Here is a 72089-nt window from a genome sequence, read left to right as displayed (position 1 = left end):
CAGTATGATTTAATGTTACTGTAGCAAGGTTTGAAAGGAGTTGTAACATAACACAAACACACACAAGACTACCATGATGCAAGCATAAGGCAGGCATCTGTCTACCAGACAATTATTACGTTAAAGCATTTAGACATTTGGTTAATTTCCTTTTTTTCCCAATTAAATTCTACAACGTCTACTATCATTACGATACACATCTACAGAGACAAGTGCACTGAGAAACCAAAACCAAATTTCCCTACAATAATGTCCTAGTGATTAACTTAGTGTCTTTCTTCATCTCACAACAACTCATTGATTAGCAAAGAGCCACAACATTAATAAATTAGTAGATTGTGACAATGTATGTAATGTGTTGAAAGTAGCTTCTGGGCTGTGAACCCTGAGGAAACCAGAGGAAATAGAGGTGCTGAGTAATCGAAGCCTTATTAACTGCTGTTGCCCTCCAGCCATTGAGGATGCGAAAGCATTTTTCCTTTGTAGCATTCGAATCTAGTGACTGGCTATGTAATATTGCCAGAAAGAGTGTGTTTTTGTGTGTCCGTGTGTATGATTGGAGCCTTGCAAATCCCTTTCAATTAGCAAAATAGACCTGCTGCCCCCAATAATGAGTCCATGTGTCCAGAGAGGGTTGCATTGTGGAGCCAAGTTCGTGTGTCTCTGAGACTGTCCTAATATGGACCAGTAGCTCAGAGGAGAAACCTAGAACATGCAACATCCAAGTCAGTCCTTTGGAGTTGCAATGCACTGGGAAGTTTGATCAGTGGTCACAGTCAGGGGTCGTGTTCATTAGGGCACGCAACAGAAAACATTTAAAAACGTTTGGCAACAGAGAATGAAAATGAGTGATTCTGATTGGACCCTTCCAGTAGTCCCTTCCAGTTTCAGTCCGTTCTCTTTCCCTTTTCAGGCCATGGCGATAATGATGACTCCATGGTCGTGTCCCATGAGGTGGGCCATACGAGCAGCCAGCATCAGCAGCAGGCCCGCGGTCACCTCCAGGCTGAAGGAGAGACAGGCCATACCCAACGACCAGCCATAGGACACATGGATGCTGGCCAGAATCTCAGGTTCCAACAGCTCCCGAGCCTGTTGGCAGTAGCTGACGTAGACGCTCAACCCGGAGAGGGTGAAGAGACCTGGAGGGATACAGACAGAGAGTCATTCAATCCAAGGCACGTTATAGAGCAGCACACTAGACAGCTGACAACGCACTTTTTAAAGTTAATTAAAGTTTTTGCCATTATCCGCAGTATTTACCATGAATGCGATCTTCGCCAACAGCTGTCTAGTGCGTTTCTCTAGAACATGCATGCATTTGATTGAATCCAAGTTACTCAAATACAGTGAGTGATTAAGTATTTCCTTCAGTGTTCTAATTATACATTGACTCTTGGGGGTGCCCGACGTCGATATCTATTTATAATTTATAATTAGTATGTTGGACGCATAAAAAAGCATTGGAGAAGATCTGAGGTCCCTCCCCTCGGACCATCTCTTCCAATAGGTTTCAAGAGGTGAGGAGAGAGGATGTGGGGAAAGACGTTTGAGATCCACTCAAGGTATTAGAAAGCACAGCTGTCATGCAACTAAATGTACACGGTTATCTAGTGGGTCTTGACCTCAGAGATGTAATTATCAGTATGCTGACCTTCTGGTCAGTGCATTCAACTAAGGTTGGTAAGAAAACCACATACCACAGTCATAGTAAGTGTGACGGACGTCACTGTGCTTGCTTAGCTGAACCACTTCCTCCCTAACCAGCTCACACCAAGACTAGAACCCTGGGCCACTGCCTCACAAACACACCTGACCGCTCTCCTTCATGTGATAGCCAGCTACGCTAGCGAATAGCTATACATTCTGCAGCATGGCTGGAGGCCTTTCAAGCTGGGGAGTGAGGTTACAAATCCCCATCTGTTACTACCAATAAAACCTTTTATAACTATGAGGGCAAAAACAAATTATTCACGACATGAGACCATCTCTCGACCGCTGAGCTAATATCTCAGACATCTCAACACTAAATTCCACAGTATACCCGTTGTCTAGTTGTTTTCCCATAAACAAAAGACAAACAGGCAATATGACAAGCGCAGGCTTTGTTCGTTGTTCCTCTCGTTTAACCATGGAGACCACCGAGGTCAAGATTACCATCATAGAGATAGCTTCTTCAAGCTTGTTGCCCATGGAAACCCACTACCTCTATCCAAGGAACTCAACCTATTTACCTAATCAGCTTTCAACTATACCCTGTAAGTGATAATACATAATTTATGCATTTAATTACAGTATAATGATCTGATGGAAATGATGTAATCCCAGCTATATGGGCTCTTCTGTGTCCCAAATGGCACCCTATTCCCTATATAACGCAGTACTTTTGACCAGAACCAATAGAGCTCTGGTCAAAAGTAGTGTACTATGTAGGGAATAGGGTGCCATTTGGGATATAGTTTTGGGACACAGTCTGTTTACATCCTCATCATGTTCTTTATCTTTAGATCTTTGAGCTGTAAATGACAACTAGTCCATTGTAAATGCAATACATGAAACAACTCATCCATTGTAAATGCAATACATGAAACAACTAGTCCATTGTAAATGCAATACATGAAACAACTAGTCCATTGTAAATGCAATACATGAAACAACTAGTCCATTGTAAATGCAATACATGAAACAACTAGTCCATTGTAAATGCAATACATGAAACAACTAGTCCATTGTAAATGCAATACATGAAACAACTAGTCCATTGTAAATGCAATACATGAAACAACTAGTCCATTGTAAATGCAATACATGAAACAACTAGTCCATTGTAAATGCAATACATGAAACAACTAGTCCATTGTAAATGCAATACATGAAACAACTAGTCCATTGTTGTGATGCCTTTAGAACACAGACAAAACATTTTTATTGCATAGTATGTGAAATTAATTCACAAACAGCAATACTGATCGATCATTATTATTTTTTATTTTTTTTTATTTAAATGTATTTATTTTTCTTTATTATTTTAATATCAAATTTTTTTGGGATATATTTTATTTTATTTTAAATTTTGTTTAAAAAAATTATGTAACTCTGTGTTGTTGTTTTTATCGCACTGCTTTGCTTTATCTTGGCCAGGTCGCAGTTGTAAATGAGAACTTGTTCTCAACTGGCTTACCTGGTTAAATAAAGGTGAAATAAACAAATAAAAAATAAAGATCTTTGAACTGTGTGGCATTTACACACGGACAAAGAACAGACATTCAAGGGGTACAAAAAGCTATGATGATTGTCCATTTATAAACATCTGTGCCCCTTATTAGAATAGCCTGGCTTTTTAAATACCCATCTAAATTCCAGACTCGATCTGATTTCACACTCAGCTCATAGCCCTAATTACCAAACCTATGAGCTGAATAATCAAGCAGAGGGAGGTGTTTTCTGAAAATGTCCAACTTTACAACAGATCCTACCCTGAACACGCCACAAGGTGTTAAAGGGGAAATCCGTGTTTGGTACATCCATTATTTTGACTTTTTTCTTTTTCAAAACAATTTTTATTGGGGGGTTCACAGTTATAGTGCAAACAGTAGTTTAATTATAATGCACATACAAAATAAATCCAAATATAACATGGGAACATGTTTAAAAAAGAGATAGGATTTTTGTTTTAATGTATAGACATTGATTCTTGAAGAACTTATACAAGCCTCATATAGCTCTCTTATAGCTCTATGTTCACTCTATCTATTTGTATATAATGTATGTAATAATAATATGCCATTTAGCAGACGCTTTTATCCAAAGCGACTTTCAGTCATGCGTGCATAATTTTTTTGTGTATGGGTGGTCCCGGGGATCAAACCCACTACCTTGGCGTTACAAGCGCCGTGCTCTACCAGCTGAGCTACAGAGGACCACAAAACTGTCTGTCTCTAAATGTTATCAATAGCAGCACCATATCACCAAATAAAATTATGAGTGTGTGTAGTTAAATGTGCCTGGCGAATTAAGGTGATTCTGATTCTGAGCTTAGTTCAACTGTCTTACCCCATCAGAACCCAAAATATAAGCTTGTTTTACTCCATTGTTTGTAAACAAAGTAAATGTAAACAAACACTATATAGCCTCAAAACATGGTTCAAACTATAATTGTTATGTCATGGATGGTCAGTCTTTGCATCCATAGCGCTCTCTATGAATTTGAGAGTGGTTACATTTCTCCAGCCCCATCCCTGAGCCGTTTACCAAAACAAGTGACGGGGTAAACACTTTGTTGATTTTCGAATCCTGAATTTCCCCTTTAAATACAAGGGGTGGAGACTATACCTAATTTGTAAATATGATGATCATTAATCAATTCAAGCGGCGCCTTTGAGAGTGAATTAGGGCCAATTACACTTACGTTCGGGTGACAAGGTAGCGGTAGACTTGCGTTTGTTACAAACGTGGCCCTTGGAAGAGAGTTACACATTTTAATGTACAACTACCTCTGTACAAAACTAAAAGATGTTACAACATGAAACTTATTGAAGCGTACTTAGTTTTTGAAGCCTCCTTAGATTTAGACATGACACTTCTTAAGATTCTAAACTCTTCAGATTCTGAAAAACATTGGTTCAAAAGACAAACAGGCAATATGACAAGCGCAGGCTTACATCTGCCACGCTGATACTCAACACGGGGGCCCCTCAGGGGTGGGTGCTCAGTCCCCTCCTGTACTCCCTGTTCACCCATGACTGCATGGCCAGGCACGACTCCAACACCATCATTAAGTTTGCCGACGACACAACAGTGTAGGCCTGATCACCGACAATGATGAGACCAGAGGTCAGAGACCTGGCTGTGTGGTGCCAGGATAACAACCTCTCCCTCAACGTGATCGAGACAAAGGAGATGATTGTGGACTACAGGAAAAAGAAGAGAACCGAGCACGCCCCCATTCTCATCGACGGGGCTGTAGTGGAACAGGTTGAGAGCTTCAAGTTCCTTGGTGTCCACATCACCAACAAACTATCATGGTCCAAACACACCAAGACAATCGTGAAGAGGGCGTGACAAAGCCTATTCCCCCTCAGGAGACTGAAAAGATTTGGCATGGGTACTCAGATCCTCAAAAAGTTATACAGCTGCACCATCGAGCGCATCCTGACTGGTTGCATCACCGCCTGGTATGGCAACTGCTCGGCCTCCGACCACAAGGCACTACAGAGGGTAGTGCGTATGGCCCAGTACATCACTGGGGCCAAGATTCCTGCCATCCAGGACCTCTATACCAGGCGGTGTCAGAGGAATGCCCTAAAAATTGTCAAAGACTCCAGTACCAGAGCGCCAAGTCTAGGTCCAAAAGGCTTCTTAACATCTTCTACCCACAAGCCATAAGACTCCTGAACAGCTAATCAAATGGCTACCCGGACTATTTGCATTGTTGGTACACTCTGTTTATTTTCTATGCATAGTCACTTTAACTCTACCTACATGTACTGTTGAAGTCGGAAGTTTATATACACTTAGGTTGGAGTCATTAAAACTTGTTTTTCAACCACTACACACATTTCTTGTTAACAAACTATAGATTTGGCAAGTCAGATAGGACATCTACTTTGTGTATGACACAAGTAATTATTCCAACAATTGTTTACAGACAGATTATTTAACTTATAATTCACTGTTTCACAATTCCAGTGGGTCAGAAGTTTACATACAGTAAGTTGACTGTGCCTTTAAACAGCTTGGAAAATTCAAGAAAATGATGTCATGGCTTTAGAAGCTTCTGATAGGCTAATTGACATCATTTGAGTCAATTGGAGGTGTACCTGTGGATGTATTTCAAGGCCTACCTTCAAACTCAGTGCCTCTTTGCTTGACATCATGGGAAAATCAAAAGAAATCAGCCAAGACCTCAGAAAAAAAATGTAGACCTCCACAAGTCTGGTTCATCCTTGGGAGCAATTTCCAAACGCCTGAAGGTACCACGTTCATCTATACAAACAATAGTACACAAGTATAAACACCATGGGACCACGCAGCCATCATACCGCTCAGGAAGGAGACGCGTTCTGTCTCCTAGAGATGAACGTACTTTGGTGCGAAAAGTGCAAATCAATCCCAGAACAACAGCTAAGGACCTTGTGAAGATGCTGGAGGAAACAGGTACAAAAGTATCTATATCCACAGTAAAACAAGTCCTATATCGACATAACCTGAAAGGCAACTCAGCAAGCCACTGCTCCAAAACCGCCATAAAAAAGGCAGACTATGGTTTGCAACTGCACATGGGGTCAAAGATCGTACTTTTTGGAGAAATGTCCTCTGGTCTGATGAAACAAAAATAGAACTGTTTGGCCATAATGACCATCGTTATGTTTGGAGGAAAAATTGGGTGGCTTGCAAGCCGAAGAACACCATCCCAACCGTGAAGCACAGAGGTGGCAGCATCATGCTGTGGGGGTGCTTTGCTGCAGGAGGGACTTGTGCACTTCACAAAATAGATGACATCATGAGGAAGGAAAATTATGTGGATATATTGAAGCAACATCTCAAGACATTAGTCAGGAAGTTAAAGCTTGGTCACAAATGGGTCTTCCAAATGGACAATGACCCCAACATACTTCCAAAGTTGTGGCAAAATGGCTTAAGGACAACAAAGTCACCAAGGAACTTGAAGCTCTCAACCTGTTCCACTACAGCCCCATCGATGAGAATGGGGGCGTGCTCAGTCCTCTTTTTTTTCCTGTAGTCCACAATAATCTCCTTTGTCTTGATCACGTTGAGGGAGAGGTTGTTATCTTGGTACCACAGGGCCAGGTCTCTGACCTCCTCCCTATAGGCTGTCTCATCGCTGTCGGTGATCAGGCCTACCACTGTTGTGTCGTCGGCAAACTTAATGATGGTGTTGGAGTCGTGCCTGGCCATGCAGTCATGGGTGAACAGGGAGTACAGGAGGGGACTGAGCACGCACCCCTGAGGGGCCCCTGTGTTGAGGATCAGCGTGGCAGATGTGTTGTTACCTACCCTTACCACCTGGGGGCGGCCCGTCAGGAAGTCCAGGATCCAGTTGCAGAGGCAGGTGTTTAGAGTGGGTCTAGGGTTTCTGGGATAATGGTGATGATGTGAGCCATGACCAGCCTTTCAAAGCACTTCATGGCTACAGACGTGAGTGCTACGGGTCGGTAGACATTTAGGCAGGTTATCTTAGTGTCCTTGGGCACAGGGACTATGGTGGTCTGCTTGAAACGGAAAGCGTGATCACATAGTCATCCGGAACAGCTGGTGCTCTCATGCATGCTTCAGTGTTGCTTGCCTCGAAGCGAGCATAGAAGTGATTTAGCTCGTCTGGTAGGCTTGTGTCACTGGGCAGCTCGCAGCTGTGCTTCCCTTTGTAGTCTGTAATCGTTTTCAAGCCCTGCCACATCCGACGAGCGTCAGAGCCGGTGTAGTACGATTCAATCTTAGTCCTGTATAGACTCTTTGCCTGTTTGATGGTTTGTCGGAGGGCATAGCGGGATTTCATATAAGCGTCCGGGTTAGAGTCCCGCTCCTTGAAAGCGGCAGCTCTAGCCTTTAGCTCAGTGCGGATGTTGCCTGTAATCCATGGCTTCTGGTTGGGGTATGTACGTACGGTCACTGTGGGGACGACGTCATCGATGCACTTATTGATGAAGCCAGTGACTGATGTGACGTTCTCCTCAATGCTATCTGAAGAATCCCAGAACATATTCCAGTCTGTGCTAGCAAAATTGTCCTGTAGCTTAGCATCTGCATCCTGTTCATCCTCTGTTTTAATATACACAGTAGCTTCTATTGTGGATATCAGAATGGAGACAGTTTGTTTTGGGGTCCAGATCTGACTATAGAACAGATCTAGCTCTAGAACTGACTCTAGAACAGATCTGGCTCTAGATCAGTTCTAATGTCCAGTGTCCTCTGTTCTAACATCCACACTAGCTTCCCACTGAGCCAGATTGATTTAGGGTCCGTTGGGAGACTGGCATAATGAGAATTTGAGTAAAGTCAGATGTGAGCACAGGAGTGGGCTCAGGAGGAGTTGGTAGGGCTATTACCACGGTAAACAGGACAGAGATAACTACAGTACGTGGTGCTCATACTGAACAGCCTCTCCCTCTGGAGAACGGGAGGTTGTTGTGTTGGACACCAGGGCCACAAGCAGGAAAACAGATGCTGATTGATGTACACTGAAAAACAAATCCACATGTATACAGTGAGGGAAAAAAGTATTTGATCCCCTGCTGATTTTATACGTTTGCCCACTGACAAAGAAATGATCAGGCTATAATTTTAATGGCAGGTTTATTTGAACAGTGAGAGATAGAATAACAACAAAAAAATCCAGAAAAACGCATGTAAAAAATGTTATAAATTGATTTGCATTTTAATGAGGGAAATAAGTATTTGAACCCTCTACAAAACATGCCTTAGTACTTGGTGGCAAAACCCTTGTTAGCAATAACAGAGGTCAGACGTTTCTTGTAGTTGGCCACCAGGTTTCCACACATCTCAGGAGGGATTTTGTCCCACTCCTCTTTGCAGATCTTCTCCAAGTCATTAAGGTTTCGAGCCTGACGTTTGGCAACTCGAACCTTCAGCTCCCTCCACAGATTTTCTATGTGATTAAGGTGTAGAGACTGGCTAGGCCACTCCAGGACCTTAATGTGCTTCTTCTTGAGCCACTCCTTTGTTGCCTTGTCCGTGTGTTTTGGGTCATTGTCATGCTGGAATGCCCATCCACGACCCATTTTCATTGCCCTGGCTGAGGGAAGGAGGTTCTCACCCAAGATTTGACGGTACATGGTCCCGTCCATCATCCCTTTGATGCAGTGAAGTTGTCCTGTCCCCTTAGCAGAAAAACACCCCCAAAGCATAAGGTTTCCACCTCCATGTTTGACGGTGGGGATGGTGTTCTTGGGGTCATAGGCAGCATTCCTCCTCCTCCAAACACGGCGAGTTGAGTTGATGCCAAAGAGCTCGATTTTGGTCTCATCTGACCACAACACTTTCCCCCAGTTATCCTCTGAATCATTCAGATGTTCATTGGCAAACTTTAGACGGGCCTGTATATGTGCTTTCTTGAGCAGGGGGACCTTGCAGGCACTGCAGGATTTCAGTCCATCACGGCGTAGTGTGTTACCAATTGTTTTCTTGGTGACTATGGTCCCAGCTGCCTTGAGATCATTGACAAGATCCTCCCATGTAGTTCTGGGCTGATTCCTCACCGTTCTCATGATCATTGCAACTCCACGAGGTGAGATCTTGCATGGAGCCCCAGGCCGAGGGAGATTGACAGTTATTTTGTGTTTCTTCCATTTGCGAATAATCGCACCAACTTTCTCACCAAGCTGCTTCTACAGGTAACAAACTGAGATTAGGAGCACTCCCTTTAAGAGTGTGCTCCTAATCTCGTTACCTGTATAAAAAACACCTGTCCACAGAAGCAATCAATCAATCAGATTACAAACTCTCCACCATGGCCAAGACCAAAGAGCTCTCCAATGATGTCAGGGACAAGATTGTAGACCTACACAAGGCTGGAATGGGCTACAAGACCATCGCCAAGCAGCTTGGTGCCTTCTATACAGGTAACAAGCTGAGATTAGGAGCACTCCCTTTAAGAGTGTGCTCCTAATCTCAGCTCGTTACCTGTATAAAATACACCTGGGAGCCAGAAATCTTTCTGATTGAGAGGGGGTCAAATACTTATTTCCCTCATTAAAATGCAAATCAATTTATAACATTTTTGACATGCGTTTTCTGGATTTATTTGTTGTTATTCTTTCTCTCACTGTTCAAATAAACCTACCATTAAAATTATAGACTGATCATTTCTTTGTCAGCGGGCAAACGTATAAAATCAGCAGGGGATCAAATACTTTTTTCCCTCACTGTATCCACAATCGGCAATCAGTTTTCCCTGCAGGTAGACTCCTGCATGGCCAATAACAATGTAACATGCCTGCAAATGAAGACTAATGTGTAAAATAAAGTGCCTTTGTAGATTCTATTTCAGCTGTGGAATGTTGTTGCTGGTTTCAAAGAGGATTATAAGGAGAGCGGTGTACTATGACTGAACAGCCTCTGTGTTTTATACACTGTCACGTTCATTGTATAAAGGATCGAACCAAGGTGCAGCGTGGTATGCGTACATAGTCGTTTATTTTAATAAACACCGACAAAATAACAAAAATCCAACAGAACGTGAAGTTCAAGAGGCTAAACATCAAACAAGCCAAACAGAAACAAGATCCCACAACTAAGGTAGGCAACATGGCTGCCTAAGTATGATCCCCAATCAGAGACAACGACCGACAGCTGCCTCTGATTGGGAACCACACCCAGCCAACATAGAAATATATAAACTAGATTTCACACCCTGACCAACTCAACTAGAGATCTCAATGTCAGGGCGTGACAGCACCACCCCAAAGGTGCGGACCCCGGCCGCAAAACCCTGACTCATTAGGGGAGGGTCCGGGTGGGCATCTAGCCTCGGTGGCGGCTCCGGCTCCGACTTCGGACGTGACGTAGGCAGTAAACTCCTCTCCCATCCTGCCTCTCCTTTGCATGCCCGGTCCGGTCTGGACCCCGGCGATGCTCCCCCTCTCAGTCCTCCCACAATGCACCAAGCCCTGTCTGGACCCTGGTGTGGGAGCCCTCGACAATGGAGAGGGGCTGACGTCTGGTCCCGGCCCAGCAGTCCTCCCGCGATGCACCAAGTCTTGTCTGGACCCTAGTGTGGGAGCCCTCGACCCTGGAGAGGGGCTGACGTCTGGTCCCGGCCCAGCAGTCCTCCCGTGATGCACCAAGTCCTGTCTGGACCCTGGTGTGGGAGACCCCGACCCTGGAGAGGGGTTGACGTCTGGCTCCGGCTCGGACCCCGGTGGAGCGGATGGCTCTGGCATGGGGGAAGAGTAGACGACCGGACCCGGACTGGGCACCGGTGAAGCGGACTTCCCCGGCTCTGGTAGGGAGCAGATAACCGGAGCTGGACTAGGCACCGGTGGAGCGGACTGCTCTGGCACTGGAGTGAAGCAGCTGACCGGAGCTGGACTTGGCACCAGTGGAGCGGACTTCTCTGGCACTGGAGTGGTGCAGATAACCGTAGCTGGACTAGGCACCGGTGGAGCGGACTGCTCTGGCATTGGAGTGAAGCAGCTGACCGGAGCTGGACTAGGCACCGGTGGAGCGGACTGCTCTGGCACTGGAGCGGAGCAGCTGACCGGAGCTGGACTAGGCTCCGGTGGAGCAGACTGGTCTAGCACAGAAGTGGAGCAGCTGACCGGAGCTGGAGACTCTGGACTGCAGACCGTCGCTGGAGGCTCTGGACTGCAGACCGTCGTCCGGGCCATGGACCATCACTGGAGGCTTCATGCCATAGATCATCACTGGAGGCTTCGTGCCATGGATCATCACTGGAGGCTTCGGCCCATGGATCATCACTGGAGGCTTCGTGCCATGGATCATCACTGGAGGCTTCGTGCCAGTGCAAGGCGCTGGCACAGGACGCACTGGGCTGTGGACACGCACCACTGGTTTGGTGCGAGGAGCAAGCACGGGCCATACCAGGCTGGGGACACGCACCACTGGTTTGGTGCGAGGCGCAGGTACGGGCCGTACCGGACTGGAGCCATGCACCACAACTAAGGTAGGCAACATGGCTGCCTAAGTATGATCCCCAATCAGAGACAACAACCGACAGCTGCCTTTGATTGGGAACCACACCCGGCCAACATAAAAATATATAAACTAGATTTCACACCCTGACCAACTCAACTAGAGATCTCAATGTCAGGGCGTGACATACACTCAAAAAAAGTAGGGGTTCAACAAGGGTTCTTCTAAGATCCTAAAAGTTATTCGAAGAACCTTAGGGTTCTTGGCACGGAAAATTGCCCCCAATTTAAGGTAAGGTTTGTCCCTTATATGATCTAAATTGATATTGTTTTATTATGATACCATCTATCTTTTCATATTTGTGTAAATCTTTCTAAAACAGAAAATGGACACAATTCAATGGATATTAATCATCAAAGAGGTAAGAATTTGTAGGCTATAAGAATATGTTGAAGGCAAGCTGTATTGGGTGCAGATGACTGAACTGCTCACTTTTGTGTCTGTGTCTGCAGATATACAGACGAGGAGGCATACAAAGGTATGTCAATTAGTATTGTTATGTTATGCAGATCACATGTACCATCCTCCTCCCTTACTTCTTCAATGAAAATTTCATCGGCCTCTACATTATGGACAAGGCATGTGTATGAAACCATTATCAAAACAATGTTTTTCATTCAAATTTACCACAAGAACCAATGTATGAATACTGTCGTGTGCATGTTTTGTTAAACATCTGTATAATTACTCTTTTTGTGTTTCACAGACTTTACCCTCCCTACACCTCTGATGAATATACAGTGGGGGAAAAAAGTATTTAGTCAGCCACCAATTGTGCAAGTTCTCCCACTTAAAAAGATTAGAGAGGCCTGTAATTTTCATCATAGGTACACGTCAACTATGACAGACAAAATGAGAAAAAAAAATCCAGAAAATCACATTGTAGGATTTTTTATGAATTTATTTGCAAATTATGGTGGAAAATAAGTATTTGGTCAATAACAAAAGTTTCTCAATACTTTGTTATATACCCTTTGTTGGCAATGACACAGGTCAAACGTTTTCTGTAAGTCTTCACAAGGTTTTCACACACTGTTGCTGGTATTTTGGCCCATTCCTCCATACAGATCTCATCTAGAGCAGTGATGTTTTGGGGCTGTCGCTGGGCAACACGGACTTTCAACTCCCTCCAAAGATTTTCTATGGGGTTGAGATCTGGAGACTGGCTAGGCCACTCCAGGACCTTGAAATGCTTCTTACGAAGCCACTCCTTCGTTGCCCGGGCGGTGTGTTTGGGATCATTGTCATGCTGAAAGACCCAGCCACGTTTCATCTTCAATGCCCTTGCTGATGGAAGGAGGTTTTCACTCAAAATCTCACGATACATGGCCCCATTCATTCTTTCCTTTACACGGATCAGTCGTCCTGGTCCCTTTGCAGAAAAACAGCCCCAAAGCATGATGTTTCCACCCCCATGCTTCACAGTAGGTATGGTGTTCTTTGGATGCAACTCAGCATTCTTTGTCCTCCAAACACGACGAGTTGAGTTTTTACCAAAAAGTTATATTTTGGTTTCATCTGACCATATGACATTCTCCCAATCCTCTTCTGGATCATCCAAATGCACTCTAGCAAACTTCAGACGGGCCTGGACATGTACTGGCTTAAGCAGGGGGACACGTCTGGCACTGCAGGATTTGAGTCCCTGGCGGTGTAGTGTGTTACTGATGGTAGGCTTTGTTACTTTGGTCCCAGCTCTCTGCAGGTCGTTCAATAGGTCCCCCCGTGTGGTTCTGGGATTTTTGCTCACTGTTCTTGTGATCATTTTGACCCCACGGGGTGAGATCTTGCGTGGAGCCCCAGATCGAGGGAGATTATCAGTGGTCTTGTATGTCTTCCATTTCCTAATAATTGCTCCCACAGTTGATTTCTTCAAACCAAGCTGCTTACCTATTGCAGATTCAGTCTTCCCAGCCTGGTGCAGGTCTACAATTTTGTTTCTGTTGTCCTTTGACAGCTCTTTGGTCTTGGCCATAGTGGAGTTTGGAGTGTGACTGTTTGAGGTTGTGGACAGGTGTCTTTTATACTGATAACATGTTCAAACAGGTGCCATTAATACAGGTAACGAGTGGAGGACAGAGGAGCCTCTTAAAGAATAAGTTACAGGTCTGTGAGAGCCAGAAATCTTGCTTGTTTGTAGGTGACCAAATACTTATTTTCCACCATAATTTGCAAATAAATTCAGTAAAAATCCTACAATGTGATTTTCTGGATTTTGTTTTCTCAATTTGTCTGTCATAGTTGACGTGTACCTATGATGAAAATTACAGGCCTCTCTCATCTTTTTAAGTGGGAGAACTTGCACAATTGGTGGCTGACTAAATACTTTTTTTCCCCACTGTAACAGGAAACCTGTTCGATCACCATGCACTGCAAAATCATTCTGGCTATGGATACGGAGAAAATCAACACATTAACATCAACACGCCAGAAGATATACTGATTGGACTTGGGGCTCTGCTGGGAGTTTACCTCATATTTTGATTTTGTAATTCTGCTTTGCCACTAAAATCCTAATAAACACTGACAACTAAAATATTGTGTTATTGTTATTATTGTTAAGCGTATTATTACTAATAATAGGGGACGGGGGAGTAGTTCAAAAATTAACCCCAAAATATTTATTCAAAAGGTTATTTGACGGTCCAATAAAAGGGGTTCTCTGAAGAACCCTTTTAAAGGGTTCTTCGAATAACTTATGGGGGTTCCTCCACAGTTTCAATTTGAAGAACCTCTAAAGGATACTCCAGGAACCTTTTCTTTTTATAGTGTAGTCTTGTAATACAGTACCTACTTCAAATCAAAATTGGGACATATTTACCATACTTAAAATGTATGCAAGCATGACTGTTAGTCGCTTTGGATAAAATCGTCTGCTAAATGGCATACAGTGGCTTGCGAAAATATTGACCCCCCTTGGCATTTTTCCTATTTTGTTGCCTTACAACCTGGAATTGAAATGGATTTTTGGAGGGTTTGTATAATTTGATTTACACAACATGTCAACCACTTTGAAGATGCAAAATATTTTTTATCGTGAAACAAACAAGAAATAAGACAAAAAACAGAAAACTTGAGCGTGCATAACTATTCACCCGCCCAAAGTCAATACTTTGTGGAGCCACCTTTTGCAGCAATTACAGCTGCAAGTCTCTTGGGTATGTCTCTATAAGCTTGGCACATCTAGCCACTGGGATTTTTGCCCATTCTTCAAGGCAAAACTGCTCCAGCTCCTTCAAGTTGGATGGATTACGCTGGTGAACAGCAATCTTTAAGTCATACCACAGATTCTCAATTGGATTGAGGTCTGGGCTTTGACTAGGCCATTCCAAGACATTTAAATGTTTCCCCTTAAACTACTCAAATGTTGCTTTAGCAGTATGCTTAGGGTCATTGTCCTGCTGGAAGGTGAACCTCCGTCCCAGTCTGAAATCTCTGGAAGACTGAAACAGGTTTCCTTCAAGAATTTCCCTGTATTTAGCGCCATCCATCATTCCTTCAGTTCTAACCAGTTTCCCAGTCCCTGCCGATGAAAAACATCCCCACAGTATGATGCTGCCACCACCATGCTTCACTGTGGGGATGGTGTTCTCAGGGTGATGAGAGGTGTTGGGTTTGCGCCAGACATAGCGTTTTCCTTGATGGCCAAAAAGCTCAATTTTAGTCTCATCTGACCAGAGTACCTTCTTCCATATGTTTGGGGAGTCTCCCACATGCCTTTTGGCGAACACCAAACGTGTTTGCTTATTTTCTTCTTTAAGCAATGGCTTTTTTCTGGCCACTCTTCCGTAAAGCCCAGCTCTGTGGAGTGTACAGCTTAAAGTGGTCCTATGGATAGATACTATAATCTCCGCTGTGGAGCTTTGCAGCTCCTTCAGGGTTATCTTTGGTCTCTTTGGTGGGCGGCCCTCTTTTGGCAGGTTTGTTGTGGTGCCATATTCTTTCATTTTTTTTATAATGGATTTAATGGTGCTCCGTGGGATGTTCAAAGTTTCTGATATTTTTTATAACCCAACCCTTATCTGTACTTCTCCACAACTTTGTCCCTGACCTGTTTGGAGAGCTCCTTGGTCTTCATGGTGCCGCTTGCTTGGCGGTGCCCCTTGCAGACTCTGGGGCCTTTCAGAACAGGTGTATATATACTGAGATCATGTGACAGATCATGTGACACTTAGATTGCACACAGGTGGACTTAAAAAAAAAAGTGGACTTTATTTAATTAATTATGTGACTTCTGAAGGTAATTGGTTGCACCAGATCTTATTTAGGGGCTTCATAGAAAAGGGGGTGAATACATATGCACGCACCACTTTTCCGTTATGAATTCTTTAGAAATTTTTTTAACAAGATATTTTTTTCATTCCACTTCACCAATTTGGACTATTTTGTGTATGTCCCTTACATGAAATCCAAATAAAAATCCATTTAAATTACAGGTTGTAATGCAACAAAATAGGAAAAATGTCAAGGGGGATAAATACTTTTGCAAGGCACTGTATTGTTATATTACTATATTATATTATTATATTATATTACGACCCTGCCTTTCTCTAGCTTGTCATTACTTCCCACTAGTACTTGATGAACCACTCTAAAGCCAAATGTAGGAATTTTCCTCAAGCTAAATTAAACCTACTTAGTCTATTTCCTTTGCATGGATTCCATTCATTCACATTCTCCACATGGACAGCCTTAAAATAGTCCCAGTGCATGTGTTACGGATGTCACATTCATAGCGAGTACCACTTCCCCCTGATTCGTTCCAACGGTTTGAGCCACCCAAAAGGTCCCAAATGGATGGCTCTGTCATGCCCTGGCTCTGGGGACGCTTGTATGTTGAGCCAGGGTGTGAGTGTTCTTTATGTTGTTCTAGTTTTGTGTTTCTAGGGTATAGTTCTTGTATTGTGTTTCTATGTTGGCCACAGTGGTTCTCAATCAGAGGCAACGAGTGTCAGCTGTTGCTGGTTGTCTCTGATTGGGAACCATATTTAAACAGTCTGTTTTTCCACAGTGTTTGTGGGATCTTGTTCCTGTTGTAGGTTTGTACCTTTGGACGTCACGTATCGTTTTTGTTATTTTGTTCGTGTATCAATAATAAAAGCATGTTCGCAAATAACGCTGCGCATTGGTCCTCTGTATACGACGATCGTGACAGAAGATCCCACCAAAACTGGACCAAGCAGCGTGCCAGTGGCCCCCTTAACCACCAGGTTAAGGGGGCCACTGGTCACAAAGGGGAAGGAAAGTGTAGAGGCACGGCGAGAGGTACTGGGGTGTGTTACCAGTCCGGTCCGGCCCGTTCCTGATCCCCGCGTAGGGCCAGTGGCGTGTGTCGCCAGCCCGGTCCGGCCTGTTCCTGCTCCCCGCACCAAGCCTGTGGTGCGCGTCGCCAGCCCGGCCCGGCCTGTTCCTGCTCCCCGCACCAAGTCAGTGGTGCGCGTCGCCAGCCCGGCCCGGTCCATTCCTGCTCTCCGCACCAAGTCAGTGGTGCGCTTCGTCAGCCCGGTCCGGCCCGCTCCTGCTCCCCGCACCAAGCCTATGGTGCACGTCGCCAGCCCGGCTCGGCCTGTTCCTGCTCCCCACACCAAGCCAGTGGTGTGCGTCGTCAGTCCGGCACAGCCCGTGCCTGTTCCACCGGTGCCTGGTCCGGTACCGGTCAGCTGCTCCACGCCGGAGCTAGAGCAATCCGCTCCACCAGTGTTCAGTCCAGCTCCGGCCAGCAGGGCCAGACCGGACCAGGGGTACTGTGGGGGGTTAGAGAGGGAGTGGGGATCATGCCCAGAGCTGGATCCGCCGCCAAGGCGGAGTGCCCACCCGGTCCCTCCCCTGTGGTGTTCTGTTGGCGCGGTCGGAGTCCGCGCCTTTGGGGGGGGGTACTGTCACGCCCTGGCTCTGGGGACGCTTGTATGTTGAGCCAGGGTGTGAGTGTTCTTTATGTTGTTCTAGTTTTGTGTTTCTAGGGTATAGTTCTTGTATTGTGTTTCTATGTTGGCCAGAGTGGTTCTCAATCAGAGGCAACGAGTGTCAGCTGTTGCTGGTTGTCTCTGATTGGGAACCATATTTAAACAGTCTGTTTTTCCACAGTGTTTGTGGAATCTTGTTCCTGTTGTAGGTTTGTGTTTTGCACCTTTGGACGTCACGTATCGTTTTTGTTATTTTGTTTGTGTATCAATAATAAAAGCATGTTCGCAAATAACGCTGCGCATTGGTCCTCTGTATACGACGATCGTGACAGGCTCCATCCACAACATTTCAAACTCTCTTACTCAGGCAGTGCCATTAGCTACTATGGTGGTGATTATGCAGGGTTCCTTTTATCTCATCCCCAGTAATATTTAACCAGCATCTTACCTTGATCTAATGGTAGGCTGGGAGAGTTTTTCAAAGGTGTCCTATTAGCTGCCGCACTATTAGCTACCCTGTAATAATGTTCAGGTGTGACCCAAGACTTACCTAGATACAAAGATTTGTATTACATTTTACAAACCTGTAATTGGAATGGGTGCTGTAGAGGAAATTATCATCTAAATATAAGGAGGATGATTACAACAGTTATTGCTATCACAGAATAAACACATTCGTTTTTAGTTCACATGCTTCATCCACAAATATGATTTTCCACTTGAACCAGGATTAAATTATATTCCTTTAGGTTTGTGGCCATCAGCTAATCTTGTCAATTATGTGATGGATTTTTTGTTTACTGGTTTACTATCACCTGGCTGCTTTCCAGCTGAACTCATGACAAGCTAGCCTAAAGCAATCATTATGGAACCTGCCGGACAAGGCTCCATGGGATTTTCTTAATGCTAAAGTGGATCTGATTGAATAGAGCCCTAAGTCAAGCTATACCTCCTACCAGGTAGAAGTCATAAACATCCAGCATGGCATCTATATTAGGACATTGTCAGTTGTCAGACCAAACTCCCTCAGTTGTTAGACCAAACTCCCTCAGTTGTTAGAGTAGAGTAGTACTTTATTGATCCCTACTTGGGAAATTGTTTTATCAGTCAGCATCATCAATAGATTTCAACGACAAGACACATAACAATGACAAACATGATAAAAAAACACACCTTAAGACAGATATGAAGGCACATGGACCTTAATAGCCATAAAATATAGAATCCAATTCAAGGAGTTAGGAAATGATGTTGTTTATCCTCCTCTGGGGAAACAAGCAACAACCACATTTATAGTAAGAAGACGTTGTAAATTAGTTCATCATTAAAAAGCCTCATGGCTGTGGGTAAGAAGGACCGTCTAAACCTCTCTGTGGAGCTTCTGGGCAGGATGAACCTGAAGCTGAAGCTGCTCCTGTGCTGCACTACCCTGCTGTAGAGTGGGTGGGTGGCATTGTCCATGATCATGTGTCTTAGCTTGCAGCCTTTTTATGAACCTGCTAGACCAAACTATCTCAGTGGTCCGAATATGGATGCTGTAGATCGAATAAGCCCTTCTAATTTAGCTTGTTGATATCATTGAATTAAACAGGATTTAAAAAACATGCCTTGGCAAGGTATGGTGTCATGCATTGGATTTTGGATTGACAACAGTCAGCATCGTTATATATGTGACACCAATGTAGGCCTATCTAATATTGTATTCTAGGTTCAAATCAATTGGTGTCGTACACAGTCTAGCAGATGTTATAGCGGTTGCAATGAAATGCTTGTGTTACGAGCTCCTAACAGAGCAGCAAAAACGTCTAACAATTACACAAATAATAACAAACTGGAAACAAGAAATCAGGTATGTCAGGACTAATCCAGTTAACAACCCAAATAACACTGTATCAGTAATATAAATGTAATCTATACGTATCTACACCGGATGGATTTACACAAGATATCCTAAGAATGATATGTACAGCAGTAGATATATTACAGTGAGCTACAGTATGTCAAGAATCCAGTATATACCGTTTTTTACAATCACTTTGGCACTAATTTCAGAACCTTGATGTCATTTTTCAAAACTCTAGACACAAAACTCACAACCAATGATCAAAATGCACATTTTTCAAAACTCTAACACTTTTTTCAATTGCTTGGATACAATACACATAAAACTAAGATAATTTGTTCATTTAACAAAAATCACCTGTTCAATATGACACAACTTAACATCAAAGTACTACTATTTCAAAAGGCAATTCACACATTACATTTCAGATGAGTGTCTATTCATTTCATTACAATTATCCAACTATCAATTGACACAACTGCTCAAAATTAGAAGTAACTGTTGCATTGCTCTTAATGCATAGTTGTATGGAAACAGACAAACAATATTCAGTTTCAAAGTAACGAGATTCAAATCAAATCAAATCTAATTTTATTGGCCACATGCGCCGAATACAACAGGTGCAGACATTACAGTGAAATGCTTACTTACAGCCCTTAACCAACAGTGCATTTATTTTTAACAAAAAAGTAAAAATAAAACAACAACAAAAAAGTGTTGAGAAAAAAAAGAGCAGAAGTAAAATAAAATAACAGTAGGGAGGCTATATATCATTGTCAACAATTAGCGTGGAGCATGAACCAATAAGACTACATTATCTATGGATGTAATATTTCATCATCATTCTTTATCAGACACCGTTTCTATGGTCCCCTTGTAACCTTCCTTGATGAGCTCGATCAGGCCTGTAGAGCTGGTGGCGTGACCTATGTCATTGTGTGGGATAATGTCAGGTTCCACCATGCTCATATGGTGCAAGCATGGTTTCAGGCCCATGCACAATTTACCACCCTGTATTTACCCCCATACTCTCCTTTCCTTAACCCGATTGAGGAATTTTTCTCCACATGGAGATGGAAGGTTTAATGATAGGCGCACTCATGAACAAGTCACTCTTCTCCAGGCCATGGATGACGCATGCAATGACATCACGGCAGACCAGTGTCAGGCCTGGTTTCGCCATGGCCAAAGGTTTTTCCCAAGATGTTTGGCTAATGAAAACATCCATTGTGATGTAGATGAGAACCTGTGGCCAAAACCACAAGACAGAGTTGATGAAAATGTACAAGTACAGTAATCACTCCTATGTTTTGCTTTTTACAGTACAAGCAAGCAAGTTGAGGAACACTGCATTTGATGTTTTACAGTACTGTATTGTTTTTCATCAATATATTTCAGATTTTGTTCAGTGATTCCACTGTGTCTGTAGTATTCTCTCTACTACTGCAGTACTTTTACAGGGATGTATTTACATGTAGTACCATAATGAAATATGTATCACCTGTTTTGTACTACAATATTTAATGATCGTACGAACAATGACACAGTGAAACTATCGGTTGCTTGTGTGTGGGTGATCTAAATTAACGTTTCATTGGTATTTCACAATAAATTTGTTTTTTGAACCAATGATTGTGCAAGTGCAAGATTTATTTAAAGATATGAATGCACAACGCAATGTTTTGAACATTGGACAGCCTGTGTTACAAGTGATGACCGTTTTGAGTTTTGTGTCTAGAGTTTTGAAAAATGACGTCAAGGTTCTGAAATTAGTGCCAAAGTGATTGTAAAAAACTGTAAATAAACAGTGTAGCAGTACATGGGACAGCAGCCTTGGCAGTGTGTGTCTGTGAGTGTGTGTGTATGTGCGTGTGTTTGTGAGTATTGGCGTATGCGTGTGAGTGAGTGTATATGTGAGTACAGGAGTCTGTGTGTCTATGAGGTGTGTGTGTGTGGGTGTGTGTGTGTGTGTGTGTGTGTGTGTGTGTGTGTGTGTGTGTGTGTGTGTGTGTGTGTGTGTGTGTGTGTGTGTGTGTGTGTGTGTGTGTGTGTGTGTGTGTGTGTGTGTGTGTGTGTGTGTGTGTGTGTGTGTGTGTGTGTGTGTGTGTGTGTGTGTGTGTGTGTGTGAGAGAGAGAGAGCGAGAGCTTGTGTGTTTGTTTTGTGTGAGTGAGTCTATCTTTGTCTCAAGTACAAGGTGTGCACATCCAGTACAAAGACAGAACAGATGGATCTCTGTAATGTCTACAATATTGGACGAGTAGGAGAAAAATACTGGAAAAGATAGTGCTTTTTGTTTTCATCACAACATTCATTTCAACCAGCCTGCTGCCTGAAGACCATAGAGAAAAACAAGTAGCACTCTGAAGGCCTAGTTCAAACAGGCTCAGACTAAGTAATACCACAGGTAAATAACTGTGTGGAAAACAGCCCAGCAGTACTCTGAAGGCCTAGTTCAAACAGGCCCAGACAGTATGATTCCATCCGTATAAAACCATAACATCCAGCCACATATGCATTGTTTTATGGCATCCATATTAGGGCATTGTCAGACCAAACTCCCTCAATTGTCTGAGAAAACTCCCTCAGTTGTCCAATTATGGATGCAGAATAGAACATAAGCCCTAATGTAGCTTTTATTTATTTTTTCTAATTTAGCTGGTTGATATCATTGAAGCAATGATACCACAGGGAAACAAATATCGAAAAAGAGAGTGCTTTCTGTTTTCATGAAACCAGACATAAAAACAAGGCTGCTTATCAACTGTGTGGAAAACAGCCAAGTAGACTCTGATATGCTGGTTCAATCAGGCCAAAACATCCATGTAGACTCTGATATCCTGGTTCAATCAGGCCAAAACATCCAAGTAGACTCTGATATCCTGCTTCAATCAGACCAAAACATCCAAGTAGACTCTGATATCCTGGTTCAATCAGGCCAAAACATCCAAGTAGACTCTGATATCATGGTTCAATCAGGCCAAAACATCCAAGTAGACTCTGATATCCTGGTTCAATCAGGCCAAAACAGCCAAGTAGACTCTGATATCCTGGTTCAATCAGGCCAAAACATCCAAGTAGACTCTGATATCCTGGTTCAATCAAAAACAGCCAAGTAGACTCTGATATCCTGGTTCAATCAGTCCAATACAGCCAAGTAGACTCTAATATCCTGGTTCAATCAGGCCAAAACATCCAAGTAGACTCTGATATCCTGGTTCAATCAGGCCAAAACATCCAAGTAGACTCTGATATCCTGGTTCTATCAGGCCAAGCCAGTCTGATTCCTTGCCATTACGGGGCGGCAGGTAGCTTAGTGGGTAAGAGCGTTGTGCCAGTAACCGAAAGGTCGCTGGTTCTAATCCCCGAGCCGACTAGGTGAAAAAATTCTGTCGATGTGCCCTTGAGCAAGGCACTTAACCCTAATTGCTCCTGTAAGTCGCTCTGGATAAGAGCGTCTGCTAAATGTAAATGTAATTACCACTGGGTAGTTTTCCCCCACTACCGTGATGAGCAATCACTCCAACCTCTGATCAATGCTCCATCAAATATTGAAATGGTGCTGTTTAGCACTCCTCCTGATCAGAACCAAGACAATGTAGCTATATACCAGCAAGGATATCAGCTGTGTAACACAATAAGATTTGATCAGAATGTGGATTCAGAAAGAGCATGATCTGTTGCAGTGTTTGTGGGAGGAAAGGCGTGTTTTGTTCAATAAGATACATCTGTTCTTGACAGCTGCCACAGTTGGTTCTATGTGAGTGTTTCTCATAAAAAGTTGACAATTGCAAATTAACTCTCATCTTCATAGAAGTCTAGAAGTCTAGGCTGCTCTTTCTCTCTCTCTCTCTCTCTCTCTCTCTTTCTCTCTGTACATTTGTATATATATATATATATATATATATATATATTATTTATATATATACAGTATAAACATATTGTTTTAATAATTAGCATAATGTTGATCTTAATTATCTTAACCCGCAATGATGTTTAAAGACTGCAAAGCTGGCAGTCAGTTGGTTGGTTGTATTGAGTTTGAAATGCCAGGGTCTGAGGTTGAGGAGAAGTCAAAAAGCGAAGACAGTGGAGATGGCAGAGGCTTGTAGTAGGACTGTACCATCCTACTCTGGACTACTGATGAGTGGTGGGCTTTCTGGCGCCAACAGCTGCCGGGGAATCACCCAAGTAGGTAGAACTTATAGTGGAGGAGTAGCTACAAAGTCAAGTGGTTACACTATAAGTAAGTTACATGTAATGTAAAAAAAAACTACTACTATAATAATGTAGAAATACATAATGCTATGTTTATGTGCATTCTTGGCTGAAGATTAATCAAACCTGCATTGGGAGTAGCAGGATAATTAACATGGCTCCTTCTTTCCTTAACAAAAAATGGTAATGAAGTAAAAACTAAATAATATAATAGCCTACTTATAATGGTTGATATACAGTATGTGTGCCTCACAGAAAGTGATATATTCATGTTTTTATTTTATTTCACTGTGGGGGTGATTTGAAATGTGTGTGTATTTTGGTTCTTCATCACAGCACTTCACTCAGTCTCAGCTGGACTAGTTCTCATATCTTCTTCTGTTTGGAGGTGCTGAGTGCTGTCATCAGAAGCTATTCACAAGGAAAGCTTTTTACTTGTCAAGTTGGCAACACATAAGGTGTTCCTATCTCCATTAGGTAGACATAGAGCAGTTATTATTTATGGGTCAAAATGTAAGGGTTAGACATTACGAGACATGATGCTCTCATTATGCCATATTTATTCTGCTGCTGCAAGAAATAAAAAAAAACAGATGAATGAAATATGTCTTCTTTGTGTGAGACTGCAAACAGACATGAACACATGCTACCCCAGCGAAGGTATGTATCTTTCCAGCAGGGCTGTTATTGACGACTTGTCAATCTAATTGGAAACATGTCTGGTCTTTTTAATTCCGCTAGAGCAAGGCTGTTCAACTCTGGTCCTGGAGGGCCAAAACACCCCTGGTTTTTATCCTATCCTTCTAATCAGGGACTGATTCAGACCTGGGACACCAGGTGAGTACAATTAATAACTACCAAGTAGAAACAAACAACAGAAGTGTTTTGGCCCTCCAGGACCGGAGTTGAACAGCCCTGTCCTAGAGGCTGGAAGCAGCACAGGGTCAGCCGCAGAGCAGCGCCCCTGGGACAGGGTAGGGGTTCAGTGTCTTGCTGCAGTGCCCCTGGGGCAAGGTAGGGGTTCAGTTCCTTGCTGTATTGCCCCTGGGGCAGGGTAGGGGTTCAGTATCTTGCTGCAGTGTCCCTGGGGCAAGGTAGGGGTTCAGTTCCTTGCTGTATCGCCCCTGGGGCAGGGTACGGGTTCAGTGTCTTGCTGCAGTGCCCCTGGGGCAGGTTAGGGGTTCAGTGTCTTGCTGCAGTGCCCCTGGGGCAGGTTAGGGGTTCAGTGTCTTGCTGCAGTGCCCCTGGGGAAGGTTAGGGGTTCAGTGTCTTGCTGCAGTGCCCCTGGGGCAGGTTAGGTGTTCAGTGTCTTGCTGCAGCACCCCTGGGGAAGGTTAGGGGTTCAGTGTCTTGCTGCAGTGCCCCTGGGGCAGGTTAGGGGTTCAGTGTCTTGCTGCAGCACCCCTGGGGCAGGTTAGGGGTTCAGTGTCTTGCTGCAGTGCCCCTGGGGAAGGTTAGGGGTTCAGTGTCTTGCTGCAGTGCCCCTGGGGCAGGTTAGGTGTTCAGTGTCTTGCTGCAGCACCCCTGGGGCGCTGGTTCTGTGCCAAGGTGCATTGAAGTTCTTCTGGGAGCTTGTGGTGGCCCGACACCCTATTAAGACACTTCATGTTGGTGTTTGTGATAAAACTTAAAGAGCCACTGAACACACCGATTGGCACATATTGCTCATTAGAAAAATGAGATTTCAGTTTCCTGACCGATTTCACATTTGGTTAATTATGTTTGTCCCCCATGACAAACTGTAGAAGTGGAAGCCTATTTCACTTCCTCAAAGTCCCAAGAATGAATCTAAGATAACTCAAGAAATCTGTAATAAATGTTGACGTTTTGGCCGAGGATGTTTTAGTTGCACAATTTTACATCTAACTAAGGTGTTTGGTGCATTATTTCTCAAGTAAACGCAGTGTGACGCACAGATGTTACAAACTCTGTTGTAGACTAAACTGACTTTATGACCAAAATTATTTTATTTACACTTTGTAGTCAATTTTGACACTAGAATAACTGTTTCTGACTCATATTGATGCCTCAAAAGGATTCGTTGCTTTTTAAAAGCAGTCGCTCTTTAATCCACAGTCTTTTTTTTTTTCTTTCAAAAGGTTCACCTTTGATCGAGTCTGCCTTGAGTGCCAGGTTGGCAAAGTTGGCACTTTTGGGACTATTCTATTGTTTCCATTGTGCTGGGAAAGCTCAACCAAACACAAATACTATTTTAACCCAGCTCTGAAAACCAGGGTCGTGTTCATTAAGGCACGCAACAGATTTTTTTTTAAATCGTAATAAAAAAACTAAAAAGAGTGTTTCTCATTGGACAAGTCCAGGTAGTAACTCCTTATCTCAGTCCGTTCTCTTCCGTTTAGTGCCTAATGAACACGACCCAGGCCTGAACACCAGTGGATGCTCCAGAAAGTCACTTACTGCAGAAGAGGAAGTAGGATGCAGAGCCGGCCAGCAGGCTGGGATTCCTGGCCAGAGAGCTGACCAGACCACAGATCCCTCCCAACACGACCAGCAACAGACTGAGAGGCAGCAGGATGACTATCACCTTGTGGGAGTCTGCAGGAAGACCCAGAATGCAAAGCATGCAGGGTTACTGTGATCTGGAAAAATAGATATCACTGTACATTGTCCTCTCACCAACACATGTCCACACAGTGTGTGTCTGTTTGTGTGTGTGAACAGTTGATGTTGAGATGTGTCTGTTACTTGAACTCTGTGAAGCATTTATTTGGGCTGCAATTTCTGAGGCTGGTAATGAACGTATCCTCTGCAGCAGAGGTAACTCTGGGTCTTCCATTCTTGTGGCAGTCCTCATAAGAGCCAGTTTCATCATAGCACTTGATGATTTTTGCGAAACTTTCAAAGTTCTTGACATATTCATGTCTTAAAGTAATGATGTACTGTCATTTCTGGCTACTTTGAAGAATCTCAAATATAAAACATATTTTGATTTGTTTAACACTTTTTTTGTTACTACATGATTCCATATGTGTTATTTCATAGTTTTGATGTCTTCACTATTATTCTACAATGTAGAAAATAGTAAAAAATAAAGAAAAACCCTGGAATGTGTAGGTGTGTCCAAACTTTTGACTGGTACTGTATATACACACTCACACACACACACACACATATCTGACAGCCTTCTCACCTTTCTGCACTCACACACTCACACACACACACGTTTGACAATGATATAAATATATCCAAAATATCCATTAAAAAAGAAAAACTTTGTTTCTCAGCTTGGTCTGTTTCACCACCATCTTCCTGAAATGCTACTTGTCCTTAAGTCAAGTGTCCACTACAGGCAGATAAAAGCTCAACTACATGTTTTGTAATGAACCTTTTCATTGTATGGGGTCTATATTGTACTGTCCAAGTGGAGTCCAACGATGCTGATTCACTTTGTAAACAGTGAGCCCATCGTACAGACTCAACAACCTGTAATGTTGTGAGTGGGTGTGACAGAGCTTGAACTAACTACAGTCTGTGTCCATTTGGGATGGGATTCGTTTTACTGGGGAGGTCGGGTAATGTAATTATGTGCACGAGCACAAAACACCACATCTGTAATTGTAGTCCCGTAAGAATCTGCCATGTCAGTAATTTTTACATGGCAGGAGAGTAACAATTCCAGCCAGAATAACCTACAGTTTTTTGGCGAACTCCAAGGTCCTCTGATAATACTAGTCCCGTGCGAATTGACATCCCTGTTATTTTAGAGAAATTAGTTTGACAGGTGTTGCTCGCGGTTTGAGCAAGAAAACAATAACTGATTCGATAAATTGAACTAAGTGCTGCGCATAAACTATATATCAATGGCCTACATGTATCACCTTTCACAGTGAATGCATTTGTTTATACGTTGTGTGCGTATTAATTGAATATTGCCAAATGCATCAGTAAAAATATTGCACCTAATTAATGCAATCATTGCTGTTAATAGATTGCAAAGCAGCATACAACTAAATTACCTAAACGTTTGGAAATGATAAGTTAACTTTCTCATCCATAGGCTTAAAATGCATCTCAAGTGCAATTGCACTGTTTAGCTCACATCTGAAGGCTGAGGGGCATTTAGGATGTACTGCTAAAATATTCTAATGATTATGATCACACTTCCTCAATACAAATATTATGACGACACTATACCAAAGATGGTTTGTTATGGTTTAGAAACTTGGAAACCAAGCTCGAGTTATCAGTGTGGCCCTATCACCTGGACATCTTCACGCTTAGAATTAAAACCTCCAGCCTTCCGTCATAAATGTCAATTTATTGAGAAAAAAAAAGTATGAATAAAAACTAATCCAGTCCGAATCGTCCTCTGGAATAACGGACATTCTGGAGTAATAATCACATAACCAACGTTCTCTAGTAATACTAGTCCAGTGCGAATAGGGCTAAAGTCTTCCAAGAAGCAGCCGTCGGAGGCTACATAGCAGAGGCCACATACTCACTGATAAGGTGCTTCTCTATCTCAGTTTTGTTGGAGGTATCCACAAAGAAGGACTGGATTGGCCAAGAGGTGGCATTTTTCCCTGTAAAGAAGAGCAAACACAAGATATGTGTTGACCTTTCAGACCGGTAGACTATACCTAAAATGTCATGCATGCATGACTGTAAGTCGCTTTGGATAAAAGCTTCTGCTAAATGGCAGGTATTGCATATTATATTAGACCTCTCAGACTGGTAGACATGCAAGACAATGTTAAAATACCAGTCAAAAGGTAGGCTTATGACACATACCTATGGCTGTGTAAGGCCTATCTAGTTGCTAATGTCCGGTTACTAAGTGTGTGCCTAACATCGATAGCTGCTTCACTGCTGAGCTCTCAGACAAAAATCTTTACAGGGCATGAATCAACAAATCTATAGCAATGATTGATACTGTTGACACACTGTGTACTGCAGTAGTGTGCTGTAGCACTTGACTTGATACACTATCAGACACTGCAGGTGCCCCCTGCGTAATATGTCACTCCCCTATGGCTCCGTCCCAAACGGCACCTTATTTCCTATGTAGTGCACTACTTTTGACCAGAGATCTATGCAAATAGCGTGTGATTTGGGACACAACTTACTGTCTGCAACAGGAAATATGCTCTATGTTGACAGAGATGCTGTTTAAAAAACAAGGGGAAAGAAACAAGTGTGCTATGTTGATGTGGGAAAAAAATGCTTCTAAAGTGCATCTGTTTATTGTAATGTGTTGTGCATGCAAATTAGTCTCGGTGGGTGAGATTAGCTGATTTACAACAGAGATGCCTATAGACCAGGATTCGGTCCATTCTGAAAGGGGCAGCAATTTGAAGGTAAAACTAAAATCAGTTTTTGTAGTTTAATTTAAATAAATGTAATCTAAAATAAAGTAAGGAAAGCTAAATTAAATTTGGAATGAGAGAGAAAAAACCTACATTAACATATATTTCCCATGGGGCAAAAACTGGTTGAATCAACGTTGTTTCCACATCATTTCAACCAAAAAAATGAAATGTGATGAGGTTGAATCAACATGGAAAAGTGATTGGATTTGCAAAATGTCATCAAGTTATGGGAATTTCGTATTTTCTTTCACCCAACTTTTAACCTAAATGACATTTTTGGTTGATGTCACGTTGAATTCACGTTAGTTGACAACTCAACCAAATATACATTAAAACTAGACGTTGAACTGACGTCTGTGCCCAGTGGGTCGTAGTAGCAGGCTGACATGGGTGGTGCAACAGGTTTAAATTAGGCATATGTATTCCAAGTTATTAGACAAGCTACCAGAAATCACAGCGCAATGTATCGTGAACCGCTATATCAAAGTGTGCGCGCACTAGGCTACGGCATTTGATTTGGGGTACGTAAAAAAAAAACATGAATGTGGTATACGATTGTTAATTAGGTGGACATACCTTCACGGATCCTCCAGAGACCGGAATGCGAACTCAGGTCCTCCAAGTCCGACAGGTTCGCTCTGTTCACATCGATGATGTACCAATAGTCGCTCCCAATTGCCACTGCAAGAAAGCTGAAGCTGAGTAAACCTGAAAAGCCAGCAGTGATAACAACCATTCCGTACTTCATTGTTGTCTAAACTTCGTTAAAAACAAATCCGTGAGCAATTCAAATTAACTTCATGGTCACAAAGAAATCCGTATCACACAACGGTCTGGACCCGCACCCGAGATGGAGAAATGCGCAAAGCTCTCCAACATGGTCTTTATTCTACTCCCGGCAGTCTCGTGCTGACTTGTCAAATTATCCTCGGCCACATCTGCCAGGAGGGTTCTGTTTTGATCATTTCAAATATAATGGAACGAATAATAAAAGAGAACTGCGCTTTGAAATAGTAAATAACGGGAGAGACGGAGTAGCCGACCAATGCATTATTAGCTACTACTGAGAGGGTCCGTTGCTTATAATAATAATATGCCATTTAGCAGACGCTTTTATCCAAAGCGACTTACAGTCATGCGTGCATACATTTTTGTGTATGGGTGGTCCCGGGGATCGAACCCACTACCTTGGCGTTAAAAGCGCCAGGCTCTACCAGTTGAGCTACAGAGGACCACACAAATTGCTGCCCCTTTCACTTATGTAACCCACTCCTCATTCCTGGGTTAGTACAGCAATGCTAGGCTCGTAGGAGCAGTGAGAGTAAACATTAGGCCCTATAAATAAAATGAGCAGGACACCAAGAATACATTTAATAGAAAATAGCCGGATTTAGTAGCAATATGAAGATAAAACACAATAGAGAAATACTTTACTTTGAGTAACTTTTCTAGCTTTAAACTCGAAATGAAAACTTTCTGTCCGATGCTGATGAGGACTCAAAAGGCACTCTATTTTCTCTCTGTCTCGAGCTGGTTGAACAGAAGGTTCTCATCTGAGAGCTGTCAATCAGAGGGCGGAACTGTCAATGGGAAAACCAATAGAATAAAGGAGTGTGCAGTGTTGATAAAACTATTGGCTCAAATGAAATATACTAAACTATTAGCTTAATATGTACTCAATTTAAGCAATGGGTTACACCTAGCCGAGAGGGTACTTGTAGCATTGGCTATGACGCTGCTGCCCAGTCCTACGCAATTCTCTTATAATAATAATTATAATTATAATAATAATAATTGGTCATTTAGCAGACGCTCTTATCCAGAGCGACTTACAGGAGCAATTAGGGTTAAGTGCCTTGCTCAAGGGCACATCGACAGATTTTTCACCTAGTCGGCTCGGGGATTAGAACCAGCGACCTTTCGGTTACTGGCACAACGCTTTTAACCACTAAGCTACCTGCCGCCCCATATTATAACGTGTTTGATGCGCAGTAGCACTGCTAATATGCTAATATATGTTGTATTTCATTAGCGAGCCTATTTTGGAACAGCTGATCCAGTACACGAAACACTTAATGGATGACGACCTACATTTCGGAACTTTTAATAATATTGTGACAATTTCTGAAAATGGCCAGTCAATGGCCAGTCAAGAAATCAGTCAGGATACCTGGAATGGAGGAATTTTGTAATAGTAGTAGGCTAATTCTATAGCAAGCTGGGTCCACAATTATTGAATTGGATTACATTGTATTCAGCACCCTCTCATGTCCTCATGTCCCCAATTGACATGGAGTGATCCCTGGGTTCCATGAGGCTCTTGCAAAAGCCTATGCTCTAGATTGGGGAGCTAACAACACATTTCTTAGTCAGGCTACCACCCAGATTTGGGGTTTTAGGCTGGGTTTCTCTATAAGCACTTTGTGACATCTGCTGATGTAAAAAGGGCTTTATAAATACATTTGATTGATAGATACTAAAATACTACATAAAGAATAAGAAGGTCAATAGGATGTTTCTCTCACCATTTTTAATTAACTTGCAGCATCAAAATGTGTTACACTTAATGTTCAGAGAAGCGTGGTCAAAACCCTAATCTGCAGAAACATTCTGTTTAATGGAGATTGTAGAGATCAGGGCCATGATCACAAAATAATTACATGGTGTGTGACTCTCAAAGAAAAAAATCAACCAAACAGCCATACAAGTTTTGTTTTAAATAACTAAATAAGAGTAGCAAGTCTGGTAACAATTTAAATAAAGCCTGCAGATATAATGCTTTATAACATGTTATAAACATGAATGAGCGTTATAACAAGGCTTATAATTATGTTTTGGAAGGTATTCAGTCAGCATTTATTATGAGATGATTGTAAGGGGATCATATGTGCCTATGGCAAGACTTACAATGTTTTATACCCACAGGCTTTAAAGTCAAGTGTTACTGCAAGTCCCTGTTGATTTCAATCGGTCAACAGATAATGGATGAAGCAACTTCAACAGCTCCTGCAGTGTAGATGTAGAAGTACAGCCTTGTTTGATGAACAAGTACACGCTTAGAAAAAAGGGTTCCAAAAGGGTTCTTCAGCTGTCCCAATAGGATAACCCTTTTTCGTTCCAGGTAGAACCTCCTTTGGTTCCAGGTAAAACTATTTTGGGTTCCATGTAGATCCCTCTGTGTAAAGGAATCTACGTGGAACAAAAGGGTTCTACCTGGAACCAAAAAGGGTTCTTCAAAGGGTTCTCCTATGGCAGGGGAATTCAAACCTTAACCAACGAGGTCCGAAGCCTGCTGGTTTTCTGTTCTACCTGGTAATTAATTGCACCCACCTGGTGTCCCAGGTGTAAATCAGTCCCTGATTAGAGGGCAACAATGAAAAAACGCAGTGGAACTGGCTTCACGTCGAGGTCCAGAGTTGAGTATGTGTGTCCTATGGGAACAGCCGAAGAACCATTTTAGGTTCTAGATAGCACCTTTTTCTCTAAGAGTGTACAGCCAATTCAAACTACATTAACAATCAACTGGTGCAGAGCCATGTCAAGTGATAACACTCGACACAAAATGAACTGGGGTTCAATCCCCATCTACCTTTTCTACTGTGCCTTCCATCCTCATCTAGATCCCCCTGTAAATCAAATCTGTCTAAGAAGAAAGAAGTAAGCCTTCTCTGAACCAGAATGGCCCATAGAGCAGCAGCCTATTACCTGTTTCTGTAGGTTGATGCAGCTTGATGTACAACCCTCTGGACAGGATGCTCGTCTGTCACAGGGCCTTACCCACAATCCATCTCCCTAATGCTGAGTATCAAATCGAACCCCCAACCTTCCAATCTTAGGACGGACACTAACCACAAAGTCTCTGAGTTGTTAGATCTGTCTAAAGTGTTTGGGGTGAGTTGATTGCAGGACAGAGGCTCAAGGAGAGGGTATGGCTAAAACAGGGAGAGGTGGGATAAAACTAGAGGGCATCCATAGAGATGGATAGAGGGCACACTTGCCACAAAGCCTGTTTAGCATGGCCAGCGCCACTGTTTAGCATGGCCAGTGCCACTGAAGGTTTTAACAATCTTTAAGTAGTCAAATGGGTGGGACTTCCTATGGGTTAAGGGAGATCACAGAATTCACACAGAATTCCATCCAGGTCAGCAAACCTTGGCTTTATTCCTGTTTAGACTATACACACTGCAGTAGAGCAGGTGGTGGTATGCACCTTTTCACTTTGTTTACGTACCGCCGATAAACTCGTAGAAGAAGAAATTGACCACTTTAAAAGGGAGATAGCCCTAAATGGCACTGTCCATGCTGTCACCGATGCGAAAACAGCAAACGGGGGTGGGCCCTCTTTCCAACTCAATGGGTGCACCATGGAAGATTTTTTAAAGCCCCATGGTAGGACATCAGAGCAGCACTTGATAGTGTTGTGTGTGTTTGAGTTTCACAACCTTGCAGTCAGACCGGACAGAATCACTGATCTAAATAACATCCTAAATAACTACAATTCTGTGCTTCGCCATTGGCCAAACGGATTCCCTGAAACCGTGGGTTTTATCGTCTTGTGACTGCAGACTTGTAGACTGACATGATAAAGTACAACCCATACAGTCCCCCACACAGAGTCAGAAAAGGTTAGAACCGAGGTATTCAACTCTTACCCTACAAGGTCCGGAGCCTGCTGGTTTTCTATTCTACCTGATAATTAATTGCACACACCTGGTGTCCCAGGTCTAAATCTGTCCCTGATTAGAGGCGAACAATGAAAGAAATGAAGTGGAGCTGGCTTCGAGGTCCAGAGTTGAGTTTGAAGGGATTAGAACATTCTCAAATCACCCTTGTAGTATGCTCCCCTCTCAAACTGTTTTGGTCTCTTGCTTTTCCCTCATGTTGATATCTTACAACTTTCTAGTACTGTGATACTAGTGAATGGTCCCACATAGTGGACAACTGATGTTTTCCTGTCTTTGTTATAATTAATTCAAATGTGCTATATAATCTGTAGCAGGACCAGACATTGGCCCTGTTCGACTACTCTTTAAATACATCCTCCAAGTAATCACTGATCTGACATGCAAGGTTGCTTACATCAGTCATGTCAAATCAGTGATTACTTCAAGGAAGGGAAGAAGGATCGTATTGCATCGTGAGTCCTGTGTAGCTCAGTTGGTAGAGCATGGCGCTTGCAACGACAGGGTTGTGGGTTCGATTCCCACGGGGGAGCCAGTATGAGAAAAATAAATAAAATAAATGTATGCACTCACTAACTGTAAGTCGCTCTGGATAAATGACTAAAATGTAAAAAATGAAATTAAAACAGGGCCATTCGGGCTACTCTGGGCTACACACACAGGGCCATTTGGGCTACTCTGGGCTACACACACAGGGCCATTCAGGCTACTCTGGGCTACACACACAGGGCCATTTGGGCTACACACACAGGGCCATTCGGGCTACTCTGGGCTACACACACAGGGCCATTTGGGCTACTCTGGGCTACACACACAGGGCCATTCGGGCTACTCTGGGCTACACACACAGGGCCATTCGGACTACTCTGGGCTACACACACAGGGCCATTTGGGCTACTCTGGGCTACACACACAGGGCCATTTGGGCTACTCTGGGCTACACACACAGGGCCATTTGGGCTACTCTGGGCTACACACACAGGGCCATTTGGGCTAGACACACAGGGCCATTTGGGCTACTCTGGGCTACACACACAGGGCCATTTGGGCTACTCTGGGCTACACACACAGGGCCATTTGGGCTACACAGCTGATTTCTTGTCCTCTTTGGAAGCAGTGAGTATGTTCGGGAGCAGTGTTGGGCAATCATTGTACTGATAACACTGTTGTTGAAGACAACAGTAAACATCACAACAAGAAATATTAACGTGAAAAGCTGCCTTTATTCAGGCATCCAGATAATAATTTAAGTACCGGTATACAGCATGTAATGCCTTTTTGTATAGGCTGTGTGAGTGACCAAAATTAGCAGATTTGATTAAGTATTCTCTGTTGTTGATGTTGGCAATGTCACTTGAAAAAAACAACAACATTTAGATAACATATGCTTTTTTTGGAAAACAAATAAAATAAAATAAAATAAACACAAATAAATAACTTTCTACACATTTTCACTTTTTACCAATACAAAACAAAAAAGTGGGAGTGGCCTCCCCTATGCAGCTAACGTAGAAAGGAGAGTAGTGAAAATGTTCCCCAGTCAGTCTGTGTACTGTATCTTTGTTGGTTGAGCTGTGAACCCAGGTGGGAACCAGGTCCCCCCTCTCTCCTTCACTCTCCATACTGCCCCTCTCTCCTTCACTGTCCATACTGCCCCTCTCTCCTTCACCCTCCATACTGCCCCTCTCTCTTTCTCCCTCCACGTACTTCAGGGGTCATCGGAGGTCGCGCCAGGTTAGTACTCCCATAGACAGGAGGGGTCCACGGTTGCAGAGTCACCCTTCAGCGCGCCGCTGTCCCCACGCAGGTACTTGCCGTTCTTGCCCTTGATTCCCACTCGCCCGTGCTCCAGGAACTCCATGAAGAAGTCCTCAGGCTTGTCTCCGTCTGAGCACACCAGGCCGCTGCTGGAGACGTACCAGAACTTTCCACCCACGCCTGAGTGGAGATGGACAACGTTATTGTTAGTTAGAGATGAAGGGTCACATACTTAATTTGGTGTACGTTGCAGTAATACTGATAGGACTATGACACCTTTTTCTCTAAGACAGCAGGACACAATAATACTGATAGGACTATGACACCTTTTAATCTAAGACAGCAGGACACAATAATACTGATAGGACTATGACACCTTTTAATCTAAGACAGCAGGACACAATAATACTGACAGGACTATGACACCTTTTAATCTAAGACAGCAGGACACAATAATACTGATAGGACTATGACACCTTTTAATCTAAGACAGCAGGACACAATAATACTGATAGGACTATGACACCTTTTAATCTAAGACAGCAGGACACAATAATACTGATAGGACTATGACACCTTTTAATCTAAGACAGCAGGACACAATAATACTGATAGGACTATGACACCTTTTACTCTAAGACAGCAGGACACATGCAGATAGAACATTTACACATACGTGGGACATGAAAACATACACACACATGCAAACATGCGTACATGCATCCATGCAAGCACACACACACACACACACACATCCAACCTCCACCGGCACACACACGGCACACACTGACTTTGTATGTGGTAGGCGCCATCGCTGAAGAGCAGTGAGAAGATGTCATAGACAGATCGGTTGGCATCCAGCGTGTTGGAGCTCTTGTGATGACACACAAAACCGTTCTCCCCTCGCAGGATCAACATGGGCCGATTAATGAGCTTCATCAGGAAGAGCTCATCTTCACCTGCAACACAACAACAGGAAGATAGAATAACAATAATGACAATAATAACAACAATAATAACAATAATGACAATAATAACAATAATAATAACAATAATGACAATAATAACAATAATGACAATAATAATAACAATAATGACAATAATAATAACAATAATAATAACAATAATGACAATAATAACAATAATAATAACAATAATAATAATTTGGTGGGTGCTTATATCTGTCCTATTTCCCACATCTACAAGTGTGTATTAATACGCATGTGTGAATTGGAACCCTCTGGGCACAGACGTTCAACATCTATTTTTGATTTACATTTGGTTGACTAATGTGAATTCAACGTGAAATCAACAAAAAATGTCACCATGACATTGAATTTAAGTTGGGTGAAAAAATGACAAACTTCCTTTAGGTTGATGACTTTTTGCAAATCCAATCATTTTTCCACGCTGATTCAACGTCCTCACCTTGAATATGTTTGTTGAAATGACATGGAAACAATGTTGATTCAATCAGTTTTTGCCCAGTGGGAAATGTTTTTTTTGCATATCCCAACTCCCCCTGAGAGTGGGGTCACAGCCAGGTGAGGCTTTAATAACATGTTCTTTGAAAAGGACTGGCCATAGGGTGGTAGAGCCATAGGGCAGTAGGGACGTAGGGTGGTAGAGCCATAAGGCAGTAGGGCCATAGGGTGGCAGGGCGGTAGGGCCATAGGGACGTAGGGACGTAGGGCAGTAGGGCGGTAGGGCGGTAGGGTCATAGGGATGTAGGGCGGTAGGGCGGTAGGGCGGTAGGGACGTAGGGCCGTAGGGACGTAGGGACGTAGGGCGGTAGGGCGGTAGAGACGTAGGGACGTAGGGTGGTAGTGCGGTAGGGCCGTAGGGGCGTAGGGCCGTAGGGCGGTAGGGCCGTAGAGACGTAGGGACGTAGGGCCATAGGGTGGTAGGCGGTAGGGCCGTAGGGCCGTAGGGATGTAGGGCAGTAGGACCATAGGGCGGTAGGGCCATAGGGACGTAGGGACGTAGGGACGTAGGGCCGTAGGGCCGTAGGGCCGTAGGGCCGTAGGGCGGTAGGGCCATAGGGACGTAGGGACGTAGGGCCGTAGGGCAGTAGGGCCGTAGGGCGGTAGGGCCATAGGGACGTAGGGCCGTAGGGCAGTAGGGCCATAGGGTGGTAGGGCCATAGGGATGTAGGGATGTAGGGCCATAGGGTGGTAGGGCCATAGGGATGTAGGGATGTAGGGCCATAGGGTGGTAGAGCCATAGGACGTAAGGACATAGGGACGTAGGGCCATAGGGCGGTAGGGCGGTAGGGCCATAGGGACGTATAGCGGTAGGGCCATAGGGACGTAGGGACGTAGGGCTGTAGGGACGTAGGGACGTAGGGACGTAGGGTGGTAGGGCGGTAGGGCGGTAGGGTGGTAGGGCGGTAGGGCGGTAGGGCCGTAGGGCCGTAGGGACGTAGAGACGTAGGGACGTAGGGACGTAGGGACGTAGGTACGTAGGGACGTAGGGACGTAAGGCCATTGGGTGGTAGGCGGTAGGGCCGTAGGGCCGTAGAGACGTAGGGACATAGGGCCATAGGGTGGTAGGCGGTAGGGCCGTAGGGACGTAGGGATGTAGGGCAGTAGGACCATAGGGCGGTAGGGCCGTAGGGCGGTAGGGTGGTAGGGCGGTAGGGCGGTAGGGCCGTAGGGCCGTAGGGACGTAGAGACGTAGGGACGTAGGGACGTAGGGACGTAGGGACGTAGGGACGTAGGGACGTAAGGCCATTGGGTGGTAGGCGGTAGGGCCGTAGGGCCGTAGAGACGTAGGGACATAGGGCCATAGGGTGGTAGGCGGTAGGGCCGTAGGGACGTAGGGATGTAGGGCAGTAGGACCATAGGGCGGTAGGGCCGTAGGGCGGTAGGGCCATAGGGACGTAGGGACGTAGGGCCATAGGGTGGTAGGGCCATAGGGACGTAGGGATGTAGGGCCGTAGGGACGTAGGGACGTAGGGTGGTAGGGCGGTAGGGCGGTAGGGCAGTAGGGCGGTAGGGCGGTAGGGCGGTAGGGTGGTAGGGCAGTAGGGCGGTAGGGCGGTAGGGCCGTAGGGCCGTAGGGACGTAGAGACGTAGGGACGTAGGGACGTAGGGACGTAAGGCCATTGGGTGGTAGGCGGTAGGGCCGTAGGGACGTAGGGATGTAGGGCAGTAGGACCATAGGGCGGTAGGGCCGTAGGGTGGTAGGGCCATAGGGACGTAGGGACGTAGGGACGTAGGGCCATAGGGTGGTAGGGCCATAGGGATGTAGGGATGTAGGGATGTAGGGCCATAGGGTGGTAGAGCCATAGGACGTAAGGACATAGAGACGTAGGGCCATAGGGCGGTAGGGCGGTAGGGCCATAGGGACGTATAGCGGTAGGGCCATAGGGACGTAGGGCCATAGGGTGGTAGGGCCATAAGGACGTAGGGACGTAGGGCCGTAGGGTGGTAGGGTGGTAGAGACGTAGGGCAGTAGGGTCGTAGGGCAGTAGGGACGTAGGGCAGTAGGGCCGTAGGGACGTAGGGCCTTAGGGACGTAGGGACGTAGGGCAGTAGGGACGTAGGGCAGTAGGGCAGTAGGGACGTAGGGCAGTAGGGCAGTAGGGACGTAGGGCAGTAGGGACATAGGGCAGTAGGGCAGTAGGGATGTAGGGCAGTAGGGTAGTAGGGACGTAGGGACGTAGGGCAGTAGGGCTGTAGGGCAGTAGGGTCGTAGGGCAGTAGGGCAGTAGGGACGTAGGGCAGTAGGGACGTAGGGCAGTAGGGCAGTAGGGACGTAGGGACGTAGGGACGTAGGGCAGTAGGGACGTAGGGCAGTAGGGCAGTAGGGCAGTAGGGACGTAGGGCAGTATGGCAGTAGGGCAGTAGGGCTTTAGGGACGTAGGGCAGTAGGGCAGCAGGGCAGTAGGGCAGTAGGGACGTAGGGCAGTAGGGACGTAGGGCAGTAGGGACGTAGGGCAGTATGGACATAGGGCAGTAAGGACATAGGGCAGTTTGGACAAATGCCAGAAGGGCCACTGGATTTTAGCCCAGTGGATCTGTCAGAATTCTATTTTTAAGCTAGTAATGGGGCCCGAGAGGAAAAATGGGCCAGTGTGGGAACATTGAGGGGAGAGAAATGGGCCAGTGTGGGAAATGCCCGGGCCGATTTCTGGTCCCAGTTCATCCCTGTCCTTTGATCACCACTGATCTTCTATTCTTCCTCTTTTTCATCCTCTGATCAGGTGCCAATTCTCTTTACACATGACATGTGCTCATTCATCCCTCAGTTGTGGTGAGCACATTCCACGTGACACGTTGTAGCGGTACTGTTAGAGAGGGTAAAGATAACGTGATCTCTATGCTAAATGAATCACATCAGAGATTTGGATCTCGAAGCACTTACCTACGGAATCGCTGACGGCCGAAAGCTGCCCGTTCTTTTTGGTGCACACGTACTTCCCATTGCTTGCCTTCAGTGCTACACTGCGGCCGAGCCATTCAATATGAAACATTGTGTTGGCCTCCCTGTGGTTGTCCGGATGGGGGAGGAAAGAAAACAATGAAAATATAGCTTATTTTTAAAAAGTTGAATTTCTTGGAAGGTTGTTTAAAAAATATCTAGTTTTATTGTTTAAACCAAAGTGTTTCGATGAATGCCCTCATAAGCGACATTATGTAAAACTGCTCATTTACAGTTGAAGTCGGAGGTTTACATACACCTTAGCCAAATACATTTAAAGTCAGTTTTTCACAATTCCTGACATTTAATCCTAGTAAAAGTTCCCTGTCTTAGGTCAGTTAGGATCACCACTTTATTTTAAGAATGTGAAATGTCAGAATAATAGTAGAGAGAATGATTTATTTCAGCTTTTATATCTTTCATCACATTCCCAGTGGGTCAGAAGTTTACATACACTCAATTAGTATTTTGTAGCATTGCCTTTCAATTGTTTAACTTGGGTCAAACGTTTCGGGTTGCAGTCCACAAGCTTCCCACAATAAGTTGGGTGAATTTTGGCCCATTCCTCCTGACAGAGCTGGTGTAACTGAGTCAGGTTTGTAGGCCTCCTTGCTCACAAACACTTTTTCAGTTCTGCCCACAAATGTTCTATACGATTGAGGTCAGGGCTTTGTGATGGCCTCTCCAATACCTTGACTTTGTTGTCCTTAAGCCATTTTGCCACAACTTTGGAAGTATGCTTGGGGTCATTGTCCATTTGGAAGACCCATTTGCGACCAAGCTTTAACTTCCTGACTGATGTCTTGAGATGTTGCTTCAATATATTCACATAATTTTCCTTCCTCATGATGCCATCTATTTTGTGAAGTGCACAAGTCCCTCCTGCAGCAAAGCACCCCCACAGCATGATGCTGCCACCTCTGTGCTTCACGGTTGGGATGGTGTTCTTCGGCTTGCAAGCCACCCCATTTTTCCTCCAAACATAACGATGGTCATTATGGCCAAACAGTTCTATTTTTGTTTCATCAGACCAGAGGACATTTCTACAAAAAGTACGATATTTGTCCCCATGTGCAGTTGCAAACCATAGTCTGCCTTTTTTATGGCGGTTTTGGAGCAGTGGCTTGCTGAGTTGCCTTTCAGGTTATGTCGATATAGGACTCGTTTTACTGTGGATATACATACTTTTGTACCTGTTTCCTCCAGCATCTTCACAAGGTCCTTAGCTGTTGTTCTGGGATTGATTTGCACTTTTCGCACCAAAGTATGTTCATCTCTAGGAGACAGAATGCATCTCCTTCCTGAGCGGGATGACGGCTGCGTGGTCCCATGGTGTTTATACTTGCTTACTATTGTTTGTACAGATGAACGTGGTAGCTTCAGGCGTTTGGAAATTGCTCCAAAGGATGAACCAGACTTGTGGAGGTCTACAATTTTTTTTCTGAGGTCTTGGCTGATTTCTTTAGATTTTCCCATGATGTCAAGCAAATAGGCACTGAGTTTGAAGGTAGGCCTTGAAATACATCCACAGGTACACCTCCAATTGACTCAAATGATGTCAATTAGCCTATCAGAAGCTTCTAAAGACATGACATCATTTTCTGGAATTTTCCAAGCTGTTAAAAGGCACAGTCAACTGAATGTATGTAAACTTCTGACCCACTGGAATTGTGATACAGTGAATTATAAGTGAAATAATCTGTCTGTAAACAATTGTTGGAAAAATTACTTGTGTCATGCACAAAGTAGATGTCCTAACCGACTTGCCAAAACTATAGTTTGTTAACAAGAAATGCGTGGAGTGATTGAAAAACGAGTTTTAATGACTCCAACTTAAGTGTAACTTAATTCAACTGTATATCCTCAGGTCGTAGATCTGTTTTAGTAGAGGGGTTTCCCTATCCATTCTTCAGGCACCCTAAACTGTGGCACATACTTGTTCTATTCCAGAACAATCACACTATGATTAAATTCATGTGGTTATTATTTGATGAGTTGAATCATGTGTGCTAGTTCTGGTAACACAACATCTGAATGTCCAACAGATAATGTTAGCATGTTAGCAAGAATGTCAAAAATAATGAATTGGGAAACCGTCTGTAGCCAACTCTGTGGTGTGCATTCTCATGACAAACTAGTGAGTGTAAAATAGATACATACACCTCCGTGGCTGTGGACTGGATCCCTCCGTGGGAGACCAGTGTCCAGTAGTTACCGCCGTTGGTCCTAAACATGCACTTCTTGCTCTCCTTATCAATCTCCATCTGGAAGGTCTCCATGTCTGTCTCCACATCCTGGTTGGCTGAGATGCTCACACCTATAATGATACAACACAACAAACTTTATTGATCCGTTATACAGAGACAACAACAAAACTCTATTGATCCGTTATACAGAGACAACAACAACATTTTATTGATCCATTATACAGAGACAACAACAAAACTGTATTTATCCATTATACAGAGACAACAACAAAACTTTATTTATCCTTTATACAGAGACAACAACAAAACTTGATCGATCCATTATACAGAGACAACAACAAAGCTTTATTGATCCATTGACAGTTGAGATAATAATGCCATTGCTCGGAGTCGAAGGGCGTTACAATGACGATGATTACAAGGTCTTATCACGAGCCATTTACACTCAAAGGTGATTTGCAGGAGAACCATGGACACAGCAGTGATGTGACAGCTCATTACAGAACTGTCTGTCTCTCGTCTCTTCTCCTCTAGTGTTACACAGCTCAGGGACTCACAGCACAAAACCTGGTCAGGCCGACAGTGATATTCTTATATCCCTGGCCTTGTCTGAATGGGCTGTGTGGCGTGGACAGTGGTGTAAAGTACTTAAGTAAAAATACTTTAAAGTACTACTTAAGTAGTTTTTTGGGGTATCTGTACTTTACTTTACTATTTATATTCTTGAGACCTTTTACTTTTACTTCACTGCATTCCTAAAGAAAATATGATACTTTCTACTCCATACATTTTCCCTGACAACCCAAAGTACTCATTACAATTTGAATACTTAGCAGGACTGGAAAATTGTGAAATTCAAGCACTTATTAAGATAACACGTGGTCATCCCTACTGCCTTGGTCTGGCGGACTCACTAAACACAAATGCATCTTTTGTAAATCATGTCTGAGTGTTGGAGTGTGTCCCTGGCTATCCGTACATTTTAAAAACAAGAAAATGGTGCCATCTGCTTTGCTTAATATAACTAATTTGAAATGATTTATACTTTTACTTCTACTTTTGATACTTAAGTATATTTTAGCAATTACATGTACTTTTGATACTTAAGTATATTTAAAAACAAATACTTTTAGACTTTTACTCAAGTACTATTTTACTGGGTGACTTTCACTTTTACTTGAGTAATTTTCTATTAAGGTATCTATACTTTCACTCAAGTATGACAATTGGGTACTTTTCCCACCACTGGCCATGGATGTGTGGTTAAGGTTAGGTACGCTGGATCATTTACATTCACATTTACATCATTTAGCAGATGCTCTTATCCAGAGCGATTTACAAATTGGTGCATTCAACTTATGATAGCAAGTGGGACAACCACTTTTTTTCTTCTTTTTTTTTATGGGGGGGGGGGGGGAGGGCGGGGTAGAAGGATTGCTTTACACTATTCCAGGTATTCCTTAAAGAGGTAGGGTTTCAAGTGTCTCCGGAAGGTGGTCAGTGACTCCGCTGTCCTGGCGTCGTGGGGGAGCTTGTTCCACCATTGGGGTGCCAGAGCAGCAAATAGCTTTGACTGGGCTGAGCGGGAACTGTGCTTCTGTAGAGGTAGGGGAGCTAGCAGGCCAGAGGTGGATTAACGTAGTGCCCTCGTTTGGGTGTAGGGTCTCATCAGAGCCTGAAGGTAAGGAGGTGCCGTTCCCCTCACAGCTCCGTAGGCAAGCACCATGGTCTTGTAGTAGATGCGAGCCTCAACTGGAAGCCAGTGGCGTGTGCGGAGGAGCGGGGTGACATGAGAGAACTTGGGAAGGTCGAACACCAGACGGGCTGCGGCGTTCTGGATAAGTTGTAGGGGTTTAATGGCACAGGCAGGGAGCCCAGCCAACAGCGAGTTGCAGTAATCCAGACGGGAGATGACAAGTGCCTGGATTAGGACCTGTGCAGCTTTCTGTGTAAGGTAGGGTCGTACTCTGCGAAAGTTGTAGAGCATGAACCTGCAGGATCGGGTCACCGCTTTGATGTTAGCAGAGAACGTAGTGGTTGCGTCGGCACATTACCATCTGAGTAGGGGCAGAGTGAGTAGTGTTGGAGGAGAGCGAGAGAGAAAAGGATACAAAGTAGTGGTCGGAGACTTGGAGGGGAGTTGCAGTGAGATTAGTAGAAGAACAGCATCTAGTAAAGATGAGGTCAAGCGTATTGCCTGCCTTGTGAGTAGGGGGGGACGGTGAGAGGTTGAGGTCAAAAGAGGAAAGGAGTGGAAAGAAGGAGACAGAGAGAAATGAGTCAAAGGCAGACGTAGGGAGGTTAAAGTCACCCAGAACTGTGAGGGGTGAGCCATCCTCAGGAAAGGAACTTATCAAGGCGTCAAGCTTATTGATGAACTCTCCAAGGGAACCTGGAGGGCGATAAATGACAAGGATGTTAAGCTTGAATGGGCTAGTGACTGTGACAGCATGGAATTCAAATGAGGAGATAGACAGATGGGTCAGGGGAAAAAGAGAGAATGTCCACTTTGGAGAGATGAGGATTCCTGTGCCACCGCCGCGCTGACCAGATGCTCTCGGGGTATGCGAGAGCACATGGTTAGACGAGGAAAGAGCAGTAGGAGTAGCAGTGTTTTCTGTGTTAATCCATGTTTCCGTCAGCGCCAAGAAGTCGAAGGACTGGAGGGTAGCATAGGCTGAGATGAACTCTGCCTTGTTGGCCGCAGAACGGCAGTTCCAGAGGCTGCCAGAGACCTGGAACTCCACGTGGGTCGTGCGCGCAGGGACCACCAGATTAGAGTGGCAACAGCCACGTGGTGTGAAGCGTTTGTATGGCCTGTGCAGAGAGGAGAGAACAGGGATAGACAGACACATAGTTGACAGGCTACAGAGAAAGGCTACAATAATAATATCTTGTAGGCTGTAGGCTGAAGCTTTAGACATCATATTCATTTGGCATGCTGAGTTCTTCCTCGTAGAGCTTCTAGACCTAGATAGGATATAAAGGATATTTGGTTGGTGCGTATAACCAATAAACAGTTCAGCACAAAACTGGGTAGGTTCACACACAAAGTGAACATATTTATGTTCCTTTTCATTTTGTGATTTTAAGGTATTTTTTATCTCTGTATCATCCAACCCCAAATATGAGCTCCTTCCAAGCATCCACATTTCCTCCCTTGATACAAGCCCACATCTTTTTATCACTTCCACTCATAAATGCACTCTGCTCCTTTTTAGTGCAGGACTGTCAGGACAGAACATTGCCAATGTCTCATGTTAAACAGTATAATAGTCCTGGTCTTCTCGGTGTGTAAATCTGCACGTATACCCTCATGTTGTGAGCAGGGGGGATATTATGCAAACACAGCTACTGCAGGACTGTGAGTTCATAAAGCACACATTGTACCTAAATTATGAGGACATAAACACATTGCACCAACAATCTGAATGTGCTATATTACTGGGGCATTACCGCTGCAACCTTGTCTCAGAACAAAATGTATTATATTTGGACAAAATCTGTGCCGCTCCATTTAGTGGGGAGAACAAGTATTTGATACACTGCCAATTTTGCAGGTTTTCCTACTTACAAAGCATGTAGAGGTCTGTAATTTTTATCATAGGTACACTTCAACTGTGAGAGATGGAATTCTTACTGGTTGGTAGGTGATCAAATACTTATGACATGCAATAAAATGCAAATTAATTACTTAAAAATCATACAATGTGATTTTCTGGATTTTTGTTTTAGATTCCGTCTCTCACAGTTGAATTCTTGGGGTTCAATTCTTGGGCCGACACTTTTCTCCGTGTATATCAATGATGTCGCTCTTGCTGCTGGTGACTCTCAGATCCACCTCTATGCAGACGACACCATTTTGTATACATCTGGCCCTTCATTGGACACTGTGTTAACAAACCTCCTAACGAGCTTCAATGCCATACAACACTCCTTCAGTAGCCTCCAACTGCTCTTAAACACCAGTAAAACTAAATGCATGCTTTTCAATCGAACGCTGCTGGCACCCGCCCACCCGACTAGAATCACCACTCTCGACGGGTCTGACCTAGAGTATGTGGACAACTACAAATACCTAGGTGTCTGGTTAGACTGTAAACTCTCCTTCCAGACTCACATAAATAATCTCCAATCCAAAGTTAAATCTAGAATCGGCTTCCCTATTTCGCAACAAAGCCTCCTTCACTCATGCTGCCAAACATGCCCTCGTAAAACTGACTATCCTACCGATCCTTGACTTCGGCGATGTCATTTACAAAATAGCCTCCAACACTCTACTCAGCAAACTGGATGTAGTCTATCACAGTGCCATCCGTTTTGTCTCCAAAGCCCCCATACACTACCCACCACTGTGACCTGTACGCTCTTGTTGGCTGGTCCTCACTACATGTTCGTCGTCAAACCCACTGGCTCCAGGCCATCTATAAATCACTGCTAGGCAAATCCCCGCCTTATCTTAGCTCATTGGTCACCATAGCAGCACCCACCCGTAGTCTGCGCTCCAGCAGGTATATCTCACTGGTCATTCCCCAAAGCCAACACCTCCTTTGGCCGCCATTCCTTCCAGTTCTCTGCTGCCAATGACTGGAACGAATTGCAAAAATCTCTGAAGCTGGAGACTCTTATCTCCCTCACTAACTTTAAGCATCAGTTGTCAGAGCACCTTACCGATCACTGCACCTGTACACAGCCCATCTGAAATTAGCCCACCCAACTACCTCATCCCTATATTGTTATTTATTTTGCTCTTTTGCACCCCAGTATCTCTATTTGCACATAATCTCTTGCACATCTAGCATTCCAGTGTTAATACTATTGTAATTATTTTGCACTATAGCCTATTTATTGCCTTACCTCCATAACTTGCTACATTTGCACACACTGTATATATATTTTCTGTTGTATTTTTGACTTTATGTTTTTTTACCCCATATGTAACTCTTTGTTGTTTTTATCGCACTGCTTTGCTTTATCTTGGCCAGGTCGCAGTTGTAAATGAGAACTTGTTCTCAACTGGCTTACCTGGTTAAATAAAGGTGAAATAAAAATAAAAAAAATAATAAAAGTAGTTGCAAAGTTCCTAATTAGCTAAAATGCTAAAGTTGTCTGTGATGAGATTCAAACACGCAACCTTTGGGTTGCTAGATGTTCGCGTTATACGCCCACCCATCCACCCCAACCAATCACCCTCCTTTAGTTTTTGCATTAAGTAACCTACTGTCATACCAAACGTAACATATCATACTAATATGAGTGTCCCGGATTTACATAGGCCAATGTAATGTAACCTAACGTAAAGCAACATACAGTGAGGGAAAAAAGTATTTGATCCCCTGCTGATTTTGTACGTTTGCCCACTGACAAAGACATGTTCAGTCTATAATTTTAATGGTAGGTTTATTTGAACAGTGAGAGACAGAATAACAACAAAAGAATCCAGAAAAACGCATGTCAAAAATGTTATAAATTGATTTGCATTTTAATGAGGGAAATTAGCATTTGACCCCTCTGCAAAACATGACTTAGTACTTGGTGGCAAAACCCTTTTTGGCAATCACAGAGGTCAGACGTTTCTTGTAGTTGGCCACCAGGTTTGCACACATCTCAGGAGGGATTTTGTTCCACTCCTCTTTGCAGATCTTCTCCAAGTCATTAAGGTTTCGAAGCTGACGTTTGGCAACTCGAACCTTCAGCTCCCTCCACAGATGTTCTATGTGATTAAGGTGTGGAGACTGGCTAGGCCACTCCAGGACCTTAATGTGCTTCTTCTTGAGCCACTCCTTTGTTGCCTTGGCCGTGTGTTTTGGGTCATTGTCATGCTGGAATGCCCATAAACGACCCATTTTCAATGCCCTGGCTGAGGGAAGGAGGTTTTCACCCAAGATTTGACGGTACATGGCCCCGTCCATCATCCCTTTGATGCGGTGAAGTTGTCCTGTCCCCTTAGCAGAAAAACACCCCTAAAGCATAATGTTTCCACCTCCATGTTTGACGGTGGGGATGGTGTTCTTGGGGTCATAGGCAGCATTCCTCCTCCTCCAAACACTGCGAGTTGAGTTGATGCCAAAGAGCATGATTTTGGTCTCATCTGACCACAACACTTTCACCCAGTTCTCCTCTGAATCATTCAGATGTTCATTGGCAAACTTCAGACGGACATGTATATGTGCTTTCTTGAGCAGGGGGACCTCGCGGGCGCTGCAGGATTTCAGTCCTTCATGGCGTAGTGTGTTACCAATTGTTTTCTTGGTGACTATGGTCCCAGCTGCCTTGAGATCATTGACAAGATCCTCCCGTGTAGTTCTGGGCTGATTCCTCACCATTCTCATGATCATTGCAACTCCACGAGGTGAGATCTTGCATGGACCCCCAGGCCGAGGGAGATTGACAGTTATTTTGTGTTTCTTCCATTTGCGAATAATCGCACCAACTGTTGTCACCTTCTCACCAAGCTGCTTGGCGATGGTCTTGTAGCCCATTCCAGCCTTGTGTAGGTCTACAATCTTGTCCCTGACATCCTTGGAGAGCTCTTTGGTCTTGGCCATGGTGGAGAGTTTGGAATCTGATTGATTGATTGCTTCTGTGGACAGGTGTCTTTTATACAGGTAACAAGCTGAGATTAGGAGCACTCCCTTTAAGAGTGTGCTCCTAATCTCAGCTCGTTACCTGTATAAAAGACACCTGGGAGCCAGAAATCTTTCTGATTGAGAGGGGGTCAAATACTTATTTCCCTCATTAAAATGCAAATCAATTTATAACATTTTTGACATGCGTTTTTCTGAATTGTTTTTGTTATTATTCTGTCTCTCACTGTTCAAATAAACCTACCATTTAAAATGATAGACTGATCATTTCTTTGTCAGTGGGCAAACGTACAAAATCAGCAGGGGATCAAATACTTTTTTCCCTCACTGTATCATACTAAATGGAGTGGCACAGATTTTTGTCAAATAGAGGGCATTCTGAAAGTATTCAGACCCCTTGACTTCTTCCACATTTTGTTACGTTACAGCCTTATTCCAACATTTATTACATTGTGTTTTTCTCTCATCAATCTATACACAATACCCCATAATGACAAAGCAAAAACAGGTTTTTAGAATTTTTGCAAATCTATAAAAAATAAACAACTTAAATATCACATTTACATACAGTACCAGTCAGAAGTTTGGACACACCTACTCATTCCAGGGTTTTTATTTATTTTTACTATTTTCTACATTGTAGAATAATAGTGAAGACATCAAAACTATGTATTAACACGTACTGAATCACGTAGTAACCAAATTTTAGATTTTAGATTCTTCAAATAGCCACCCTTTGCCTTGATGACAGCTTTGAACACTCTTGGCATTTTCTCAACCAGCTTCATGAGGTAGTCACCTGGAATGCATTTCAATTAACAAGTGTGCCTTCTTAAAAGTTAATTTGTTGAATTTCTTTCCTTCTTAATGCGTTAGAGACAATCAGTTGTGTTGTGACAAGGTAAGGGGGAGTATACAGAAGTTGCCCTATTTGGTAAAAGAACAAGTCCATATTATGGCAAGAACAGCTCAAATAAGCAAAGAGAAACGGCAGTCCATCATTACTTTAAGACATGAAGGCCAGTCAATACGGAACATTTCAAGAACTTTGAAAGTTTCTTCAAGTGCAGTCGTAAAAACCATCAAGCGCTATCATGAAACTGGCTCTCATGAGGACCGCGACAGGAATGGAAGACCCAGAGTTACCTCTGCTGCAGAGGATAAGTTCATTAGAGTTAACAGCCTCAGAAATTGCAGCCCAAATAAATGCTTCACAGGGTTCTAGTAATAGACACATCTCAACTGTTCAGAGGGGATTGTGTGAATCAGGCCTTCATGGTCGAATTGCTGCAAAGAAACCACTACTAAAGGACACCAATAAGAAGAAGAGACCTGCTTGGGCCAAGAAACACGAGCAATGGACATTAGACCGGTGGAAATTTGTCCTTTGGTCTGGAGTCCAAATTGAAGATTTTGGTTCCAACTAATGTGTCTTTGTGAGACGTGGTGTGGGTGAACGGATGATCTCCACATGTGTATTTCCCACCGTAAAGCATGGAGGAGGAGGTGTTATGGTGTGGGGGTGCTTAGCGGGTGACACTGTCTGTGATTTATTTAGAATTCAAGGCACACTTAACCAGCGTGGCTACCACAGCATTCTACAGCGATACGCCATCCCATGTGGTTTGTGTTTAGTGGGACTATCATTTGTTTTTCAACAGGACAATGACCCAATACACCTCCAGGCTACGTAAGGGCTATTTTACCAAGAAGGAGAGTGATGGATTGCTGCATCAGATGACCTGGCCTCCACAATCCCCCTACCTCAACCCAATTGAGATGGTTTGGGATGAGTCGGACTGCAGAGTTAAGGAAAAGCAGCCAACAAGTGCTCAGCATATGTGGGAACTCCTTCAAGACTGTTGGAAAAGCATTCCAGGTGAAGCTGGTTGAGAGAATGCCAAGAGTGTTCAAAGCTGTTATCAAGGCAAAGGGTGGCTATTTGAAGAATCTCAAATCTCAAATATACTTTGATTTGTTTAACACTTTTTTGTTAACTACATGATTCCATATGTGTTATTTCACAGTTTTGATGTCTTCACTGTTATTCTACAATGTAACAAAATAGTAAAAAGAAAGAAAAACCCTTGAATGAGTAGGTGTGTCCAAACCTTTGACTGGTAGTGTAAGTATTCAGACCCTTTTTTGAAGCACCTTTGGCAGTGATTACAGCCTCAAGTCTTCTTGGGTATGACGCTACAAGCTTGGAACACTTGTATTTGGGGAGTTTCTCCCATTCCTTTCTGCAGATTATCTCAAGCTCTGTCAGGTTGGATGGGGACCGTCGATGCACAGCTATTTTCAGGTCTCTCCAGAGATGTTCGAATGGGTTCAAGTCCGGGCTCCGGCTGGGCCACTCAAGGACATTCAGAGACTTGTCCCGAAGCCACTCTTGCGTTGTCTTGGCTGTGTGCTTAGGTCGTTGTCCTGTTGGAAGGTGAACCTTCACCCCAGTCTGACATCCTGAGCGCTCTGGAGCAGGTTTTCATCAAGAATCTCTCTCTACCTTGCTCCATTAATCTTTCCCTCGACCCTGACTAGTCTCCCAGTCCCTGCTGCTGAAAAGCATCCCCACAGCATGATGCTGCCACCACCATGCTTCACTGTAGGGAATGTGCAAGGTTTCCTCCAGATGTAACGCTTGGTATTCAGGCCAAAGAGCTCAATCTTGGTTTCATCAGACCAGAGAATCTTGTTTCTCATGGTCTGAGTCCTTTAGCTGCCTCCAAGCGGGCTGTCATGTGCCTTTTACTGAGGAGTGTCTTCCGTCTGGCCACTCTACCATAAAGGCCTGATTGGTGGAGTGCTGCAGAAATGATTGTCCTTCTGGAAGGTTCTCCCATCTCCACAGAGGAACTCTGGAGCTCTGTCAGAGTGACCATTGGTTTCTTGGTCACCTCCCTGACCAAGGCCCTTCTCCCCCGATTGTTCAGTTTGGCCAGGTGGCCATCTCTAGGAAGAGTCTTGGTGGTTCCAAACTTCTTCCATTTAAGAATGATTGAGGCCACTGTGTTCTTTGGGACCTTCAATGCTGCAGAAATTTTTTGGTACCCTTCCCCAGATCTGTGCCTCGACACAATCCTGTCTCGGAGCTCTACGGACAATTCCTTCGTCCTCATGGCTTGGTTTTTGCTCTGACATGCACTGTCAACAGTGGGACCTTATATAGACAGGTGTGTGCCTTTCCAAATCATGTCCAATCAATTGAATTTACCACAGGTGGACTCCAATCAAGTTGTAGAAACATCTCAAGGATGATCAATGGAAACAGGATGCACCTGAGCTCAATTTTGAGTCTCATAGCAAAGGGTCTGAATACTTATGTAAATAATGTATTTCTGAAATTTTCTAAAATTTCTAAAAAACTGTTTTCACTTGCCATTATGGGGTATTGTGTGTAGATTTCTTTTTTTTAATATTGTTAATTTTTTTATTTCACCTTTATTTAACCAGGTAAGCCAGTTGAGAACAAGTTCTCATTTACAACTGCGACCTGGCCAAGATAAAGCAAAGCAGTGCAATAAAAAAATGAGGATTTTTATTTATTTAATCCATTTTAGAATAAGGTTTTAACGTAACAAAATGTTGAAAAAGTCAAGGGGTCTGAATACTTTCCGAATGCACTGTATAATACGTTTTGCTCTGAGACCAGGATGGGCCACTATGGAGTTCAGCCATATAGTGTGTTATTGGTTTTGGGTTCAGCTGTATAGTGTGTATTGGTTTTGGGTTCAGCTGTATAGTGTGTATTGGTTTTGGGTTCAGCTGTATAGTGTGTTATTTGTTTTGGGTTCAGCTGTATAGTGTGTTATTGGCTTTGGGTTCAGCTGTATAGTGTGTTATTTGTTTTGGGTTCAGCTGTATAGTGTGTTATTGGCTTTGGGTTCAGCTGTATAGTGTGTTATTGGTTTTGGTGCATGAAAAGGGGCAGGAGTTTTTCCTGACTACGTGACCTGTCCAGGAAAATTCTGGGTCCTAGGTATATCCTAAAACTCTGGGCCATGGGTATAGCCTAAAACTCTGGGTCCTAGGTATAGCCTAAAACTCTGGGCCATAGGTATAGCCTAAAACTCTGGGTCCTAGGTACAGCCTAACACTCTGGGTCCTTGGTATAGCCTAAAACTCTGGGTCCTAGGTATAGCCTAAAACTCTGGGTCCTAGGTATAGCCTAAAACTCTGGGCCATAGGTATAGCCTAAAACTCTGGGCCATAGGTATAGCCTAAAACTCTGGGTCCTAGGTATAGCCTAAAACTCTGGGCCATAGGTATAGCTGTCACACCCTGGCTCTGGGACTCTATATGTTGAGCCAGGGTGTGTTCATTCTATGTGTTCTGTTTCTATGTTGGGTGTTTCTAGTTCGTCATTTTCTATGTTTGACTGAGTGACTCCCAATCAGAGGCAACGAGTGTCAGCTGTGTGCTGGTTGTCTCTGATTGGGAGCCATATTTAACTGTCTGTGTTTCACTTTGTGTTTGTGGGTTTTTGTTCCTTGTCGGTCTTTGTCACCGTGGACTTCACGAGTCGTTTATTGTTTTGTTTAGTGTGCTTATTATCACTGACGGTAATAAAGTCAATCATGTTCGCTCAACACGCTGCGCATTGGTCTACTTCTTTTCAAGACGATCGTGACAGAAAAACCCACCATACCAGGACCAAGCAGCGTGTCCAGGAGCAGGCAGCCTGGTCATGGGAGGAGATATTAGACGGGAAAGGGTCCTGGACCTGGGAGGAGATCCTGGCCGGGATGGATCGCCGGCCATGGAGTGAGACGGTGGAGAGGCGACGGAGAGAGGAGCAGCGGCGTCAGCAGGGTCAACGTCGGACAGGCGAGAGGCAACCCCAAAAAAATTTTAGGGGGGGGCACACGGCAGGGACGACGAGGGAGCAGGAGGTAGTGTTGCAGAGGATGGAGCATTTGGAGGCGATAAGGGAAAGGGTGAGAAATGAGGCACGGCGAGAGGAACTCGGTAGGCAGCTGAGGGAGCGGGGGGTTATGACGAAACCCAGTCCCGCTCCTCACACCAAGCAAGTGGTGTGCGTCACCAGTCCGGTCCGGCCCGTTCCTGCTTCCCGCACTAAGTGTAAGGTGCACGCCGCCAGCCCAGCCCGGCATGTTCCTGCCCCTCGCACCAAGCCTACGGTGTGCGTCGCCAGCCCGGCCCGGCCTGTTCCTGCCACTCGCACCAAGCCTACGGTGTGCGCCGCCAGCCCAGCCCGGCCTGTTCCTGCTCCACGCACCAAGCCTACGGTGTGCGTCGCCAGCCCTGTCCGGCCTGTCCCTGCTCCACGCACCAAGCCTACGGTGTGCATCGCCAGCCCGGCCTGTCCCTGCTCCACGCACCAAGCCTACGGTGTGCGTCGCCAGCCCAGCCCGGCCTGTTCCTGCTCCACGCACCAAGCCTACGGTGTGCGTCGCCAGCCCAGCCCGGCCTGTCCCTGCTCCACGCACCAAGCCTACGGGGTGCGTCGCCAGCCCGGCCCGGCCTGTCCCTGCTCTAAGCACCAAGTCTACGGTGCGTGTCGCCAGCCCGGTCCGGCCTGTTCCTGCCACTCGCACCAAGTCTACGGTGCGCGTCGCCAGCCCGGCCCGGCCCGTTCCTGCCACTCGCACCAAGCCAGGGGTGCAAGTCGTCAGTCCGGCACAACCCCGTGCCTGGGTCATCGGTGCCAATTCAGGTACCGCTCAACTGCTCCACTAAGGAGCTGAAGCCTACCGCTTCTGCTACGTCCAGTCCAGCTCCAGCCAGCGGGGCCAGACCGGACCAGGGGCGCTATGGGGGGTTTGTTGGAGGGTGGTGGGCAAGCCCGGAGCCGGAGCCGCCGCCGAGGAGGAATGCCCACCCAGCCCTCCCCTGTTTTGCTCGTATTTAGGCGCGGTCGCAGTCCGCGCCTTTTAGGGAGTACTGTCACACCCTGGCTCTGGGACTCTATATGTTGAGCCAGGGTGTGTTCATTCTATGTGTTCTGTTTCTATGTTGGGTGTTTCTAGTTCGTCATTTTCTATGTTTGACTGAGTGACTCCCAATCAGAGGCAACGAGTGTCAGCTGTGTGCTGGTTGTCTCTGATTGGGAGCCATATTTAACTGTCTGTGTTTCACTTTGTGTTTGTGGGTTTTTGTTCCTTGTCGGTCTTTGTCACCGTGGACTTCACAAGTCGTTTATTGTTTTGTTTAGTGTGCTTATTATCACTGACGGTAATAAAGTCAATCATGTTCGCTCAACACGCTGCGCTTTGGTCTACTTCTTTTCAAGACGATCGTGACAATAGCCTAAAACTCTGGGCCATAGGTATAGCCTAAAACTCTGGGCCATAGGTATAGCCTAAAACTCTGGGTCCTAGGTATAGCCTAAAACTCTGGGCCATAGGTATAGTCTAAAACTCTGGGTCCTAGGTATAGCCTAAAACTCTGGGTCCTAGGTATAGCCTAAAACTCTGGGCCATAGGTATAGCCTAAAACTCTGGGTCCTAGGTATAGCCTAAAACTCTGGGCCATAGGTATAGCCTAAAACTCTGGGCCATAGGTATAGCCTAGAACTCTGGGTCATAGGTATAGTCTAAAACTCTGGGTCCTAGGTATAGCCTAAAACTCTGGGTCCTAGGTATAGCCTAAAACTCTGGGCCATAGGTATAGCCTAAAACTCTGGGCCATGGGTATAGCCTAAAACTCTGGGTCCTAGGTATAGCCTAAAACTCTGGATCCTAGGTATAGCCTAAAACTAAGACCAGGAGTTATCTTCTAATCAGGTAATGTGGACAGGAAAAACGGCTGGCCTCTAAACACAGCATGCATGTCACACTGATTTGGGATCTCCCTGGGGTTTGAAAGTCATGCAAACCAAAGAGGAAGTCCCCGGAGGTGAGAGGACCAGGGTGGTGTTCATTAAAACTGACTGAAACATTGCATTGCATGCTTGAATGAACATGACCCTGGGAGAGGTGGTGTGAGAGTCGACCTTGACACCGCCCCGCCCTAATGAACACGACCCTGGGTGAGGTGGTGTAAGAGTCGACCTTCGCACCGCCTTGCCCCGAGGTATCCCGCTGCTCGGATGAGCCTGTCATTTGCATGTTCTGTCTTATCCTGCCAGTTTATCTCGCACAGCAGATTACACGTGTCCCGAGGAGATCCCAAGTTGTGACACTTACATTGTGATAAAAAATGATTAAATAAATACGTCTGGTAGTCTTGTGACAGACGAACCAGCGCACATGTGGGATTAGGTTCTGGGTGCCAAGATGACATGTTGGGTAACATATGTAGGCCTAAGTACAGTGCCTTCAGAAAGTATTGACACCCTCAATTTATTCCACATTTTGCTATGTTACAGCCTGAATTCGAAATGGATTAAACATTTTCTCACCCATCTACACACAATACCCCATAATGACTAAGTGAAAACATGTTTTTAGACATTTTTGCAAGTTTATTGAAAATGAAATACAGAAATATCTAATTTACGTAAGTATTCACACCCCTGAGTCAATTATTTGTAGAAGCATCTTTGGCAGCGATTACAGCTGTGAGGCTTTCTGGGTAATTCTCTAAGTGCTTTCCACACCTGGATTGTGCAACATTTGCCCATTAAACTTTTCTAAATTCTTCAACCTCTGTCAAATTGGTTGTTGATCATTGCTAGACAACCATTTTCAGGTCTTGCCATAGATTTTTAAGTAGATTTATGTCAAAACTGTAACTCGGCCACTCAGGAACATTCACTGTCTACTTGGTAAGCAACTCCAGTGTAGATTTGGCCTTGTGTTTTATGGTATTGTCCTGCTGAAAGGTGAATTCATCTCCCAGTGTGTGGTTGAAAGCAGACTAAACCAGCTTTTCCTCTAGGATTTTGCCTGTGCTTAGCTCCATTCTGTTTGTTTTTATCCTGAAAAACTCCCCAGTCCTTAATGATTACAATCATACCCATAACATGATGCAGCCACCACCATGCTTGAAAATAGGAGAGTGATACTCTGTAATGTGTTGTATTGGATTTGCCCCAAATACAACACTTTTGTATTCAGGACAAAAAGTTAATTGCTTTGCCATATTTGTTGGGCAGTATTACTTTAGTGCCTTGTTGCAAACAGGATGCATGTTTTGGAATGTTTTTATTCTGTACAGGCTTCCTTCTTTTTTACTCTGTCAATAAGGTTAACTAATGTGGAGTAACTACAATGTTGATGATCCATCATCAGTTTTCTCCTATCACAGCCATTAAACTCTGTAACTGTTTTAACGTCACCATTGGCCTCATTGTGAAATTCCTGAGCGGTTCCCTTCCTCTCTGGCAGAAGTACAGATCAGGGTTGGGTTATAAAAAATATCCGAAACTTTGAACATCCCACGGAGCACCATAAAAAAATTCTTAAAAAATGGAAAGAATATGGCACCACAACAAACCTGCCAAGAGAGGGCCGCACACCAAAACTCACGGACCAGGCAAGGACTTTAAGCCGTACACTCCACAGAGCTGGGCTTTACGGAAGAGTGGCCAGAAAAAAGCCATTGCTTAAAGAAAAAAATAAGCAAACACATTTGGTGTTCGCCAAAAGGCATGTCGGAGACTCCCCAAACATATGGAAGAAGGTACTCTGGTCAGATGAGACTAAAATTGAGCTTTTTGGCCATCAAGGAAAATGCTATGTCTGGTGCAACCTCTAATCACCCCGATAACACCATCCCCACAGTGAAGCATGGTGGTGGCAGCATCATGCTGTGGGGATGTTTTTAATCAGCAGGGACTGGGAAACTGGTCAGAATTGAAGCAATGATGGATGGCGCTAAATACAGGGAAATTCTTGAGGGAATTTCAGAGATTTGAGACTGGGACGCAGGTTCACCTTCCAGCAGGACAATGACCCTAAGCATACTGCTAAAGCAACACTTGAGTGGTTTAAGGGGAAACATTGAAATGTCTTGGAATGGCCTAGTCAAATCCCAGACCTCAATCCAAGTGAGAATCTGTGGTATGACTTAAAGATTGCTGTACACCAGCGGAACCCATCCAACTTGAAGGAGCTGGAGCAGTTTTGCCTTGAAGAATGGGCAAAAATCCCAGTGGCTAGATGTGCCAAGCTTATGGAGACATACCCAAGAGACTTGCAGCTATAATTGCTGCAAAAGGTGGCTCCACAAAGTTTTGACATTGGGCGGGTGAATAGTTATGCACGCTCAAGTTCTGTTTTTTTGTCTTATTTCTTGTTTGTTTCACCCAAAAAAATATTTTGCATCTTCAAAGTGGTAGGCATGTTGTGTAAATCAAATGATACAAACAATCCATTTTAATTCCAGGTTGTAAGGCAACAAAATAGGAAAAATGCCAAGGGGGGTGAATACTTTCGCAAGCCACTGTATATTATCCGTCTGGCAGCAACATTATGTACAAAGTAAGTTACAAACAATGCGAAAAAACACAAAATAACACAGTTGGTTAGGAGCCAGTAAACGGCAGCCATCCCCTCCGGCGCCATTGAGTGGCCAGATGGAAGCCACTCCTCAGTAAAAGGCACATGACAGCCCACTTGGAGTTTGCCAAAAGGCACCTAAAGGACTCTCAGACCATGAGAAACAAGATTCTCTGGTCTGATGAAACCAAGATTGAACTCTTTGGCCTGAATGCCAAGTGTCACGTCTGGAGGAAACCTGGCACCATCCCTACGGTTGTCACGACTTCCGCCGAGGCTGCCTCCCCTCCTTGTTCGGGCAGGTTTCGGCGTTCGGCGTCACTGGCTTACTAGCTACTGCCGATCCATTTATCATCATTCCATTTGTCTTGTCTTCAATCACACACACCTGGTCCTTATCCCTCATTAGTCATTGTATAAGTGTTCCCTCTGCTTCCTTGTCTGTGTGGGTGATTGTTTATTGTGGAGGTTAATGAAGCTCGGTGGAGCTCGTGTATGTTGTATCGACGGGAGAATTTCCCATGTGCCTTGTATTTTCCAGTGCGCCTGTTTTGTGCCCTGGAGTGTGTTTGACGCATTTCTGCGTAAACCTGTATTTTGCAGATTAAAGCCTGTTATTCTGTGATTTACCCTCCTGCGCCTGACTCCTTCAACACCACCTCATCACAGAATCACCCACCCGCTATGGAGTCAGCGGGAGATACGCGCATGCCTGGAGTCGTGGAACGGGTCCAGGAGCATTCAACTATGCTAGCCAGCTTGGGTGAAGCGATGGATCGGGTTCTTCAGGTCGTCCAATGCCTGGAGAAGAGAGATCCCGATCCGTCGAGACCAGCTGGTCAACCAGATCCCGTCACCTACACCCTAGCACCCGGAGGGATCCAGATATCCCGACCACGGGAGTTCGACGGGACAGGGGCGCTGTGCCAAGGATTCCTTCTCCAACTGGAGCTCTACTTCTCCAGCATCCGGCCGGTCCCATAGGAGCGGGAGAGGGTGTCCGCCCTCGTCTCCTGCCTCTCGGGGAAAGTGGGCCAACGCGGTGTGGAACGAAGGAGGAGCCGCGTTGGAGAACTACAGGAGTTCGCTCGCCTCTTCCGGGCGGTCTTCGATCACATGCCCGAGGGTCGAGAGGCGGGTGAGTGGCTGGTCCACCTGAGGCAGGGGACGAGGACTGCGCAGGACTTCGCATTGGAGTTTCGAACTCTGGCAGCTGGGTCCGGGTGGAATGAGCAGGCCCTGATCGACCATTTCCGGTGCCATCTGCGAGAGGACGTCCGGCGGGAGCCAGCCTGCCGTGACACCATGTTGTCCTTCTCGCAACTGGTGGATATGGCCATTCGTTTGGACCACCTGCTGGCAACCAGAGGACGTCCTGGTGGAGGTCTGCCCGTTTCCATCCCGACCGACTTGGATCCAGAACCAATGGAGATGGGTGGAACCGCTAGCCGAGAGAGCGGAGGACGACAGCGCAAGTGCCACACTGGTGGCGCGAAGGGACATTTCACCACACATTTTCATCAACGCTCTTCTGGGTTTGGAGGCGGCAGGCAGGGCACTCTCGCATCACCCCAGGTATCGAACACCCACACTCGTTCAGAGCCCTCTGCTGCGCACTGTAAAATACACATCTCCTTTCCTGAGCACATGGTAGTTCCCCAGTGTAAGGCGCTAGTCGATTCAGATGCAGCTGGGAACTTTATGGACAGGGCATTCGCACACCGTATAGGCATTCCATTGATTCCCCTATCCATTCCACGCCCCATCAGAGCACTTGATAGTCGACCATTAGGGTCCGGGTTGGTTAAGGAAGTTACTGCACCAGTCACCATGATTACCCAGGAGACTCATTGTGAGCAGGTTACTTTTTCCATTATTGAGTCTCCTGCTTTCCCTTTTCTTTATTTTATTTGATTTCACCTTTATTTAACCAGGTAAGCCAGTTGAGAACAAGTTCTCATTTACAACTGCGACCTGGCCAAGATAAAGCAAAGCAGGTCGATAAAAACAACAACACAGAGTTACATATGGAATAAACAAAAACGTACAGTCAAAATCTATACAGTGTGTGCAAATGTGGTAAGTTATGGAGGTAAGGCAATAAATAGGCCATGATGTGCAAATAGAGATACTGGGGTGGAAATTAGCAAAACAAATAACAATGTAAATAACAATATGGGGATGAGGTAGTTGGGTGGGCTTATTACAGATGGGCTGTGTACAGGTGCAGTGATCGGTAAGCTGCTCTGACAGCTGATGCTTAAAGTTAATGAGGGAGATAAGTGTCTCCAGCTTCAGAGATTTTTGTAGTTCGTTCCAGTTATTTGCAGCAGAGAACTGGAAGGAATGGCGGCCAAAGGAGGGTTTTGGGGATGACCAGTGAGATATACCTGCTGGAGCGCATACTACGTGTGGGTGTTGCTATGGTGACCAAGGAGCTGAGATAAGGCAGGGATTTGCCTAGAAGTGATTTATAGATGACCTGGAACCAGTGGGTTTGGCGACGAATATGTAGTGAGGGCCAGCCAACGAGAGCGTACAGGTCACAATGGTGGGTAGTATATGGGGCTTTGGTGACAAAACGGATGGCACTGTGATAGACTACATCCAATTTGCTGAGTTGAGTGTTGGAAGCTATTTTGTAAATGACATCGCCGAAGTCAAGGATCGGTAGGATAGTCAGTTTTACGAGGGCATGTTTAGCAGCATGAGTGAAGGAGGCTTTGTTGCGAAACAGGAAGCCAATTCTAGATTTAACTTTGGATTGGAGATACTTAATGTGAGTCTGGAAGGAGAGTTTACGGTCTAACCAGACACCTAGGTATTTGTAGTTGTCCACATAATCTAAGACAGACCCACCGAGAGTAGTGATTCTAGTCGGGCGGGCGTGTGCAAGCAGCGTTCGATTGAAGAGCATGCATTTAGTTTTACTAGCGTTTAAGAGCAGTTGGAGGCCACGGAAGGAGTGTTGTATGGCATTGAAGCTCGTTTGGAGGTTTGTTAACACAGTGTCCAATGAAGGGCCAGATGTATACAAAATGGTGTCGTCTGCGTAGAGGTGGATCTGAGAGTCACCAGCAGCAAGAGCGACATCATTGATATACACAGAGAATATAGTCGGCCCGAGAATTGGACCCTGTGGCACCCCCATAGAGACTGCCAGAGGTCCAGACAACAGGCCCTCCGATTTGACACATTGAACTCTATCTAAAAAGTAGTTGGTGAACCAGGCGAGGCAGTCAGTTGAGAAACTAAGGCTATTTAGTCTGCTAATAAGAATGCAGTGATTGACAGAGTCAAAAGCCTTGGCCAGGTCGATGAAGACGGCTGCACAGTACTGTCTTTTATCAATCGCGGTTATTATATTGTTTAGGACCTTGAGCGTGGCTGAGGTGCACCCATGACCAGCTCGGAAACCAGACTGCATAGCGGAGAAGGTACGGTGGGATTCGAAGTGGTCGGTGGCCTTCAAATACTTTCGAAAGGCAGGGTAGGATGGATAAAGGTCTGTAACAGTTTGGATCTAGAGTGTCACCCCCTTTGAAGAGGGGGATGACCGTGGCAGCTTTCCAATCTCTGGGGAAATCAGACAATACGAAAGAGAGGTTGAACAGGCTAGTAATAGGGGTTGCGACAATTCAGATTGTCTAGCCCAGCTGATTTGTAGGGGTCCAGATTTTGCAGCTCATTCAGGACATCAGCTATCTGAATTTGGGTGAAGGAGAAGCGGGGGGGGCATGGGCAAGTTGCAGCGGAGGGTGCAGAGCTGGTGGCCGGGATAGGGGTAGCCAGGTGGAAAGCATGGCCAGCCATAGCAAAATGCTTATTGAAATTCTCGATTATCGTAGATTTATCGGTGGTGACAGTGTTTCCTAGCCTCAGTGCAGTGGGTAGTTGGGAGGAAGTGCTTTTATTCTCCATGGACTTTACAGTGTCCCAAAACATTTTGGAGTTAGTGCTACAGGATGCACATTTCTGTTTGAAAAAGCTAGCCTTTGCTTTCCTAACTGATTGTGTATATTGGTTCCTGACTTACCTGAAAAGTTGCATATCGCGGGGGCTGTTCGATGCTAATGCAGTACGCCACAGGATGTTTTTGTGCTGGTCAAGGGCAGTCAAGTCTGGGGTGAACCAGGGGCTATATCTGTTCTTAGTTCTGCATTTTTTGAATGGGGCATGCTTATTTAAGATGGAGAGGAAAGCACTTTTGAAGAACATCCAGGCATCCTCTACTGACGGAATGAGGTCAATATCCATCCAGGATACCCTGGCCAGGTCAATTAGAAAGGCCTGCTCGCTAAAGTGTTTTAGGGAGCGTTTGACAGTGATGAGGGGTGGTCGTTTGACCACAGACCCATTACGGACGCAGGCAATGAGGCAGTGATCGCTGAGATCCTGGTTGAAGACAGCGGAGGTGTATTTAGCGGGTCAATTAGTCAGGATGATATCTATGAGGGTGCCCATGTTTACGGATTTAGGGTTGAAACTGGTAGGTTTCTTGATAATTTGTGTGAGATTGAGGGCATCTAGTTTGGATTGTAGGACGGCCGGGGTGTTAAGCATATCCCAGTTTAGGTCACCAAGCAGTACGAACTCTGAGGATAGATAGGGGGCAAGCAATTCACATATGGTGTCCAGGGCACAACTGGGGGCTGAGGGGGGTCTGTAGCAAGCGGCAACAGTGAGAGACTTATTTCTGGAAAGGTGGATTTTTAGAAGTAGAAGCTCAAACTGTTTGGGCACAGACCTGGATAGTATGATAGAGCTCTGCAGGCTATCTCTACAGTAGATTTCAACTCCGCCCCCTTTGACAGTTCTATCTAGACAGAAAATGTTGTAGTTCGGGGTGGAAATGTCTGAATTTTTGGTGGCCTTCCTAAGCCAGGATTCAGACACTGCTAGAACATCAGGGTTGGCAGAGAATAACTCAAACTTGGGGAGGAGGCATCTGATGTTAACATGCAAGAAACCAAGGTTTTTACGGTTACAGAAGTCAACAAATGATAGCGCCTGGGGAGTAGGAGTGATACTGGGGACTACAGGGCCTCGGTTAACCTCTACATCACCAGAGGAACAGAGGAGGAATAGAATAAGTATATGGCTAAAGGCTTTAAGAACTGGTTTTCTAGTGCGTTGGGTACAGAGAATAAATGGGGCAGATTTCCGTGCGTTGTAGAATAGATTCAGGGCATTATGTACAGACATGGATATGGAAGCATATGAGTACAGTGGAGGTGCACCTAAGCATTGGGTAATGATGAAAGAGATAGCATCACTGGAGGTACCGATTGATCCGGTCTCTACGTGTAATAGGTAACCCTTGGCTAGCACTCCACAACCCCACCTTGTCATGGCCGCAGAGGGTTCTCACAGGGTGGTCGCGAGAGTGTCAGGGTAGGTGTCTAGGTGTTTCCGTTGGTGTAACCACGGTGGAAAGTCCAGACAGTACCTCCACCGTGCGCATTCCCCCTGAATACCTCGATCTGGCGCAAGCGTTCTCTAAAACGCAGGCGACTAAGTTACCACCTCATATGGCGGGGGATTGCGCGATAAACCTCCGGGTAGACGCTGTACCTCCCAGGAGTCATATATACCCCGTCACAGGCTGAAACGGTGGCTATGGAGACATATGTCACCGAGTCCCTGCGCCAGCGGTTTATACGTCCCTCCACTTCCCCCGCCTCCTCAAGTTTCTTCTTTGTGAAGAAGGACAGAGGTCTGCACCCGTGCATTGATTATCGACCACTGAACAGAGAGACGATAAGATTTAGTTATCCTCTCCCCCTCATTCCTTCAGTGATTGAATCAATGCATGGGGTGCGCTTCAACACCAAATTAGATCTCAGGAGTGCATACAACCTGGTACGTATCCAAGAAGGAGATGAGTGGAAGACAGCATTCAGCACAACCACGGGGCATTATGAATACCTGGTGATGCCCTATGGTTTGATGAATGCTCCCTCAGTTTTCCAGTCCTTTGTGAACGAGGTGTTTCGGGACATGCTTGGTCGCGGTGTAGTGGTCTACATCGATGTCATCCTGGTGTATTCCGCTACGCGCGCCGAGCATGTGTCCCTGGTTCGCAAGGGGCTGGCCCGACTGTTGGAAAATTACCTTTATGCTAAGGCCGAGAAGTGTATGTTTTTCCAGCAGTCCGTCTCCTTCCTTGGATACCGCATTTCCACCTCAGGTGTGGGGATGGAGGGAGATCGCATTCCAGCCGTGCGTAATTGGTCAACTCCAACCACGGTTAAGGAGGTGCTGCGCTTCCTTGGCTTTGCCAACTACTATCTGAGGTTTATCCGGGGCTTTGGCAAGGTCGCAGCTCCCATTACCTCCCTGTTGAAGGGTGGGCTGTCCCGGCTCCGCTGGTCTGCTGAGGCTGACCTGGCCTTCAGAAAACTGCGGCGCTGTCACCTCAGCCCCAGTACTGGCCCACCCCGATTCATCACTACCGTTCGTAGTGGAGGTGGATGCTTCCGAGGTTGGGATAGGAGCTGTCCTGTCTCAACGCTCGGGTACGCCACACAGCGTTGGTGATCGGGAGTTGTTGGCTGTTGTCCGAGCCTTGACCGTGTGGAGGCATTGGCTTGAGGGGGTGAAACACCCTTTCCTCGTCTGGACGGACCACCGTAACCTGGAGTACATCCGGGCAGCGAGGAGGCTGAATCCTCGCCAGGCCAGGTGGGCCCAATTCTTCACCCGGTTTGATTTCACTCTATCATACATCCCGGGTACGAAGAACGTGAAGGCAGACGCACTGTCCTGGCTGTATGACACAAAGGAGAGGCCCAGCGACAACACCCCTATACTGCCGGCCTCCTGCATTGTGGCGCCGGTAGTATGGGCGATGGACGCGGATATAGAGCAGGCATTACACACGGATCCCTCTCCACCTCAGATGGGCTACAGTACGTGCCTGCTCTTATCCGTGATCGTCTGATCTACTGGGCACACATGTCACCCTCCTCTGGTCACCCAGGTATTGGCCGTACAGTGCGCTGCCTGACCGGAAAATACTGGTGGCCTACCTTGGCTAAGGACGTGAGGGTGTATGTCTCCTCCTGCTCAGTGTGCACCCAGAGTAAGGCACCTAGGCACCTCCCAGCTGGTAAGTTACAACCTTTACCAGTTCCACGACGACCATGGTCTCACCTAAGTGTTGATTTTCTAACTGATCTTCCCCTCTCCCAAGGTAACACCACCATCCTGGTCGTTTTTCTAAAGCCTGCCGCCTCCTTCCTCTGCCCGGTCTCCCCACAGCTCTGCAAACTGCAGAGGCCCTGTTTACACACGTCTTCCGGCACTACGGGGTACCAGAGGATATAGTGTATGACCGAGGTCCCCAGTTCACGTCCAAGGTCTGGAAGGCATTCATGAAACGTCTGGGGGTCTCGGTCAGCCTGACCTCTGGGTTCCACCCCGAGAGTAATGTGCAGGTGGAACGGGTAAATCAGGACGTGGGTAGGTTCCTGCGGTCCTACTGCCAGGACCGGCCGAGGGAGTGGTCGGTGTTCTTGCCATGGGGAGAATATGCCCAGAACTCTCTCCGCCACTCCTCCACTCCTCCACTGACCTAACGCCTTTCCAGTGTGTTCTAGGTTACCAACCGGTTCTGGCACCGTGGCACCAGAGCCAGACCGAGGGTCCTGCGGTGGATGACTGGTTTCGGCGCACGAAGGAGACATGGGATGCTTCCCACGTTCACCTCCAACACGCCGTGCGTCGTCAGAAGGCCAGCGCTGACCGCCATCGCCGTGAGGCCCCTGTCTTTGTACCGGGGGATCGGGTCTGGCTCTCGACCCGGAATCTGCCCCTCCGCCTGCCCTGCTGGAAGCTGAGCCCGTGGTTTGTGGGGCCGTTCAAAGTCCTGAGGAGAGTCAATGAGGTCACTTATAGGTTATTACTTCCCCCTGATTACCGTATTAACCCCTCGTTTCATGTGTCTCTCCTCAGGCCGGTGGTAGCTGGTCCGCTCCAGGAGTCTGAGGTGCGGTAGGTCCCTCCACCTACTCTGGACATCGAGGGGGCCCCGGCGTACTCTGTCCGTTCCATCCTGGATTCAAGGCGTCGGGTGGGGGGCCTTCAGTACCTCGTGGAGTGGGAGGGGTACGGTCCGGAGGAACAGTGCTGGGTCCCGGTGAGGGATATCCTCGATCCCTCCATGTTACAGGATTTCCACTGTCGCCATCCGGCTCGCCCTGCTCCGCGTCCTCCTGGCCGTCCCCGAGGCCGGGGTTGGCGCGCTGCTGGAGCCGCGCGTCGGGGGGGGGCTGCCTCCCCTCCGAGGCTGCCTCCCCTCCGAGGCTGCCTCCCCTCCTTGTTCGGGCAGGTTTCGGCGTTTGGCGACACCGGCTTACTAGCTACTGCCGATCCATTTATCATCACTCCATTTGTCTTGTCTTCAATCACACACACCTGGCCCTTATCCCTCATTAGTAATTGTATAAGTGTTCCCTCTGCTTCCTTGTCTGTGTGGGTGATTGTTTATTGTGGAGGTTAGTGAAGCTCGGTGGAGCTCGTGTATTTTGTATCGACGGGATTATTTCCCGTGTGCCTTGTATTTTCCAGTGCGCCTGTTTTGTGCCCTGGAGTGTGTTTGACGCATTTCTGCGTAAACCTGTATTTTGCGGATTAAAGCCTGTTATTCTGTGATTTACCCTCCTGCGCCTGACTCCTTCAACACCACCTCATCACAACGGTGAAGAATGGTGCTGGCAGCATCATGCTGTGGGGATGTTTTTCAGTGGCAGGGACCGGAAGACTAGTCAGGATCGAGAGAAAGATGAACGAAGCAAAGTACAGAGAGATCCTTGATGAAAACCTGCTCCAGAGGACCTCAGACTGGGGTGAAGATTCACCTTCCAACAGGACAACGACCCTAAGCACACAGCCAAGACAACGCAGGAGTGGCTTCGGGACAAGTCTCTGAATGTCCTTGAGTGGCCCAACCAGAGCCCGGAATTGAACCCGATCGAACATCTCTGGAGAGACCTGAAAATAGCTGTGCAGCGACGCTCCCCATCCAACCTGACTGAGCTTGAGAGGATCTGCAGAGAAGAATGGGAGAAACTCGCCAAATACAGGTGTGCCAAGCTTGTAGCGTCATACCCAAGAAGAATCGAGGCTGTAATCGCTGCCAAAGGTGCTTCAACAAAGTAATGAGTAAAGGGTCTGAATACTTACGTAAATGTGATATCAGTTTTTTATTTTTTATACATTTGCAAATATTTCTAATAATCAGTTTTTGCTTTGTCATTATGGGGTATTGTGTGTAGATTGATGAGGGGGAAAAACGATTTAATCAATTTTTGAATAAGGCTGTTACGTAACATAATGTGGAAAAAGACAAGGGGTCTGAATGCTTTCCGAATGTACTGTTTATAGCAGATTGTGTCTGCTGGAGTTCAAATTAGATACCACAGAAATATCCCTCAACCTTTCTCTTAAGCCTGTTACCACCCTAATCCCATACACACACCCCTCCACCCATCCTGTTCATTCGCGTGCTGTAATTCCCTCGGTGGTGCAATGCAAATCTGCACCACAGGGCCCACTAAGCAGCTTTGTGGTGCCTGCCTCATTCCTAAAACAAATGTTGAGGGAAAGGAGACACCAGCGGTGTATTTATTAGTGCACACTGTAGCAAAACGAAAATGAGAGTTTCTTAGTGGACAAGTTCAGGTTAGTCCCTCACAGTCTCGTCCAGTTTGCTTCCGTCTGTTTCCTAGTGAATACACACCAGGCAGAAACACTCCGCTTCACAGGGACCAAGCACGGCATTATGGGTTGGTTTGCCATGTTGGAATTTTGAAAAGCCCCTTGTTAAAAACTTTTACCAAAGGAAGAGTAGAATGAACTGGGGATAATATTGAGTGATAATATTTTGCGATCAAATATACTATTTCATGCCCTCATTATTTCCATGAAACACTGGTCAATATTTGAGCCAGTAGCCTACATACATTATTTTTTATATCTATTCCATATTTGTTTTGTAGATCTGTAAAATCATCCTGAACTCGTACAATTTTAAAACAAATTGACCTCTGTTGTATTTTGACCAAATCGTAAGAACATAGCATACCAGGGGAGGAAGGGGAGAACGCATCTCCCTAGTAAATTTGGGAGAAATGTAAATGAATAAAACATATTTAAAAATCCTCTTTGTATGTGTAGGTTATGACATTGTGATTGTAGCTGTGGTACCCTAACTGTATGACACCTTACAGGTCTTTGTTTGGAACTTCATCCAAACATGTGACCAGAAACAGCCAAAGCCCCTTCACTCTATTTCTAACCTGTCCTCCATGTCTGCTGGCCTGTCTCTAGGTATGTCACTGTCAGCAGAGACGATCTCTCCACCTTCAGAGGAAAGCCTCTGCCGAGAGCTAATGATGGGTGTCGGGTAACTGATCCGTCTGACCATTTCTTATATTTTAACTGCTCTATCACTGCCTGTCCAGACTAATAGATGACTTCCTCTTCCTGCCACAATCAAAGAACCTCACCCCCCATTACAATTACAACCACTCACTCTCCTCACTCTCACTCCACAGATAAAGCGTCAGGTAGTTTCAGATTGACAATAGAATGGCTGCGATCCTGAAATGCCCATTGATGGTAATTAGGTGACAGCACCAGCGGGACCCCTCTGCCTCCCTGGAGTCATCGGCCTGCGCTCTCCCTAATCTCTTCTATGGGACACAGTGGAAATGACAAAGCCCATTACCATGACGACCCGGATGACACGCGTAATGGTGCTCAATGGCTGACTGACCATATGCACCATGCAGAGCGAAGAGACAGGGGAGACAAGCATGGCTGCCCTTCAGTTGTACCGTACAAGTGTCGCATGCCTTCACGCTGTTCTTTCGGAAAATTTCCTATAGGAGAGAGTTTCGGATAATCTTTTTGGATCCCCTAATTGATGACTATATTTCTGATTCTCGTTGAGTAGAGAACCTTCCCCTATGTGGGCTAACATTCCCAGTGGGCTGCTACACTGGATGCTGACTGTATTTTGAGATATGACTCAATGCTCACTCAATTGAGTGAATGGTTTCTGAAATTGACATAAATATGACATAACTGAGCCTACCTGTGATTATAATTCAATATACTGCCTGCTGTTGACAGGTAAACACACAGGCTACACTAAGGGAGAAGAGCAGTGGAGGTTGCTGAGGGGAGGACGGCTCATAATAATGGCTGGAATGGAGTTAATGGAATGGTATCAAATGTGGTTTCCGTGTGGTTGATACCATTCCATTGACTCTATTCCAGCCATTACTATGAGCCGTCCTCTCCTCAGCCGCCTCCACTGGAGTAGAGCAGCACACAAGACCATGTCATCATCCTGCCGTGCCAAGACACATTCCTAGTAACATTTGTTGAATGGCAAAGTTTTCTGATTCTAATTGTTGAGATGCTAAGGAGTGTAACTAAAGACAATGTGAGCTTCAGCACTGAGCTTCAGCACTGCGCTAACTAATGGTGATTCTATTTGATCGCCATTTGCTTGTCTGTGATAGAACCAACCAACCTCTAAAGGGAAATTATGCAAACATGAACATTTTCCTACTTTGAATTTCTTGACGTCTACTATAACGCATGAAGTGTGGATTTGCAGGTCAATTACACTGGAGGTTGGTCGTGCTGAGCACAGTCCAGCAATACATCAATTTGTACTCTACTCTTCTCAGAATAGTGTATTTAATGTAATGCCAGGTTTTTAGCAATTAAAAGTGTCGACCCAAAAAAATGAAATCCTTTCAAAAGCAATTCTAAAGCTCCCTGAGAATGTGAGTAGTTTTTCTCCCAACGGGTTCACAGCAGGCCTACTACATTATTTTCTCCATCCCTTTCTTTTCTCAAAATAGAGCATGCAGAACCTCCCTGGTGAGTCAATGTTCAGACCACATGGGAAATAGAAATCCGTGTAGAGTTTTGGTTTGCTCAGTTCTGGGTGGATTCCAAGGAACATATAGCAGGTCAATTTGATAGCAATCTCCTGGAACCCCTACAGTGACCCTACATGGGGTTCAGCTAACTTTATTCTTTTCAATTCTTCTGCAGCTAGATGTGCACCTTCAGCGAGGATATTGAATGTATCACCCAAGACATTTCCTACTCAAAATATTGTCCAAACATCAAATTAGCTCCCATTTTTCATCTCAGTAGAGACTATACAAAAACACTTAAATAATGTACATTATAGCAATAAATAGATACATTGGCTGGATAATTACCTTGCTTGACAGAGACAAATCTTTTGTTGGCTGCCTGGAAAATTACTTGTGGGTGGCTCTCCTCTAGATCGAACAGCTCGTCCTTGCCAGGCTTGGAGCACCTGCCTGAGCGCAATGTGCCAGTCGGGCCCATGGGTGTCAGGTACTTCCCATCGCAGTCCTTGAAGGCCAGCTTGCCCGACTTGAGCTCCAGGGTGAAGCTGGTGGTGGGGGTGTTCTCTTTGACCAGCTTCCCGTCATTGCTGAGGAAGCGGCTGTCGCACGTCTTCAGGAAGTACTTTCCTTCCAGGTAGACCAGGGTGACTAGGGAGTCCGAGCCCCAGGGGATGTTGCTGTCCACCGAGATCTCTCCTTCCCGGGCGAACAGGTGGGCATAGCGTTTACGCGCCACGCTGAGCAGGCTGGCTTGCGGGTGGAGGGCCAGGTGGACGGCCCACAGCTCGGGCTCCCCGATGGCCTGAGCAAAGCAGGACAGGTAGTCAGCCGAGCCTCCGAAGAAGCGCAGGTATGGCTCCGACTGCAGCGCCCAGCGGCCATCCGACTGGGCCACGATCAGGAAGCGGCAGCCGGGCGAGTCAGGCTGCTCTGCCCCACAGCTCACCTTGCCATCCTTGTCAGAGGCCAGGTAGCGGCCCAGGTGGCTGCGAAGGAACACTACCTGGGTGTCCTGGTCCTCCTGCTCCAGAGTCCAGATCTGCTTCTTCTTCATGCTGGAGGCCGAGGCGTTCACCTTGAAGCCGAAGGCCTCGGCTGTTAGGTAACGGCTCTCGTGGTTGATGAGGCCAAACTGCAGCTTCAAGGCTTTGTTAATTCCGTTCGTGGGCATCATCGATCCGTCGTCCATACACACACACACGCAGAGGTCTCGAGTGGAAAGCTTTAGGGTGAACGAGGGGGAGGGTAAAGGGGGACGTGTGCCCCTTTCTCTTCTCTCCAGGCGCAAATTTCCCTTGCTTTAACAACCTCCCTCAATCTGAATGCTTGACTCTCTCTCTCTCTCTCTCTCTCTCTCTCTCTCTCTCTCTCTCTCTCTCTCTCTCCCCCCAGAGGGTTTGCACAGGCGCTTGCTCTCTGTTACCTAATCAGCCGGGATTAAAATCAGCAGGACACAGCACCCCAATCCAACAAGCCTCTGACGTCACATACCAGTGCACTAAACCCACATCTCCCTCTCACATTTTCTCTTACCTTCATTCTCTTCTTATCTCCTCCTACAAATACACTTTATCTCACACTCTCGCTATCACTCACACTGACATTCTCATTTCTCAGCCTTAAGTCTCTTCAGGCTGGCTCTCCATCACATAGTTAGGCCCGTATATACTGGCAAACCCATCCAGTATGGGGATTACCCCAGCACTGATCTCCTGGTGAGCCACAGCCTAATTGGAAAACGTCCAGTCGAGTAAAGATGCTCTTCGTCTCCCTCTCTCTCTCTTCAGATTGTCATCTCTTTCCTTTCCCCTGCTCAAACTGTTTTTTAAAATCTCTGATGGATTGGGTTTTACAGGGACAATATATTGCTCAATAGTCACCATTTGAATCGCCAGATTTCCCTAATTCAAATAAGCTTGCGTAAACACAATGTTAACACGAGGGGATTTGAATAGGTCCACAAAGCACTCTTTCACTTCTTTCCTTTCTCCCCTTTCTTTAGATGAACTGGGAGAGCGTGCCTTGAGTCTTAAACTAGGCGTTGAGTTTACTTGATTGATCAACTTGAATGTACAGTACCAGTTCCCTACGTTGTCAGGTTCAAGAGTGTGAATCATTTATTGACCAAAGCAGAACG

At 45.3% G+C, this 72089-nt stretch overlaps 2 protein-coding genes across 3 annotated transcripts in view; both read right to left on the bottom strand.

Annotated features, from left to right (window-relative positions):
- Positions 1 to 30534, bottom strand: part of LOC121570346 (transmembrane protein 235-like) — a 30595-nt gene extending 61 nt beyond the window's left edge. The window contains exons 1-5 of one of the 2 annotated variants that reach the window (XM_041881801.2): positions 30418 to 30534; positions 29560 to 29664; positions 28117 to 28197; positions 26072 to 26209; positions 1 to 1142 (exon numbers count right to left, since the gene is read on the bottom strand). The exon at positions 1 to 1142 is cut by the window's left edge and continues 61 nt beyond it. In XM_041881801.2, the coding sequence (XP_041737735.1) occupies positions 910 to 1142; positions 26072 to 26209; positions 28117 to 28197; positions 29560 to 29664; position 30418 (558 nt within the window). In that variant the 5' untranslated portion in view covers positions 30419 to 30534 and the 3' untranslated portion in view covers positions 1 to 909. Of the gene's footprint in view, positions 1143 to 26071; positions 26210 to 28116; positions 28198 to 29559; positions 29885 to 30417 lie in introns of those variants that run through there. The other variant, XM_041881800.1, reaches the window with a different exon arrangement.
- A 3676-nt stretch (positions 30535 to 34210) lies between these two features.
- Positions 34211 to 71339, bottom strand: LOC121568701 (fascin-2-like). Its single transcript, XM_041879095.2, has 5 exons — positions 70298 to 71339; positions 42009 to 42165; positions 39792 to 39913; positions 36215 to 36382; positions 34211 to 35603 (listed from the first exon to the last, which is right to left on the bottom strand). The coding sequence occupies exons 1-5, from the start codon at positions 71139 to 71141 to the stop codon at positions 35401 to 35403; spliced, it is 1494 nt and encodes a 497-aa protein (XP_041735029.1). The 5' UTR covers positions 71142 to 71339; the 3' UTR covers positions 34211 to 35400.
- Between the last annotated feature and the right edge of the window lie 750 nt (positions 71340 to 72089).

The sequence above is a fragment of the Coregonus clupeaformis genome, unplaced genomic scaffold, assembly GCF_020615455.1.
Source record: "Coregonus clupeaformis isolate EN_2021a unplaced genomic scaffold, ASM2061545v1 scaf0164, whole genome shotgun sequence".
Classification (NCBI taxonomy): Eukaryota; Metazoa; Chordata; class Actinopteri; order Salmoniformes; family Salmonidae; genus Coregonus; species Coregonus clupeaformis.
This window is presented reverse-complemented; position numbering and strand designations above follow the sequence as displayed.

Coding starts and splice junctions, on each gene's coding strand:
- LOC121568701 (XM_041879095.2), bottom strand. CDS start 71,141: ATGGACGACGGATCGATGATGCCCACGAACGGAATTAACAAAGCCTTG. Junction 36,383..39,791: donor GGCCGTCAGCGATTCCGTAG/GTAAGTGCTTCG, acceptor GTTGTGTTGCAG/GTGAAGATGAGCTCTTCCTG. Junction 35,604..36,214: donor TGGCGCCTACCACATACAAA/GTCAGTGTGTGC, acceptor ATCTCCACTCAG/GCGTGGGTGGAAAGTTCTGG.